The sequence below is a fragment of the Rattus norvegicus genome, chromosome 2 (genome assembly GCF_036323735.1).
Source record: "Rattus norvegicus strain BN/NHsdMcwi chromosome 2, GRCr8, whole genome shotgun sequence".
NCBI lineage: Eukaryota > Metazoa > Chordata > Mammalia > Rodentia > Muridae > Rattus > Rattus norvegicus.
In genome coordinates, this window is record NC_086020.1 from 181,147,945 (window position 1) to 181,208,892 (window position 60,948).

The 60,948-nt window shown below is 40.4% G+C and overlaps 2 protein-coding genes and 1 pseudogene across 2 annotated transcripts; 1 reads left to right on the plus strand and 2 right to left on the minus strand.

Annotated features, from left to right (window-relative positions):
• Nucleotides 1-9,764: 9,764 nt before the first annotated feature.
• Lce1e (late cornified envelope 1E) lies at nt 9,765-11,098 on the minus strand. The gene is made up of 2 exons (NM_001109493.1): nt 11,051-11,098; nt 9,765-10,403 (listed from the first exon to the last, which is right to left on the minus strand). Exon 2 carries the CDS (start codon nt 10,379-10,381, stop codon nt 9,956-9,958), a length of 426 nt encoding a protein of 141 aa, NP_001102963.1. The 5' UTR covers nt 10,382-10,403; nt 11,051-11,098; the 3' UTR covers nt 9,765-9,955.
• Nucleotides 11,099-29,145: 18,047 nt separating this feature from the next.
• Nucleotides 29,146-31,098, minus strand: Kplce (KPRP N-terminal and LCE C-terminal like protein). The gene has a single exon (NM_001419522.1). It carries the CDS (start codon nt 30,226-30,228, stop codon nt 29,308-29,310), a length of 921 nt encoding a protein of 306 aa, NP_001406451.1. The 5' UTR covers nt 30,229-31,098; the 3' UTR covers nt 29,146-29,307.
• A 14,212-nt stretch (nt 31,099-45,310) lies between these two features.
• Shmt2-ps1 (serine hydroxymethyltransferase 2, pseudogene 1) lies at nt 45,311-46,652 on the plus strand (annotated as a pseudogene).
• The last annotated feature ends 14,296 nt before the right edge of the window (nt 46,653-60,948 follow it).

Below are 60,948 nucleotides of genomic sequence, written 5' to 3' on the forward strand. Positions count from 1 at the left end.
CTTCCCCATCCTCCTCCCATTACCACTCTCCCCCCAACAATCACGTTCACTGGGGGTTCAGTCTTGGCAGGACCAAGGGCTTCCCCTTCCACTGTGCTCTTACTAGGATATTCATTGCTACCTATGAGGTTGGAGCCCAGGATCAGTCCATCTATAGTCTTTGGGTAGTGGCTTAGTCCCTGAAAGCTCTGGTTGGTTGGCATTGTTGTTCATATGAGGTCTCGAGCCCCTTCAAGCTCTTCCAGTCCTTTCTCTGATTCCTTCAATGCGGGTCCTGTTCTCAGTTCAGTGAATTGTTGCTGGCATTCGTTGTATTCTGTATTTGCTGTATTGTGGGTGTGTCTCTCAGGAGAGATCTACATCTGGTTCCTGTCAGCCTGCACTTCTTTGCTTCATCCATCTTATCTAGTTTGGTGGCTGTATATGTATGGGCCACATGTGGGGCAGGCTCTGAATGGGTGTTCCTTCTGTGTCTGTTTTAAACTTTGCCTCCCTATTCCCTACCAAGGGTTTTCTTGTTCCCCTTTTAAAGAAGGAGTGAAGCATTCGCATTTTGGTCATCCTTCTTGAGTTTCATGTGTTCTGTGCATCTAGGGTAATTCAAGCATTTGGACTAATAGCCACTTATCAATGAGTGCATACCATGTGTGTTTTTCTGTGATTTGGTTACCTGACTCAGGATGATATTTTCCAGTTCCATCCATTTGCCTATGAATTTCATAAAGTCATTGTTTTTGATAGCTGAATAGTATTCCATTGTGTAGATGTACCACATTTTCTGTATCCATTCCTCTGTTGAAGGGCATCTGGGTTCTTTCCAGCTTCTGGCTATTATAAATAAAGCTCTGATGCAGGGATTTTAGACAGCACTTTGGGGGAGTATGAATGGGGCCAACACCGTTGATGATCCTGCTGACAGAAGATTCTGGATAAAATTCAGTTAACTGGAGGAACAGAAAGAAATTATGTTAATTCACTACCCCAACGATTAAGTCTTATTATTCTTTTGTTCCTAGATGTTATAGAAAACTACCTTCACAAGCTGACTGATTGTCCACCATCTACAAAAAGGTTCAAAAACTGATACTTTAGGAAAATAAGTCTTAATATTCTCTTTCTTCCCCTCAATGTTGCCTACAATAGATGATTCTGACTTCCTTCTAAATGGGCTACAAGGTCAGCCTATATTCAAAGGAAACAGATGAGTTGTTCTTTTTCTGATCTCTGATATCAAGGTGGTGGTGGTGGTATGCCATATCCTAAACATTGGTTTTCTAACAGCTGAAGGACAAATAGTGATTCTGAAAACCAAGGCTCTTTAATTGTACCGTCTTTCACAGCTCCCAGCTCCTAATAACTACTTCTTCTTTCTACATCTTATTCTGTCCATCTCTTTTTTGCCAAATATTTACTTGACTTAATAGAAAAAGAAGAGTCTATGATAAGGAACGTGGGCAGAAGACCAAGCAACATAACACTGAAGCTTTTTTATTTGGGGCTTACTGTCTTCCCAGTAATGGGGCAGTGCCTGTATAGATCACTTTCACAGCTGGAAAAGGGTGATTCTTCTCTATTCCCAGCACTGGAAGTCCTGGAAGCCCCTTAAAGCCAAGAGAAAACTTGGAAGACAGGGATGCCTAAGTATCTGTTCACAGGCCTGTTGTGGATAGCCATTCCATGATCATGTATTCATTTATTCACTAATTCAATAAACATGCATCCTCTATTTTGGTCCTGGCTTTTGTCATAAAGATTACATAAGTTGCCTTGAGGACATAATATATAAACAATGTACAGTAAAACATTCTAAGTGTTCACATGACCCAGGTATGACCGCCTAAGAAGCTATTATACTAGGACAATGTCACACCTAGTTGTATACCTTTCTGCTTTTCCAAATAAAAACTGTTTGGGGCAGAATTGTTGCTAGAATTTCCTCTCCTTCATTCACCTGATGTGGATACAAAACTAAGAGCTAGATCTTTCTGGAGTCAAATTTGGGTGACTACAAACAGCCCAAGCATATGTATTTAGGTTACTCCAATTTCCAGGTTCCAATGTAGAAGCAGTTTCAGAGTTTTTTAATAATAACAAAACAAAGAAAGTTATAAACCATGAACTTTTTTCAAATACACTGGTAAAAATGTTAGAAGGTCCCAGTCAGGCAAAGATGCCTCTGTTACTTTCTGACTATATTCTTAACCTTTTGATTGGTAGAGAACATAATTTTGCTTTAATATATTTTCAGGGTTTTATCTGTTTGTCAGGGTGTTAGGTCTGATATAGAGATGGATGGTTTAGAGGTGGTTCTTTGGGGAGCTCTGAATCTACAATAATCTAAACTCCCCACAGTCACTGAAAGTTAGTTTGTCAGCCTTTGAGACACAGCTTCTTCACAGGAATTCTTACTCTAGTAGCCTTAAAGAACTGATTGCCTAACTGAATAAAGCATGAATGATTTGGTACTTTTTAGAGCAATGGGTGAGGCCAGTGTCTCAGCACACTGTTATTTGAGATTTAGGAATTCCCCAAAGGAAACACAGTAGCTCCAATGCAAAATGGTCTTTGGATGCAATCACATCTTAGTGTTCCAATAATGTTACTTTAACTGTGAGTAGAGGCCTAAGGGAATCACATGTGGGTGGCGTGTAAGGTAAATAAGCAGATAGGGAGAAGGGGTGAAGCTAAGTTCACTGACAAGAAACAAGGACTCAAGGAGGGACCAGAAGAGAGCCTGAGGCATTGTAGAATTGAGATATAGGCAGCATTATAAGGGGTCTTAGGGTTTTGGAAATGTAAGATATTGACAAATGCTCTTTAGTTATCAGAGATACTGTTGGCCTTAGTTTTAAAACAAGATGAAAGGGTCAAGAATGTAAAAATGTGAGTGATGGTATGCATCACATATGAGATATATCTGAAATTGGAAAGAAAATTACTTAATTAATAAGAATGTAATTTTGTTCTACCTTAGAATGAACACTCGCTAAGTAAATGATGAGGAAAACCTTTGTGCTGAGGGATTCAAAAGCAAGTGACAATGTGATTTCCTACTTAGAGAATCCCTGGGTGCTACCTGTTCTGTGAGAGGGCACATGACTCAGAGCCATAAGGAAGATATGGAACTACATGATATACTGAGACAGAAGCCAGCATGAGTACCAGGATCAAAGATAAGTTGGGATTCTTAGCTCTTGTGTATGTATATCAGATGAGAAAAGAAAAGAAGTGATATATAGAACAGTCGGAATTCAATCAAAACAAGTAAAAGGGAGATTCATTATTCAAGCAGACAAGATTTAAGATGATCCAGACTCCCCATATCCTCTCCCATCCCAGACCTCCAGCTAGGAACCAGAGGTTCTCTCTCTTCCCCTGCTGATTTCCATTCTCACTCCCAGGCCTCTCTTACCCTCCCTTCCCCACAACTGATCTACATCCCATTCCTCTCCTCGCCTTCTCCCCTACCCAATTCCCTTTCTGCATCAATCTCTGATGGTGACTACTTAGTTTCCCATTCTGAGTGAGAGTCACACATCTTCCCTTGGGATATTATTATCCAGTTTCTTAGAGTATGTGGATTGTAGCATGGTTATCCTGCACTTTACGGCTGATGCACACTTATGAGTACATACCACATGTGTCTTGCTGGGTCTCGGTCACCTCACTCAAATGATATTTTCAAGTTCCATCCATTCAACTGCAAAATTCATATCTTTGAATTTTGTAGCTGAATGTATCCCATTATGTAAATGTACCACATTTTTTTATCCATTCTTCAGTTGAGGGACATTCAGGATGTTTCTAGTTTCTGGCTGTTCTGAATAAGGATGATCTGAACATAGTTGAGCAAGAGTTCCTGTGATAATATGGGGACATCTTTTGGGTATATGCCCAGAAGTAGTACAGCTGGATTTTGGGGTAGAACCATTTCCAGTTTTCTGAGAAACTGCCCAATTGAATTTCAAAGTTGGTATACAGGTTTGCCTTCCCACCAGCAATGGAGAAGTAGTCCCTTTGCTCCATACCCTCACCAGCATGTACTATCAATTGAATTGTTTTTATCTTAGTCACTCTGATGGGTAGGAATTTTATGTTTAGTCATCTTGATTTGCATTACCCTGATGAACGAAGACTCATTAAGTGCTTCTTGACTGTTTGAGTATCCTTTGTTTAAAATACTCTATTTAGCTCTGTACCCCAATTTTTAATTGGATTATTTAGATTGTTGATGTATTGTTTCTTGAGTTCTTCATAAATTTTGCAAATTAGCCCTCTGTCTGATGTATGGTTGGTGAAGATCCTTTCCCTATCTGTTGGGTGACATTTTGCCCTTAGATTCCTACCAGAGGGAAATACAGAGACTGAAATGGCCACCTCCTATAGCCAGGCAGGACATCCAGGGTGGGGGGGGGGAGGACATCAGTCCACCCACAAAACCTTAAACCCAAATTTTTCCTTGCCTATAAGATATTCAGGTATAAAGATGGAGCAGAGACTGGAGGAGCGGCCAATCAATGACTGCCCCAACTTGAGACTCATCTGACATGAGAAAGCCAACCCCTGATACTATTAATAATACTCTGCTATGGTAACCATAGCATAACAGACAGGAACCTAGCATCATTGTCTCCTGAGAGGCTTCATCCAGCAGCTGAAGTAGGCAGATGCAGAGACCCACAGCCAAATGTCAATCAGAGCCCAGGGAGTCTTGTGGAAGAATAGAGGATAAAAGTGATCACGTCGGAGGGGTCTAGGATATCACAAGAAGACCCACAAAGCCAACCAACTGGGGACCATGTTTGCACACAAAGCGTGAGCCAACAACCAGGGAACATGTAGGAGCTGAAGTTAGACCCATATTTGTAGCAAGTATACAGCCTAGAGTTCATGTGGTTTCCCTAATGAATGGAATGGGACTGTTTCAGTCTCTGTTACCTGTCATTGCACTCACTTCATGCTACTTGGATGGACTGATTCGAGTTCAGTGGGCAAGAATGTGCCTAGACCTGCTGGGACTATATGCCCCAGAGTGGGCTGGTACCCAGAGGGGATCCGCCTTCTCTGAGAAGAAGAGGAAGGGGCAATCAAGGATTTGTAAGGGCGGGGCTTGGAAGAGAGGAGGGAAGGGGACTATGATCAGGATACAGGAAACACACTTCAGCAATAAAGATAGGCATTACCTCAGAGTAAAGGGCTGGGAAATGTTTTCCAAGCAAATAACCCAAAAATCAAGCTGGAGTAGCCATTCTAATATCTAATAAAATAGATGTTAATCAAAAGTAATCAAAAAGATGGGAAAGAACACTTCATACACATTAAAGGAAAAGCTTGCCAAGATGACATCTCAATTCTGAACATATATACCCCAAACATAAACACAAACACATTTGTAGATGAAACACTATTAAAACTTAAATCATACATTAAACCCTGCACATTAATGATGGGAGACTTCAACACCCCACTCTTACCAATTGACAGGTCATCCAGACAAAAACTAAACAGAGAATTAATAAAACTAACAATAGATTATTAATCAAACGGACCTAACAGATATTTACAAAATATTTAATCAAACACAAAAAATATACCTTCTCAGAACCCCATGAAACCTTCTCCAAAACTGAGCATACAAAGCAAGCCCCAACAGATACAAGAAAACTGAAAACCCCTTATATCTTATCAGACCACTATGGATTAAAGTTGAACATCAACAACAACAGAAACACCAGAAAGCCTACATTCTACTTGATGTTCTCTGGACCAGGAAAGAAATAAAGAAATAAAACAAAAACAACAAGAAATAAAGAAATAAAGACTTTCTAGTATTCAATGAAAATGATTCAAAGAATGTCTCCTTCAGTCAGCTTCTTAGACATTATCTGTATTTCTGGAGAAACTGATTTTAAGATGAAAGAAAGACAAAAGTCATTATTTTATCTCTCAATGAATGAGTTTAAGAAAATGGTAGATAAGAAGGAAAATGACTATATTAAGAATTATGAGAATCAGGTATTGTAGGAGGAACGGTGGTGGCCACATTTGTATAAATGCTAGGGGCTGCGTAACCACAAAGGCAACTCCTGCAGGAGGACCTAACTGAAGACTGCTGAGAGACCAAGGATTGTTGACACAGATAATGCCTGCAAATCAGGAACTGCTGTTTGGAAGAGATGCTTTCTTGGGAACAATGGAGCACGGGTGGAGGGTATTAAAGGAGCTTGTAGCAGTGTCCACTGAGCTTGCAGTGGCGTTCTCACCTGCTCACGGAGTCTGTGCCATTGATTCCATGCCACCTTACCTCCAACCCCAAGGGCAAGTAGGGTCAGGCAGCTGTCAGTCCAGGACACAGGCAGCCAGGTATATAACAATTAAATAAATTAAAACTTCATTGGAATGTAACAGCATCCAAATGAGTGTCAACACAGAGGAATTTATTGCAAAGATATCACCTTTAGAAAGAAAAGAAGACAATGAGGACTCAGGTTGTTAAGGGTGGTTTGTTCAAAGAAGGAAGGTCATTGTTGGAAGCAATCATGATTATATTAATGTTGTTTTCAATAATAATTAATACAGTTTGACATTGATGGTGTTGGCAAAAGAACCATACTCCATGGAATAAATTCACCCTAGTTTGTCCCTGGTCCTTGGCACAAAGCTCCAAAATCACTAGTTTTTTCTTAGGGTCTGGAGTACCCTTTGTTACTGACAGCAAGGCCCTTTGACAGTCTAAAGTTTAGACCATGTCTGAGTATGAATTTGTGAGATGATGAGAACTATAGATACCTTCAGTAGTGGAAACCAGAACATTATTAGAAAATTGGAAGATTCATCCTCACCAAGATGGTTGTTTGACCTACAGGGGCATCATTCAGTCAGCTTCTGGATTCATAAATATACTAATCTTGTGAGAATTGAGTAGGTTTCAAAGAAAGGACTTTAGTGATTTCTGTATCCTTTCTCTCTATACATGATTTTATGCATTTTCTGCAATCTGTATCAGTGTCTCCTACAAAGGAGTAATTGTTGAAGACTTGGTCTCTACCTTGAGAAGCTATGAGAAGTGATGAGACACTCAGGGTGTGGGACTAAAGAGAAGAATTGAAATTCCTGGAGGCATGTCCTTGAAAGAAATATTGGGTCCCAACCTTGTATCTTGCTCTCACTGTTTACTTTGACAATAAAATGAAGGTTTCTTTTGTCATAAAAACCCTTATTGTGTACCTCCTCAAAACAATTCTAAATTAGAATGGATTAAAACTGATAAAAATTTAGCCAAAATAAATCTCTCCTCCTCATAACAGCTCGAGTATTTTGTCATGATTACATGAAGCTGACTAACACAGCATCTCTCCCATTAAACTATTATGCATTTGTAAGCTTAATAACAAACAAATCATCTAGATGAGCCCTTTCCTGCATTTTCTGAATTGTTCTAATGAATCACTGGGTCCAGGAGGAAGTTTGTAGTCATCCAGGCAGAAAAATGAGTACAACAGGTGGCACGAGTACACAGGAACCACTATACAGAATGCTTGCAGATCTGATCCTTAGCCTATGGCATCTGTGTTATCACAGGGAATTATGGTTAGAAGGAAACTGAATTATTAGAAACCAGTCATTCTTAGAATATTGTGGACTCAGCATAGAAAGCTGCATATATGTGATATTAAAATCCCTGACATAAATTGACTCAATTTTTCCAACAGCCTAGATCATAGACAATTAATTTTCTCTTTTTCAGGTATTATATTAAAGCACAGATGAGTTTAAAAACTTACTTCAAGTCATACAATCAATGCTTTGCTAAATAATATAGTGCTCTCCAATTCATATACATCACTGGTGAAGATGTTTCAGTGACAAAATAAAACACTCAAGAAAACATGTGTAAATGAGCACAGAGGTGGGAGCAATAGGATACAAGAGGAAGAAAAATTTCATTTCTTTTTTTTTTTTCATTTCTCCACTGGGCAGGTAACGATGCCTTTCACCTGGCAGAAAATAAATAGATGGAGATCTATTGAATGGAGGGCGGTGCTGAATTTCACTTTGTAAACTTGAACTTGTAAATAAAATAAAAGCCCTGATGACAACTCGTAGAAAACCTTATACATGCCAATCAGAAGTTCTGGAACCAAATGCAGACTCACTTGGACTTGGAAGAAGTTTGGAATACAAAACAAGCACACTTTGGGTGCAGGAGAAGCAGCAGTAGCAAGAAAATAATCTCCCTCTTCTCTTGAGGTTTATGTTAGAGTGGAGAGAGGCAGACAATAGAAATATGTGTAAATGAGAGAACATTAATTTTTCTCAGGATAAGGAAGTTCTAAAACCAAAGTGAAGTAACTGAGTGCAGGTAGGAAGCTTCATTGGATTCAAAGGTCAATGAAGCATTACTGAAGAGAGTTTCTTCATCATCAATGTCCTTCACTGTTGTTGAATGGTGGAAAAGCACTATGTGTGAGAGAAGAGGGGAAGAGGGTGAGAGGGTGAGAGGAGGCAGACACAGACAGCAGTCCTTGCTCTTGCTGTGTGAACTTGGAGAATTTAAATGTACAGAGCATAATTTCTGATTTAGAAAATTAATAGTGTTTTTTTAAATGCATTCTTTTTTTTCTTTTTTTTTTTTTTTTTTCGGAGCTGGGGACCGAACCCAGGGCCTTGCGCTTGCTAGGCAAACGCTCTACCACTGAGCTAAATCTCCAACCCCAAAGTTATGAATGTGTTTTTTTTCTTTCTTCTTTTTTTTTTTTTTCGGAGCTGGGGACCGAACCCAGGGCCTTGCGCTTGCTAGGCAAGCGCTCTACCACTGAGCTAAATCCCCAACCCCTAATAGTGTTTTAAAACTATGTCTATAAAGAAATACTGAAAGTAATTTAAAAGTACTAAAAGCTTGTACGAAGAAAACACTTTGAAGGCAACAACCAGGATCCTGTGTACACAGAACTGAAGAAAACAGTTCTTGGATCTCAAGAATTTCAATCACTATTCTGTGTAAACTACAGCCTGTGATGGTTAATCCTTATTGTCAATTTGTTTGGATTTATAGTCGTCATGGAAGCACAACCCTGGATGTGTCTATGATTGTTTAACAGAAGAGGGATGACCCACCCTGAATATGGGTGGCATCATCACATGTGCTGGAGACCTCAACTAGAAATATGAGGTTAGCTGAGAACCAACACCATTTTTCATTGTGAACAGCTACTTCAGTCTCTCTTCCCCATCATGGTGAACTATAGCCACAAACTATTAGCTAAATATACCCATTCCTCTATAACTGGCTTTTGACATATTTTTTACAGTGACAAAAAAATTAGTTACTAATTCAGTTTCCTAAATTTTCTGGTTTATTAATTCTCTCATTATGTCTCATTTATGTGAAAAACTTAATCATGTTAAAAAAAAAACAGGAGCCAACTGAAATGACAATAACCTGTCTCTACTTACATGCCTAGCCCCACCCCTCTTCTGTTACTCTATACCAAATGTATACACTGTTCTAGAAAAATTTTTATCAATATATTTCTTTTGCATATAGTCTTTCATTATTATTTATATACCAACATCATATAATACATTTGCCAGTATATACTGTTGGAAATGGGTTTTCTTATCAACCATACTTTGCATAGTGACCTCCCCCATATTTCTGAACCAGGTTTATGTCTCTAAAAGGGCACCACTGAGCCCCAGTGACCAACAATGGCCTGGAGAGAATGCTTGGAAAAATAAGCAAGAAACCAATAAAAGTTGGTAGGAAAGATTTTATTTAGAATCACAGAAGGGGATGAGACTAAGGGGCACAATTTGAACTTCACTGAAAAATTAATCATCTTGAAGTCCAGAACACAGAAGACAAGAAGGAATGGGAGGCATAGCGGTAGGAGCAGGTCCTGTGAACATGGCTGCCTCTTTTACTGCTTGTCTGAAGTCTTCATGACCCAGGTCAGCAGCAGTCCCCAGACTGCTGGCCACTGCCACAGCAACCACTGCTGCCACCACTGCTGCCACAGCAGCCACTGCTGCTACAGCAACCACTGCTGCCACAACAGCCACTGCTGCCACAGCAGCCACTGCTGCCACCACTGCTGCAGCATCCAGAGCTGTGGCGATGGCGACGGAAAGATCTGCGGGGTCTGTGGTGGCTCAGGCAGCAGCCTCCTCCCCCAGAGCTGCAGCAGCCACCAGAGCTGGAGCCACAGCAGCCACCAGAGCTGCAGCAGCCCCCAGAACCCAGGCTACAGCAGGAAGACACAGGGGGGCACTTGGGAGGGCACTTAGGGGGGCACTTTGGAGGGCATTTAGGAGTCTGGCACTTGGGAGGGCACTTAGGAGGGGGTTGGCACTGCTGCTGATTCTGCTGGCAGGACATTTTTGAGAGGAAGTCTGTAAATCTAAAGAGAAATATAAAAGCCATCAGCACGTGTCAAGCAGATACATCCATCCTCAATTCTGTTAGACACTGATTTCAAGACAAGTTGTTTAATGAACAAGACCTATAATTCTTATTGGGGACATGGTGTGAAGTGAAATTGGATGAAGGATAAGATCTCTCGGTCCATTTTTTACCAGTAAGTGATTCTGACCATCCTCTGACATAGTCCTAGGAGTTCCTAGACCCTGAGACAAGCTCCTTGACATTCAGGAACCTCAACATGATGGGCTTATCTTTCTTACACACCTGTCAGACCCCTTCTTCTCTGAGAATTTTCTAGAATAGGATTATAGGAGATGATGTTAAAGACCTTAACACCAGCAACCCAACTCTTGGTTTGTTATACTCTTCCATTACCATTTTTCCAGTTTTCTTTCCTGTCCCAAAGTGAAACAGTTACAGCCCAATACTTGTTTTGCCAGGTGTCAACCAGACCAAGAGAGGTGAAGACCACTATACACAAAGACAAATTTAGTCTAAGTCAAGATGAGACCAAAAAATCTTCACCTTGACTTCGTGGCCTCTTAGGTTTCATCACCTCTTTCTGCCCTCCTCCCACAAAGTTCTGGCTCTCTCCCTCCCCAGCCTTCCTTGCTAAGCACTCACCTGTTCAGCAGAAGAAGTAGGGCCTGAAACTGGTAAGGGTGAAGACTGGTGGACCTGGCACAGGAGCCCTTTTATGCTAAGCCAGAGATATTCTTAGAAGTGAGACACAGCATTTGTATGTAGAGCAGTCACTTTCTCAGGCTGGCATGAGGATGACTCTTCTCATACTCCCTAGTCTGGAACTCTAGGATCTCTCTGGGAATAGTTCAAGAGGAATATTGTTAGAGAGCTACAGATATCTGTTCACCAAGTCTACTGCAAGCCAGCCATTCCACCTTCAAGTGTTCACTCATTTACTAATTCAGTAAATATGTAACATCTCTATTTCTTAGGTCCATAATTTTGCAAGATATTTATGCCAAAATATGACATGATTGTCATGAGGAACTTACAGTCTTAGAGCACGAATATGCAAGCAATGGTTCACAATGGTGTCATGTAGTCAAGATCTTCTGTTTAGCTCCTTATTAGATCTTCCTATGGGTGGTGTCACAGTATTTCTAATCTTTTGAAAGTAGGATAAATTTTAGTCAGCTGTGGATTCCACATACATTGCACATTGCTTGATACATCACATTTAGGAAGAAGATTGGCTATAAGGAAAGAGGAGGGTTGATATTCCTGCAGCGCTAAGACAGAAACTCAGTAGCTTAGCAGCCTTCGGGTTTCAGAATCTCATGAGGCAAGACAGAGTTACAGTAAGACAAGAGTATCATTTCTTCTAGTACCAGATACTAACTCTAGAGATTGATAACCTGAATTGATAACTCTATTATGAATGAGACTGGGTTAGCAACATAAGGATCTAAAGGAATCCATGAGATGTAGGAGCTAAAGCCTTATTGAGCCCATGGATCCTAGATTCACATAGCGTAAAGAGAGATGAGGAAAGAAACAAATATTAATTTTACTTTAGAAGTTATGACAGGCTTTCACTTCAGTAGTGATGTGAAACTTCTTGAGAATTAGCACTGTTATATTAGTGAGCTGTCACCAGCTTTCAGCAGACACAATGAAAGTGAATAAATTAAGAAAAGTAGGGTGTTTCCATCTCTACCAGTTCAGCAGCACTAAACTAATACATAAAAGGTTACACTACCAGGGGGGCTGGAGAGATGGCTCAGTGGTTAAGTACACAGACTGTTCTTCCAGAGGTCCTGAGTTCAAATCCTAGTCACCACATAGTGGCTCACGACCATCTGTAATGGGATCTGATGCCCTCTTCTGGTGTGTCTGAAGACAGCTACAGTGTACTCATATAACTAAAATAAATAAATCTTAAAAAAAAAAAAGGTTACACTACCATGGACAGGTGATTATCACCACATTTATGGAACTCAGCATGAAACTGAGTACTATTGGAAGAAAGCACAACAATTTTGTGGCAAGATTCTGTCAAGGTTTAGTAAGAATACACATAGAAGGACATTAGTTGAAGCTGATTTTATGGGTGTTGTGGCAATTAAATGGGTAGTTTTTAAAAATGTGCAAGTAGGTAAAGTCACTAAAGCTGAGGACAAATGCTGAGAGATGGCATTTTTAAAGGGTAGGTTTGTTTTGTTTCCTAAACTATGAAGCCTCCTTCACTCAAGGAAAGGCTTTATTTGGGCTCACAGTTCCAGGAGTTCAAAGTTTAGGAGCAAAATCTAGTAATGGCCCCTTTTTTCGGGCAGAGTTTCAAGAAAGGTTAAGGCATCACATGCAAAAGACAAGTCACTGGTATGTATATATGATCCTACTCTCTGTTTTTCTTCTAGAGTCACCAGGATTTAATTGAGACAGTTCCATCTCCAATAAATTTACCTACTAGAAATCACTTTCCAAAGGCCACATTTGTAAGCATTTTACTCTGCTAAGTTTCAACTTTTTTACTATTTCACAATAGGGAGTTAAATTTCAACAGGGGGGTTGGGGTTTTAGCTCAGTGGTAGAGCGCTTGCCTAGCAAGCGCAAGGCCCTGGGTTCGGTTCCCAGCTCCGAAAAAATAATTTCAACAGGGAGTCACAAGGACACTTCCATTATGTTTAAATTAAAACTGGACACATAAATTTAAAGAATATATGAAAGTTAAGATAGCTGAAAATGTCAGCTCTCAGTTATCATAAAAGTGTCTTTGTGCAGTAGACAGCAGTTTATTGAAAGATTAAGAACTAGAGAAAGTAAAGAGAACAGTATCTGTGGAATGCTCAGCCATAAATAGGGCATCTATACCATATCTCTTCCCACAATGCTCAGGGAACATGCAGAAGAGGGAATAGAAACTGGTAAAGGTCTGCTGCAAGGCAGTGTCTTCTGACTTGATAAGGCCACTACACCCACGAGCTCATACCAGCTGTATGACCAATACATGCATATGACCAATACATGAACAAGCCAATCCACATTCCACCATGTGGAAAGACACATAAATTCCCACTCCCATCTGTGAAGCTATTGACAACTGATGGCTATTAGGAGAGGTACTTGGTTGGTTAACCTGAATTCTGTAACTAACCCCATACTTGTGTGTACATGTGCCATTAATTGGATTTAGTAAATTATTAAAACATGAAGTTGGGACAGGGGTATGCGTTATCTAGAAAGAGTTGGAGGGAGTAAAGGGGGTCAATATGATAAGAATACATTATTTGCATGTATAAAATTCTCACAGAATAAAAATGTTATTTTTAAGAGGGTAGATGAATAAAAAGGAGAGAAGGTGCTTGAGAATATTAGTTCGAAGCAGTAGTTTTAGAATGAAAGAAACTCAAATTGGCATTACTGCTCCCTCCCCATAAGACAAGTTGTGCAAATATAAGTTACATGTATTTCCCAAGATTATGTTTCATCTCCTCCAAAGCTGTGATTGTAATTCTGTCGATCTGCAAACACATGTGGCACTGACAATAGAGCTCTGCATGCAGGTTCCTACGTAAGGCTGCAACTTAGCAACAGCTTCTAGAGCTACTAGAACTACTACTCTCCAGCTGATTGTTACCGCTTCACATACTTTAGTATTTAAATAAGTTCCATTCCACCCAACAAAACTCTCTTATCTCCAAGAAGAACTGATACCATCTGATGTAATTAGGAGTGTTCATTTCATCCTGTTTTTCTTGGTGTTTTCAATTAAGGCCATTGGCTGATACATAGGAAGGTAGCAGAGGAATGGGGCATGACTCATTTTAAAACATGTGTTAAACACTCGGCATGCAAAGCATCACACTAGACGCATACAGAATTGGGAGATACTGGAAACCACCCTTATCGTCAATGATGTGTCTACAAAACTTTCCATCTAGAAGTCCAAACAAGTACTGCACTACTTTAACACAAGACAGAAAGTATTAATTACAGACAAGAGTGTTCTTTAGGAAAGCAAGGTGGAACTGTCTGTAGATAGAGACTACATGCTGAAAATGTGCAGAGATGGATGAAGACATATGAATATCTAAGTGTGTAAAAGGGGAAAGATAATAGAAGAAAGTCTCTGCATCACTAAAACAGTTACATCAAGTAGCGAAGAAGAGAATGTGATATAAAATGAGGGAGACATTTAAAACTCTGATCTTAGCATAAAACATTAATCTCTAATTGAATTAATGCCTCTAGGGATGTGTGAATTCAGAGAAGGAAACTTTTTACGGGCTTGAAGAAAAAGCATGTTTTATACTCACAATAGCTAATAGAAATTACAACAGGATTGATATTTATGCTGGTTATATAATTTTACTTTTAAAGCCTCAACCATAAGTAAGGATATAGAAAACAAATTTATAGCATAGATAGTATTTCTATTACTTTATACTATTAAAGAATGCTTTATTACTAGATTGTTTATCTCTTAAACTCACAATTAAGATTGAAATTACTCTTTTTAAAAGATGAATTTGGGGTTGGGGATTTAGCTCAGTGGTAGAACGCTTGCCTAGCAAGCACAAGGCCCTGGGTTCAGTCCTCAGCTATAAATAAATAAATAAATAAATAAATAAATAAATAAATAAATAAATAAATAAATGATGGATTTAATAGACTAAATCAGTCCAATGACTCAAACATTTACCCAGCAGGCATAAAATCCTGGATTCAACCCACAGTACTGCATGAAATCTGCAATTCCAGCACTCAGGACCTGGAAACATGAAGATCAAGAGCTCAAGGTCATCCTCGTCTGTATATCAAGTTCAAAGTCACCTTAGGAAATGTGAGATTCTGTTTTTTAAAGGGTGATTTTAAAATACAAATTATGGTGCTGAAAATATGGCTCAGCAATCAAGAGCACTCCAGAGGACTAGAGTTCAGTTCTCGGCTCCCATGTGGAACAGCAGGCTATAAGCACAGCTTCAGCAAGCTTAGGTTCTTTAGATTTCTTTGTGCTCCTGCACTCATATGCATCTACCCACTCCTAACACACAGACACATAACTAATAAAAAATGTAAAAGGCAACTAAAAGTTTCCAGTGATAACTAAAGAAACTTGTTCTCCTGGGTGCAATGCAACGCAACTTTCTCTTCATCAGACTTCTTTTTACCCCACTCTGAATCATGAAGAAGATGTGATGCTCTTAAGACATCTGCAGCAATGAATATCGTCATAGGACACAGATATGCAGGGGAAGAGGGGAGGGACACAGAGCCTTTAACCATCTGTTTACATGGAGGCACCTGTTACACAAAGATCTAGCTCCACCCAGCAATTATAAATATAATTTCATTTTCATTTATAAGCTTACATATGAGAGGAATAAAAAGTCATAAATAAATAGCATGTCTTGACCTGCTAATATAGTTTTATAATAGGAGAAAGCACAGGACTGTTGTACCTGTTCTGCAGAAAGGCTGGAGCTAGAGGGAGGTGGATAGAGATTAATGTGTTAGAGGACAGAGTGAAGTCCTACACTTTTCTTTCACATCCATTTGTATCTGGATCAATAGATGGATTGGACATATTGTATTTAATTTTTACAGCAAAGACAATGGTAATTAATTAGGAGGACCCTCCTATAACTCTGCCCGCTATGTCTCACATAATCCTTAGAGTGGCATATATAAAATAAGAATTATGGTTATTAGGATTTTGAACATAGAAATGGTGGGAGAACAGGTTAAATAACTTACTCAAATTTCTACAGTAGGCAGCGGGCCTGATACATAAAATTAGGTATTCTAACTTTAAAGCCATATGCAGTGTTGCATGCCTAATCCCTTTCCTGAAGATTTCTTTCTTTGAAATCTGACTTCATGGAGGAAGACTTTTTTGCTAGACATAGTACCTTTTCATGAACAAAAAGTTATAGGTCATTTTCTGGCATAGTCATACAATTAGGGAAACACACAAAGATAAATAATACATGTTTTGGGAAGGTTTCCGAATCCATCATGAAGTGTACGTGAACTGCATTCTGACTCCCTCCGGTCCCATCTTCACTCCTAACCTCAGATCCTTCTGCACTTCCTCCTCTCCTTCAAGCTGTACCCACAAGTTTCAGATGTTCTCTTGATCTCAAAGCAATTCTGTAAACTATGTATCCATGCATACCAAGAAAGCACTGTCTTGGACACCACAGGTGCGGAGCCGGCCTGGTGGTTTGTGATAGCAAAGGGAGAGATGAAACAAACAGCATGAGACTAAGAAGAGAGGTAGTCATTGCCATCCCTCAGAGGAGGAGGGTTGCTCTTCTCCTCCCGGCCATTCTTCTACCAATCCCAGCACCCTCAACACCTGAACACCATGATGAAAACTTTGACAGCTGTACCAAGCCTGAATCTTGGGAAAATTGCATACTTTTTGTCCAGATAACACACAAATACACAAATATACAATAATAATCCACAAATTGTATACACAGAGAAATTGGCCATATTTCTGGAGGCTTCCAAATTTTCCAATGACAATTGTCTTATTTGTGCAGCTCAGCACATTTTCCAATATATGGTGATATTTTCACTTTGTTTGATCTTTTGTAGTAATTCTCATACTATTTTCTCCATCATCTTTAATTTCTTGATATTTGTTAATGTAAAAACGATGCATGGCTGTACATTATGTAATGCAGAATAAAGTATAACCTGAAACCTGCATATAATTTATGATTTTGCCTCAAATTAAAAATTAAGATTTTTCACTCTGCTTTGGACAACCAATATGGGGGTTCATCCTTGGGAGAGGCTAGTTCTCTTTCTCCTCATAATTATTGGTATGGAGTTCTTTGTCTAGAGGTGAAAGTCCATGAAATATTTTTCTGTCTTGTTAACATGTATGTTGATATTGCCATTGTTCTGATCCTGTTTAATGCAGCTCATTCTAGGAGAGATTGTTTCACAGTAGACTTCCTGATACTCTGCTCTCTTCCTCAATGCTCCCTAAAGGGAGGGTGGGTGGGCTGCCGGAAAGGATTGGAGGGTGGAAAGAGACAAAGAAAAATGATGTAAGCCTATTTTAATAACATTTTTTAAATTTAAACTTTTTCTAAAATAAAGACAACATAAAAGATAATTAAACTTATGTGAAACTAAAATTCGAATCTCTCTCCTTCAAATGAACTCAATATTCTTCTCTCCTTATAACTATAAGTTTAGCAGCTATAGTCCCAGAACATAAGTTCTAGGGTAAGCAATTGAGATATTAATACATGGTTCTCAACGGGACAACTCTGTAACAGAATTCTAGTGCCAGAAAAATCAGAAGATCAAAACTGCAAACTTTTCCTGACCCTCCACAGCAAAAGGACAACACATTAATTGAGTAAAAATAAAAATAAAATTATAAAGATGGATGAACTAAAAAGAAGTTCATGGTAACATAGAAAGATTACTAGTAGATGGTTTTGCTAAAATATGACATTTATTTCTCTCCTATTTGGGAATGGCTCTCCTCCTTATGTACAGAATGATAATGTCACCTTTCTCTATTCCTGCCAATATTTTCTACATAAACCTTCATGTTCTATCGACCATAGAGACAGAATCTCTGTTCCCACAGTTCCTCAAGTTCTTATTTGCCTGTTAGTCAATACAGCTAATCTAGAAATGATTGACACTATGAATACTCATCTACTCACAGTGCGGATATACCTGCTATCCATTAAGCCTTGGAAGCTCATAGTTCAATGTAGATAACCAGGTAGTGTCCCGACAAGATAGGAAGTATGACAGCTCCACTCACACCTATCAGGATCATTCCTAGTGTTCAGCAGCAAACAACAGCATGGACATGTGGCTATGCTCCCTTTACCTACTACTAATGGGCTTCACTACTGTTGAACAATGGCATCTGAAGGGTGTACCTGCAGTCCAGGCTTTCAGTGATTCACTTTTTCGGGTGAGAGAACATACCTTTTGCTAAAGTTCTGCTCATCTTTGGCTTAAGGTCATGATGAGCTTTCCACACTGCCTCTCCTCAATCTAATTTGAGCATCCTTCCTCTGTGCTCCCATAGAATCTATCTACTGTAGTAAATATTTTATCTTTGCTGTTTGCTGTGCTAGCTAAACCAGAACACTGAACTCATTGTAGGCAGAAACCATCCTTTCCTTATCTCAATATTTCCCACACCCAGCTCAAAGTGCAGAGCTTGTATGTTTTGCTAATTGAGTGTTATAAACACTTTCCAGGGGTGTGAGAACTGAGTGGTAAAGGTCCAAGAATGAATAATATAGGTAACATTCAAGATGCTAAGATAAAGCTCAACTCTGCCTGGAACTTCCAGAAGGGTCTTAGTGTATCCTCAGGCTGTAAGTCCCTAATTGCAGGTCTCCTGGCAATCCCACATGGGGAGGTCATATGGCTGGGCATTGGTATTCCCAGGAACATTATTCACTGTCTACTCTTCTCAGTGTTTGGTGCTGCACATTCTGTTGTGCTTTGAGAGGTCAGTCTTGGAAGAGACAGAATTACTCTAGATAGCCTTTGAAACATGAAGAACATGAAAATGAAGGTAGACATAATAGAAGAATGAAAATGATAGAACACAGGGAGGAAGGAACCAAAGAATGAGTCACATTTATTATGACGGTTTTGGATCCTGCCTGCCCATGGGCCTATTCTCTGACATGGTTGAGGCTCCCAGTTTACTGTGCTATAAATACAAAGCAGTGATGATGTTATTCTTTCCTCTACTGTTGCATGTGTCTACTATTTGAACAAGATAATGGATTTAAAGCTACTTTACAATTCAAAATGTGTGGAAGCCAGATTTTACCTGGAAGTTTTTGGTTAGCATCACTTCTGATACTTACGTGAGACCTAGAGAAGTAAGGGGAACAGTGTAAAAAGAGGCTAAAAATAAAACAGTTGCCATCACCCACATGACAACTCACAGCTCTCTGTAACTCTGATTTCAAAGAATCTGGCAGTCTCACACAGAAATCCATACAGGCAAAAGCATCTATGCATGTAAAATAAATAAACCTTTAAAATAAAAAAAGGAAGCTCGCTACTAAGTGAGGATAAAACTTGTACCTGCTCCCTGGGAAATATGTGAAATTTATTCTTCCAGTAAGTACTACTGCTTGCCTGAGAGTTTCACTTTAGATATTGTTCTTAGTGTGGTTATAGAAATAGTAAATAAATAAAGGTGATGGAATGCTTAACACCATGCCATGCTCACAAGAGCATTCACTCCTGTATGAGGAAACTACAGAAACTGTTCTTTACGGTTTCACTGGGATAATAAGAATCAAATCCCCACAGAAAATAGAATCATTACCTGAAAGAAAATTCTAAATTCAACATTCTTCATGATAAAAGTCTTGGAAAGATCAGGAATTCAAGGCCCATGCCTAAACATAGTAAAAGCAATGTACAGTGAACCAGAACAACATCAAATGAAATGGAGAGAAACTTGGAGCAATTCCACTAAAATCAGGGACTAGACAAGGCTTCACAGTTTCTCCCTACATATTTAATAATGCCCTAGTCAGAGCAATTAGAAAACAAAAAGAAGTCAAAGGAATACAAATTGGAAAGTTAAGAAGTCAAAATATCACTATTTGCAGGTGATATGGTAATATAATTGAGTGACCCCAAAAATGCCACCAGAGAACTCCTAAACCTGACAAACAACTTCAACAAAGAGGCTGGATTTAAATTAACTCAAACAAATCAGTAGCCTTCCTCTACGCAAAGGATAAACAGTCTGAGAAATAAATTAGGGAAATGACACCCTTCACAATAGCCACAAATAATAAAAATACCTTGGTATGACTGGAATCAAACAAGATCGGTATGTAAGGACTTCAAGTCTCTGAAAAAAGAAATTGAAGATCTCAGAAGATGGAAAGACCTCCTATGCTCATGAATTGGCAGGATTAATACAGTAAAAATGGCCATTTTGCCAAAAGCAACCTATAAATTCAATGCAATCCCCATCAAAATTCCAACCCAATTCTTCAAAGAGTTAGAAAGAGCAATTTGCAATTTCATTTGGAATAACAAAAACCCAGGATAGCAAAAATTATCCTCAACAATGTAAGAAATTCTGGGGGAATCATCATCCCTGACCTCAAGCTTTATTACAGAGCAATAGTCATAAAAATTGCATGGTACAGAGACAGGCAGGTAGATCAATGGAATATAATTGAAGACCCCCAAATGAACCCATACACCTATGGTCACTTGATCTATGACAAAGGAGCTAAAACCAGCCAATGAAAAAAGACAGCATTTTCAACAGATGGTGCTGGTTCAACTGGAGGTCAGCATGTAGAAGAATGCAAATTGACCCATTCTTATCTCCTTGTATAAAGCTCAAGTCCAAATGAATCAAAGACCTCCACATAAAACCAGATACACTGAAACCAATAGAAGAGAAAGTGGGGAAGAGCCTTGAACACATAGGCACAGGGGAGATTTTCCTGAACAGAACACCAATGGCTTATTCTCTAAGATCAAGAATCAGCAAATGGTACCTCATAAAATTGCAAAACTTCCATAATGCAAAGGATACTGTCATTAGGACAAACTGACAACCAAAAGACTGGAAAAAAATTGACCAAGCCTACATCTGATACAGGGCTAATATCTAATATATACAAAAAACTCAAGAAGTTAGACTCCAGGAAATCAAATAATCATATTAAAAATACAAAATTAAACAAAGAATTTTCAATTGAGGAATACTTAATGGTTGAGAAGCACCTAAAGAAATGTTCAGCATCCTTAGTCATCAGGGAAATGCAAATCAAAACAACTCTGAGATACCACCTTACACCAGTCAGAATGGCTAAGATCAAAAACTCAGGTGACAGTAAAAGGATTTGGAGAAATAGGAATGGTCCTCCATTGTCGGAGGGACTGCAAGCTGGTACAACTACTCTGAAATCATTCTGGTAGTTCCTCAGAAAATTGGACATTATACTACCTGAGGACACAGCTATACCACTCCTGGCATTTATCAAAAAGATGCTTCAACATACAACAAAAACACATGTTCCACTATGTTCATAGCAGCCTTATTTATAATAGCCAGAAGCTGGAAAGATCTCAGATGCCCTTCAACAGAGGAATGGATACAGAAAATGTGATGTTTTTACACAATGAAGCACTACTCAGCTATTAAAAACAATGACTACATGAAATTCTTAGGCAAATGGATGGAACTAGAAAATATAATCCTGAGTGAGGTAACCCAATCACAAAAAAAAAAAAAAAAAAAAAAAAAAAAAAAACATGGTATGACTAAACTGTGGAGGCTTCCTTCAGTCCTTTTTAGAAGGAAGAACAAAATACTCACAGGAGTAATACATGACTCTAGCCACATATGTGGCAGAGGATGGCATTATCCAGCATCAATAGAAGGAAAAGTCCTTGGTTCTGTGAAGGCATGTTTCCCCAATGTAGGGTAATGCCAGGGTGTTGAGATTGGTGTGGTTGGGTGGGAATGGGAGCATCCTCATAGAAGCAGGGGGATAGGGAGGGGGATGTGGGAGAGGGAGGAGAGGGGATCATATTTGAAATATAAATATATAAAATATCCAAGAAAAATAAATTTTTAAGAAAAGGAAGAAAATTAATACACTGACTATAGACTCCCATCTGATGTGTGGATTTGATGATTTCGAGCAAATAAGACCTAGTTCTTATTTAAAAGTGCCCAGGCACAGGTAGGTTAAGATGAACAGGTGTCCTACAGATCCACGTGTACCAGACACGAGGCTGGCTACAGGTACTCACTCCCTGCTTTTCTCATCCTACACATTCTATTCCACCCCCTCTTTTCCCCTGTGGCCCAGCCTATGTTAACACTCATCTGTCTAACTCAGCAGATGTTCAAATCAGGTCATGAGTTGCCATCAGCTGGGCGGAGATACAGGAATGACATCTGATGGCAAATACTCTTGCCATTTTCTGTCTGATGACATGGTCCAGATCCCCCTTCTTGCCAAGCACTGACTCTGCTCTGTCTTCCTCTTTAAGTGATACTTATGGTTTCCAATCAAACCTCTCTGTCCTGTTTCTAGTATCTTAGCAAGACATTCTATGAGATCTTTGAGAAAGATTCAAAGAACTGAAATGCAAGGTATCCAACCTACAGTTTCTGAGTGACTGTCTCCTCCAAAATCACTCATTTTACAGAAAAAGAAACTTACATTCAAGGAAGTGGTTTACTCAGTGTAACAAAGGGAATTCACAGAAACGTTAGAATGAAAACACAGTAAAAGAAACTGGGAAGTGATAAATGATGAGTCTTCATAACTTTATCTACAACAAAATCCTTCTCTCACAGCATTTTACTAAAAAAAGATTTCAAATTATGTGAATGCTTTCATGCCTTGTATCTGACTGCCCTCCTCTTACTAGCTGTCACACGTATTTATTGGTTGTGATCATGGGAGGAAAGCTGTTAACTATTGTTTCAGAGTTATTCTATGTGCTACTATTTTATTATACAGTCGATTTTATTATACAGTCCCCCTGGATCAGAGATCATGTTATCTGCGTGGAGTCACAGGATCTCACTCAAGTCTAAATCTAACATCATACTGTAGAGCTATCTATTACCACCTTCAGACTGCTAATCAGTTCAGTCTAGATCTCAGTACTTAGGTAAGAGAATGTCACACACATAACGACCAACCCAATAACTGGCATAAAGAAGCCCTTCAACTATTTGTTGCTGAGCATTATTATTTACTTTTACCTCTGTGTGTTAAGAAGAAAAAGATTTGATGTATTTTTCTCATAGATTTTTTAAAGTGTTGGCCATAAATTTGTATATGTGTAAGAGTCAAAAATGTAGATATAAATGTAGATAAATGTTTTTATTGGTTTGGGGAAGTGAAAATCTGTCTATCTGCATTAGATTTACTTGTTAGCAACTTGTACAGAACAACTATTCTGGGAAGGAAAATAAAAAAAAGCTATCCTACTCCAGATATAGGAGTTCGGATCTACTCAGCAGACATTCCTAAACCATAAATCTGCAGTGAATTGAATCATGCTAGATTCCAGACAGCAGCAGCATGGCCTGCCTTAGGAGACATTTCCCAGCTCACAGAAATTTGATGCTGTGGTCTGGGTTTGTGAATCCCTCATTGTTAAGTTCTCAGCATATACTATAGAGAGAGTAGGAATCAGAAAATAAGTTTCACATAAGAAATGGCATATCACAGAAGCTGGAAAGAACCCAGATGTCCTTCAACAGAGGAATGGATACAGAAAATGTGGTATATTTACACAATGGAGTACTACTGAGCTATTAAAAACAATGACCTTATGAAACTCAAAGACAAATAGATGGAGTTAGAAAACATCATCCTTAGTGAGGTAACCCAATCACAAAAATAACACACATGGTATGTACTCACTAATAAGTGAATATTAGCCCAAGAGTTCGGATTAACCAAAATATAATCTACAGACCACATGAAGCTCAAGAAGAAAGAAGACCAAAGTGCAGATGCTTTAGTCCTTCTTAGAAGGAGGAACAAAAATATTCATAGAGTAGATACAGGGACAAAGTTTGGAACAGAGACTGAAAGAATGGCCATTCAGAGACTGCCCTACCTGGGGATCCAGCCCATATACATACAGCCACCAAACCCAGACAATATTGATGATGTCAAGAAGTGCATGCTGACAGGAGCCTGATATAGGTGTCTCCTGAGAGGCTCTGCCAGATCATGACAAATACAGAGGTGGACTCTTGCATCCAACCATTGAACTGAGAATAGGGTCCCTATTGGATGAGTTAGAGAAAAGATTGAAGGATCTGAAGGAACTTACAACCCCATAAGAGCAACAATACCAACCAACCAGAGGTCCTAGGGACTAAACCGTCATCCAAAGTATACACATGGACAGACCCATGGCTCCAGCTGCATATGTAGCAAAGGATGATCCTGTTGGGCACCAACGGGAGAAGCCCTTGGTCCTGCCAAGACTGGACCCCCCAGTAGAGGGCAATGTCAGGGCAGGGAGGTAGGAAGGAGTGGGTGGATAGGTATGGGAACACCCTCATAGAAGAAGGAGGGGGACAGGATAGGGGTTTTACGGACAGAAAACTGGGAAAGGGGGTAACATTTGAAATATAAATTTTAAAATATCCAATAAAATAAAGAGAGAGAAAAAAATGGCATATCAGATGCTTAGGTTATAAAATGCAGACTTCCATTTTGATTAGGCTAAAAATTCCCAGAAACCAAATATATAAAAGGCTACATTTCTAACTCATCAGTTTTAGAAACAGTAGAGTCACCATCATGTACTTCAAAGTCCCCACATACCAGAACCTATCATCACTTATATTGTCTTTTAGTATTGTTCATTACAGTTGTGCCCGCTAAATAGCAAGGTGGAGTTACACGCAGACCTAGGAGAGAACAAGGTAAACTAATGTTATTATATGATTGTTTTATGTTAGATTTAGTCACCTTAAAATACAAATTACTTTCACTACAAAGAAATAACGTTAAAATATCGTATGTTGTCACCTGCCTCCTTGGATCTTCAGAGCAATTTCTTAAATCCCTGTGGTGACTTGAGCTGCTTTTAGCAGTGCCACCAGGCTCTCCTGCTGCGCATATGTTCCTCTCTTCTGTCTGTCAGACCATTGAATGTATTGAGACCCTAACACAGAAATATATGCCCTCACCACTGCAGGGAGCCCCCAGCTGGAAAACTGTACTTTCAGTGAGACATCTTGTTCCAATCTCCTGACTACTTAAAATTACAAAATACTTGGAACTCTCCTTTACACTTATTATCATAGTTGAGTATTCACATTCATTTATTTCTTTATTAAAATGTTGAATGATGCATCATTTTCTCCTCTCCTCTCTCTCTCTCTCTCTCTCTCTCTCTCTCTCTCTCCCTCTCTCTCTCTCTCTCTCTCTTTCTCATCTACAATCTCTGAAACCATAGAGATAGTACCTAGGACACAATAGATTTCAGATACCTATTTATTGAAGAATCCTTGAAAATCTGGCATGTGACTTTTCTGTAGTCTTTCCAGAATAGCCATGTTTCTATGAGCAGACAAGCTCTGCCTTCTGCCTATTTGGTCTCCTGAAGTCTGTGTAAAACAGAGATCCCTGAAATTCAGTGTTGTAATCACTAGTATAATCTCTTCAGTATTCATTTCATGTGCCTGGAGATGCTAAACACTCTGTATTTTCTTTTGTATATGTCCATCTAACGCATAGCAGGGCTTTCCTGAAGATGTGGATTGTGGGAAGTACTTACATTCTATTCCATCTTGCGTACTCATGTGGGTCAGAGAATTTACTCTCAAACTGAAAGTAAATTTCTTGGATTGATAATAGCACAGGCAATTCACACACTCCTCAAAAAGCATCTTACATTTCAATGTAAAACTTGAGAACATCTTAGACCTTACCGTTAATAAAGGAGAGGGTAAATATAAAAAAAAGATCTTAAAGTGGGATATAGAGACCCAAATATGGGGCTTCACAGTTGTGGTATCAGGACTCAAGAAGAAGGGCAAGAGCACACCAATCACCTTAAGTTCAAAGCCAGTCTGGACTACCTACAAAGCCTGAGCCTGACAGAGTTACATATGGAAAACTTGTTTGACAAAGATTTTTTTTCTTTTTTTCTTTTATTGGATACTTTTTATTTACATTTCAAACGTTATTCCTTTTCCCAGTTTCCTGGTCATAAGCCCCCAATCCCATCCCCCTCCCCTTCTTCTATAAGGGTGTTCCCCTCCCCATCCACCCTCCCTTCTGACTCCCCCCCCCCATCATTCACCTACACTGGAGGTTCAACCTTGACAGGACCTAGTTAGATAACTTAGTTAGATGCACATTGGAATATTAGAACACAATAATAACAGGATATAATTATAAACACTATCCAAAGTAAGATTTATCATATACTGCATTCAGAAGTACATCCATGAAATGGAAAGGGAAAGTGAATGAATCTGCAAAGTATAATATTAAATGAGATAAGCCAAATTCAGAAAAAGCCATATATGGATCCTAGCTTGTAATGTATAGATGGATAGATCGACAAATGGACAGACTGATAGATAGTAATGTAAATGTGGGTAAAATCTAAACACCTGAAAAGAGGGTCCCAGTGTGCTCACTTGTTTGGTGGTTAAAAGCACCTGCTATTCTTGCAGAAGACCCAGATTGATACCCAGCAACTACATAGTGGCCGCTCACAATCCTCTGTAACTTCTGTTCCAGAGTTTGGTTTTTTTTAAGACAGCAGGTAATATTAAAAATATTTTATCTATTATAATACAGTAAAAGGGGGCTTGAGAGATAACACAGCACTTAAAGTACTCACTGGTCTTACAGAGAACCTGTGTTCAGTTTCTTGCACCCACATAGATACCCTCAACTACTTGCAACTCCCGTTCCAGGGGATCCAATTCTGTCATCTGGCTTCTATGGGCACACAGCATATACATAAACTCACTCAGGCACACATACATACACGTATATTTAAATTTTTTAAGAAAAAGAAAAGATTAGAATTATTGCTTATGCCAGTTACATAATTGTTAAACAGTCACTATAGAAAAGCATCACATCCTCAAGCTAATTTCAGAGTAAGTAGCACTCTCTGCTTAGGTTGAAAGTACCACTTGATGGTGTATGAAGAACACAAGATTACCCTAGATGCCTAGAACAAATGAAACTCAAGACGGATGATCAAAATGTGAATGCTTCACTCCTTCTTTAAAAGGGGAACAAGAATACCCTTGGCAGGGAAGAGAGAGGCAAAGATTAAAACAGAGACTGAAGGAACACCCATTCAGAGCCTGCCCCACATGTGGCCCATACATATACAGCCACCCAATTAGACAAGATGGATGAAGCAAAGAAGTGCAGACCGACAGGAGCCGGATGTAGATCGCTCCTGAGAGACACAGCCAGAATACAGCAAATACAGAAGCGAATGTCAGCAGCAAACCACTGAACTGAGAATAGGTCCCCCGTTGAAGGAATCAGAGAAAGAACTGGAAGAGCTTGAAGGGGCTCGAGACCCCATATGTACAACAATGTCAAGCAACCAGAGCTTCCAGGGACTAAGCCACTACCTAAAGACTATACATGGACTGACCCTGGACTCTGACCCCATAGGTAGCAATGAATATCCTAGTAAGAGCACCAGTGGAAGGGGAAGCCCTGGGTCCTGCTAAGACTGAACCCCCAGTGAACTAGACTATGGGGGGGAGGGCGGCAATGGGGGGAGGGTTGGGAGGGGAACACCCATAAGGAAGGGGGGGAGGGGGATGTTTGCCCGGAAACCAGGAAAGGGAATAACACTCGAAATGTATATAAGAAATACTCAAGTTAATAAAAAAAAATTAGAAAAAAAAAAAGATCCTGGGCAAGGCTATTCCTGAGTCTGACTGGGATGCAAGCTTACTGGAGTTGTATAGAGAGAGGGTCATTTAACATTCAAAACAACAGGGCACTAAAGATAAATAAATAGCTTCATAGTTATATTCCATTATTTCTCCTTTTTCTCCTTCCTCTCTTCTTTTCTTTCTTCCTTCTCCTCTCTCTCTGTCTTTCTCTGTCTCTCTGCCATTCATTTATGTATTCACCAAATATATTTTCTCCTATGTACTAGAGATGTGTGGTTCTTATGAACAGAACCTACCCTTGCCATGTTTTGTATGTGTGTGCCTGTGTGTGCACAGGGGAACAATATTGCTTGTGCATACCTTTGGAAGTCAGAATTAGCTTCAGATGTTCCTCAGGGTGTCTTGGTTGTTGGTATTCTTTGTTCCTTGGTGTTTGTTTTATTTTAGAAAGGTTCTATCACTTGCTGGCCTGAGACTCACTGAGTAGATTAAGTTGGTTAACCTCTCCATTGCCGGGATTACCAGTTTGCAGTATCTGTGCCAACATACCAAACCACATATATGTGGGTTCTGTGTGTTGGACTCATTTTGCATCAGAAGCATTTTGCCAACTAAGCTGTCTCTCCAGGAACCATCATCACAGATGTATTTTTCATGCGTACATAAATTAGAGTCTTCAGACCTAAAAGATCATGCAAAACCATCTATAATTGAGCACTAATGACAATGGCAACCTGGCCTCCGAGCTAGGATGTTTGTCACAGAAGTTCTCTTTATTCTTGGATATACCTTTCTTACTGTCAAGGATGACCTGAACACTGTCTACCCACTTCAGGAGAGTCCTTGCCTACAGCAGAAGGCCTGTACCTTATGCCCTCAAGAGGAAAAGTCTAATAAGTGAGAAACATGTAATGCACAAAGCCCACCAGTATCAAACTACATTCGCTGTAGTAGTACCACCCTATGATGCTCCTGAGGTTTGAATTCAAACACTCTCCAGCATCCAGAAGAGAAACTCAAGGGTGGCATAGCAATGGCAACAAAAGTCATGCTTCCTTGAGGGTCTGTGACCAAATCCACACTAACTCATCAGAGAAAAAGAAGGAAGGAGACCTCAAACCCAACCCAAAGTCTGCAGCCGTACTCAAAGTAAGTTGATTATAGAAGTCTAGACTGTGTGGGAAGGCTGGGAGTTCATCAGCTTCATTTACTTGTACTGTTCATTTAGAGCTTTCATCTAATAACTGAAAACCAAGAGCATGCAAAGGCACACCAGGGTGTATAATGTGACGCATAAACGCAGAGCAAATAAGTCAAAAGGAGCTTCCATGCCTTGCATTCAGAGCTTTATTCTTGCCACAGTTTGGGGGTTGTGCTAACTATGGCAGGATGCCTTGATAAAAGAACTAGGGAAGCCGTTGTTAAGTTTGGGTAATTCCAGAAGACAGAGCAGGAGGTACATTTTGGAAGCAGAACATTTCTTTCGTGTTTAACAGCAACAATCATCCTCATGATCACAGCATGCAGGACCTCTGGACCTCATGGGAATAATGCCCAAACAGCAGCACCCAGAGCCACAGCCACAGCCGCAACCTCCGCAGTCCCCAGAGCCACAGCCTCCAGAGCCACAGCCTCCGCAGCCTCCAGAGCTGCAGCACCCAGAATCCTCACAGCAGCTAGAAGATCCTGTGTTCCATCCTTGAGGCCGCTGGACCCAGCGTCTCAGAGGACTCACCCCAAAGGTCCGGGGAGCCAAATAGCAGTAGCTGGTGGAACAGGGGGCAGAGCATGGATCAGGAACACAGCCCTGAGATCCCGAGCCACTTGAAGAAGCCTGAGTATAATAAGTCTGGCCAGGAGCCTGGTACTGGACATAATACGTCTGAGCCTGGCAGGGAGCTGGACATTTGACAGAAGTCGTCTGGCACGGGGCTGGGCACTTCACAGTAGTTGTCTGACATGGAGCTGGACATTTCACGTAGGTCGTCTGGCATGGGGCTGGACATTTTACATAGGTTGTCTGGCATGGGGCTGGGCATTTCACGTAGGTTGTCTGGCATGGGGCTGGACATTTCACATAAGTCGTCTGGCATGGGGCTGGACATTTTACATAAGTCGTCTGGCATGGGGCTGGACATTTCACGTATGTCTGGCAGGGAGTTGGGCATTTCACGTAGGTTTTGGTCTGGCACGGAACTTGGTATTTGACATAAGTTTGAGCAGGAACTGCAGCTGAGTATCTCACAATGGTTTGAGGCTGGCAGGGAGCCGGCCCTGAAGCATCAACAGTTTGGATCTGCCCTGAAACCTGGCCTTTTCCAGAGGCACCGTCACTACCTTGCCCCACTCCCATTCCAGAACCCTTCACACAAGATGGAAGGAACTGTGGTTGCTTCTGCTGGTCACACATCTCGCTGTGGTTTTTAAAAATCTGAAAAGAGAAGATTCATCAAAACTGTAGGATGAGGAAGGTCTCCACAAAATTCTGCAGTGCATCCACTCACTTGGGAGGGTGACTGAAAACAGGTCTCCTTTTTGAGAAGGTCGTACCATCCAGAGGCAGTCCATCTGGCAGTAAGGTATGGGTGGAGTGAAGGATTCTAGGTTCACTTCTTACACCTTCAACTGGCTATGTGACTTCAGACAAGTCCTCACTCAACCCTGCTACTGTTTCCGACAGTAGGAAATAGAGAGCTTGAAACAATAGCTCACATTTCTACGAAACTCTCCAGGTCTCCTCTTTTTACTTCAGTGTCTGCATTGGGGACTAGGCTTGCATTTTTCTTCAGCCAGCTTAGCCTCCACCAATTCATCCCTTAGGGGTGGCATTATTCTTGTTCCTTCTAACTCAGAAAGTCCTCAGGGAGAGCAGATGTATGTGCCTGAGCCAACCTGAGTCTTTTAACTGAACCCAACGGAGCAAAACTCAGGCTCAAGATTTAGTAAGTTTCTACCATTTGTCTGTCGTATTGGTTCACTTTGTTAGTAAAGAGAACCAAGAAAAGATAGCAAAAATGTCCCCAGAGGAGCCTAGTTCTCCAAGGTCCCTGCTCAGGTAGTACTGCCCCCTCCCCATCCAGCTCTAGCCTCAGTTTCCCACTATTAAAATCATTCTCCTTCTTCACAGATGTCCCCAATACCTAGTCCTGGCTCATTATTTATCCCATAGTACTCCACCCCAGCTCCACCACAAGTCTATTTCTTACCAAGTTACTAATCACAGGCAACAAGACTTACCTTCTTTCCTGGCAGGAGCAACACTGGAAGAAGCCAAGACTCTGAAGAGCTGGCATTAGGTGAGACTTTTATAGGATGGCAATGAAGCAATTTGATGCCATTTAAATGAGCACCTGAGATCACGAGGACAGGAGCTGATATTGCATTGGTGAGATTCTTCCCCAGTATGCCTGGCTATTCACTCAGAGGCAGGGCATGTCTCTACTTGACACTGAATTTTTTTTAAATATGAGATAAATGGCCACCTTCTTTGTGAAACAAGCTTCCTTCTCTTCCTAGAAGCATGAATCATCCTGTGCAATCTGACTCTAAAGTAGGGTCATTTAGTTGAGACTCCCACTATTTCATATGCTATGTTGAACTATTCTATGTCCTTTCAAACTGACATGCTCATTTCTTCTGGGGACTTCTGGTGCTTTGTGATAGTCAGCATTGTTGGGGAAAGGTGCTGGCATGGTGGTCTCTGGCTCAGTATAGCAAGAAGGTCACCATTAACTCGTTTATCCATGAATTATAGTTTTTTTCTTGGTTAATTTGGGAACTGTATAGATGCTGTATGATCTCAGACTCCAGGAATTAGGTTTTCATTGGCTCATCTCAGCTTCTCCTAATTCCATGGCCTTCCCTCAACTCACCTTGGGCCTCATTTCCAGGAATAGATTTCAGGAATGTAGGACTGGGGGAATTCCAGACAAATGAATTTGAGTGAAGACAATGATAAAATCTATCATCTAGTTGAATGTTTTTATGGGCCAAAAACTTATAAGGCAGATGCGTGCAATGGAGACCTGAAGGATAATGACGGTTACAAAGCATCCAAAATGAGTGTTACTCCCAGTTATTGTCTTTCATGATTGAATTGTCTTGCCTACCAGCCACATTTTATTTCCTCAATACAATAAATGTGGGAAAAAGACAAGAATAAAATCTCCTGAGCACTATTGAATACTGCTGTAGTCTGTGTCTCTGTTCAGTTTTCACTATAACTCTGTAAGGAGACTATAGACAAAGGAAAAATGCAAGGGTCCAAATATCTCACCAAGTCATTGTTATCAGTGGGTAACAAAGTACCATAAGGACCCAAAGCCGTCCAGCTCCATAACCCATGCCCTTCCCACTGTGCCTTGAGGGAAGTCTGTGGGATCTGCTATGGGAGGTTATAAAGCCTGTATCTAGTATTGGATTTCAAATGTTTCTTCCTTAGATCGACCAGTCAAGGCTTCACAAGTCACTGAGACCTCTCAGGTAAAAGGTGGTTCTAAATTGGCTCCAAATAGATCCTCAATTCTCCAGAATTCATAAACTTTTCTAAAAATATCAAAGTGTCACTAGGGCATTCATTGCCATATCCCATATCAGGTCTTACAAAGTCTATTCTGGACAATTTGGAAGAAACAAAAAGGGGAGGTTCCCCCCAGGCTTGGAAAGTGCCCTGGATCTTTCTTTCATCCCTTCCCAGTAGGCTTGCCACACTGTGTATCATTAATGTGAAGCCTACTGTCCATCAGTGGTAAAAGAATAAAAGGGGGTATTTGTCCAGGCCTCTATATTCTGCAGTTGTTTCCCAGGTCAAATTTTTCATGGAATGGAGAAGAAAACAATTGCTTTTTGGGGAGAGGGATGTCAATAACTTTACATCAATAACTTGCTAATTTAATCTTTGTGATAATGGCTAAAATAAAACAGGGCATAAATAGATAACTGAAAAATCACTTAGCTACAACTAATGGAGCCATAATTTAAATGCAGGAATGAGATATTCATAGCCTATTATTTCTCCACACCATGCTGCTTCTGATTGGCATGTTGTTTCAGTTTCAGTTGTGCAGCCACCTGTATTGTATGTAGCATGGGGTAGTGCTATTTACAGCAGTGATAATGACCTAGAAGGCCACTGGTTTCAAAACATGCCCACAGAACAGGACAGACACTTTTCAGGATATCAATGAAAAAAAAAAAAACCTGACCTCTTGTCCTACAGTTCCTCAGCCCCTCTGCTATTTCAGTATATGATTATAAGGGTCTGCTCTACACACAAAATGTTTGCTTTCATAGACTACTTGCCCATGGAGTTATATGCAGTAGTTTATTATTCTCAGGAGTTGATAAGCATGTGTTGATAACCATATTTCATCCTAGGACCTGGGAAACATTAAAAATTAATGAAACAAATGGGTGAATGAGTGGGAATTTGTTACATTGAGGTCACAGACTAATTTCCCTCCTCCTGGGGTTGAAGTGATCCTGCTCTGCCGCTAGTCAATCTGAGTGTCTCATGCCAGCTCTGAGTTCTGATTGGCTCACTTCCTGCTCTGTTGGGTGAGGTTCTCACTAATGGTTTTGACATCTTCAGGTAGCGCCAACATCACTGATGAGAGATACTGTATCCATGTGCCATGCAGACAGGTAGGTGGACTGTGCTCCACCCATTTTATAGGCTTTAAGGCAGAGTTGGTGGAGTCAGAAGATAAGTGCCAGTGTCAAGATGAGTCATGACGATATTCCAAGAAGTTTCCAGAGCCTCTGACCATTTATCCCTTTGGCAGCTCATGGATCATTGACTTCTTGGTTTATGCAATAACAGACTGGTGGACTCACATGAGAGTAAGAAGAGAGAATCATCTATGAGTTGGAAGGGCCTAAAACAGGTCATTGGATCTGGCCTTTGGTCTATGTAGAAAGTCCCAGTGGGTTTTAAAAGCTCTTAGAATCTTTTGGCTAGCATGCCTCATAATTTTTCAGTGGAAAAATAGATTATCAATTCATATAATGTCAATATTAGATTATCAATTCATCTCCTTATTAGCACCAACATTTATGAATACTTAACAGCCAGACAATAATCTTGATACTGGAGGTGGACATCATGAATAATAGACTAATTTTTCCATTTGTATTAATTGCATCCCGGAAGGGGCTGTCACACCCACCTCTAGCCATAGCACCCCTTGGCCCTCATCCTTTTTCACCCAATACATTGCTTGGACACGGCAGGACTGGAGTTTCAAGTACTGTTCTATAAGCTATTCATACCCCCAACTGCTGGTGAAGGCACATCCTGAGCCATCACAGCTATTTAGCAAGTTCTTGGACTACAGAAGATTGTGCCTGGTGCTTTCCTGTCCCTGATGTTTCCAGATCTTCAAGTAATCCATGTAATCTTAAAAATCCCTCAGTCAATCCAAGCATTTCATAACCAATCCACTGGGCTGGACCTTTCTATTTCAAATAGAGTGGTCTGTTCCCATGACAAGACACTGACATCTCAAAGCACCTCTATTGTTTATAGTAGATAATATAGAGCACACTTCTGCCAGATAAAAGAGAAGCTCATTGGACAGGAGAAGAGAATAAATACATAACTTGATCTGGTGGCAAGTGAAGGGCCAACAATAAGCCAGGTTTATTCCTATGGCTTTCCAGGGAAGCCCACAGAAGCCACTCAGATACCCATCTCAGTTCTCACCTTCTAGAATGAAATCTTGTTAGGTTCCTACATGACTACAAAATGAAGTCTACAATTTCAGACCTATCATAGCTAATGTGTCTGCCTCTGTAGAAGCAGTATTAGTTACTGCTCTCATTAGTTACTCTTCTCATTTCAGTGACAAAATTTCTGATAAAAGCAACTCATAGAAGGAATGTCTTCCATTGTGGTGGGGAAGGCATGTCAGAAGGCTCGTAAGCCAACTGGTAACATTTTGTCTCCAGAGAAAAATGAATGCTGGTACTCAGCTTGCTTTCTCCCTTTCTTTTTGTCAGGGAGGCCAGCCATGAGATGGTGCTGCCCACATTCTGGGTGGGTCATTGTTCCTTAGTTAAACCTTTCTAAAAAACCTTTCTGGGACACACAGAAGTATGATCCATGGTTGGTCTTAGTTCATTCAGACTGATGATGAAGAACCACTCTCAGAGAACTAAATCTGCAGCACTTCCTGGCCAAGAGTTCCATACAAGTAGGAGAGAGTAAGGTAAGGAACAGAGCATACTAACAGTAAATTGACTTGTTTAAAAATTGTATGGATTGTAATAGTATTTAACTAGTTCTCATAAGCAAAACACAGATAATGAGAGAAATGTCAAGATACAATTTCCCACTTGCTCTCCAGCAAGACATGTGCTGCTCTATTAAAGTTTTATATCCTTATGCATATTAATTGTACACTGTAAGGTATTTCATTATGACATACCCATATTGTGATCATATTCACCTCTCAGTTACTCTTTCTTTTTATCATCCTCTTTCCATGTTTCTAACAGTCCCTTTGACTTCCAAGTGCTTTCCACCCCTGAAAGTCTGTGTATAATGATAAATAAGGTATGTGCCTTTGTAGGATGAGCTTCTTTCACTTACCATGTTGTACTGAATAGACATGAAATTCCATTCATTTTCCTTATGGCTCAGGAAAGTTCCATTGTATTCCTTTATCCACTCATCCTCTTATGGCCCATTGCCTGATTCTGTGATTTTATTTGTATGGGCAGTGCAGTGGTAAACTTGGGTCTATGGTTGTCTCCATAGTAAGTGCACTGATTCTTTGAGGATACATGCCCAGATGTGGTATACCCAAGTCATATGGTAGTCCTCTTTTTCTCGATGTGGGTACTCTTGCATCTGGGGCATAATTGAGATGTTATCTTAGTGGATTTTCCTTTGATGAGTATGAAAAATCCTTCCCTGTCTCTTTTGATTAATTTTGATTGAAAGTCTGTTGTATTAGATATTAGAATAGCTACTCTGGCTTGCTTCTTGGGTCTATTTGTTTGGAAAACAATTTTCCATCTCTTTATTCTGAGGTAATGTCTGTCTTTGTTGCTGAGATGTGTTTCTTGTATGCAGCAGAATGATGGCTCCTGCTTTCACATTCATTTTGAAGCCTGTGTCTTTTTATTGGGGAATTGAATCCATTGATGTTGACAGATATTTATAAAAAAATTATTGTTAATGTCTGTTATTTTTTGTTGGTGGTGTTTGTGTTTGTGTGCATGTGTGTGTGTGTGTATGTGTGTGTGCGCTCACATGCACACATACACATGTGCATTTCACTTTTTTTGGTTTCACTGGTACTGGGAAATTTCCTGTATTTACTTGGGTATAGTGAACCTCCTTAGGTCAGAGTTTTCCTTCTAGTATCTTATATAGGGATGGATTTGTGATAAATTCTGCTTAAATTTTATTTGCTACAGAGTGTCTTTTTCTCCATCTATGTTGATTTTTGCCAGGTATAGTAGTCAGGGCTGAACTCTGTGGTCTTTTATGGTCTGCAAAACATTTTCCAGTCCCTTCTTTTAGAGTCTTTTGAAAAGTCAGGTGTAATTCTGATAGGTCTCCTGTTGTAATATTGGCCTTTTTTCCTTGTAGCTTTTAATATTCTTTCTTTGTTCTGTACTTTTTGTGTTTTGATTATTATGTGGCATGAGAATTTTCTTTTCTGGTTCAATCTATTTTGTGTACTGTAAGTTTCCTGTATGTTTATAGGTAGGCATCTCTTACTTTAGGTTGGGAAAGTTTTCTTCTATGGTTTTGTTGAGAATATTTTCTGTACCTTGGAGCGGGTAGTATTCTTGCATTCCTATTATTCTTTGGCTTGGTCTTTTTTTAGTGTCTTGGATATCCTGGATGTTTTGTGTAAGGGACTTTTTTGATTTAACATGTTCCTTGACTGATCCATCTAATTTTTCCATCATATGTTCTACTCCTGATATTGTCTCTTCCATCTCTTGTATTCTGGAGGTAATGCTTGCATCTGCAGTTCCTGTTCTCTTTCCTAGGTTTTCCATCTCCAAGATCCTCTCAACTTGTGATTTCTTCATTGCCTCTATTTCCATTTTCAAGTCTTGAACAGTTAAATTCATTTCCTTTGTCTGTTTTAATGTACTTTCTTGTATTTCTTTGAAGGATTTATTCATTTTCTCTTTAAAGTCCTTTCTCATCTTTATAAGATTGGATTTAAGGTCACCTTCTTGTGGTTTGGCTGTGTTATAGGATATCCAGGGCTTTCTGTAGTAGAATAGCTGGGATCTGGTGGTGCCATATTGCCCTGACTCTTGCAGACTGTGTTCTTATTCTGGTCTTTAGCCACTTGGTTGCTCCTGGTATTAGCTAGGTGTTCTTGGTAGCAACAAGACTCCTCAGAGAGGCAAGCAGAATATTGGTCCTGACAACAGAGCTCAGGGCACAGGATGCTGCTCACCTCTGCTGACTGTGCCCCATGTAGAACTGAATGTTCCTAAAGTCCCTTAGGCCTCCTCTGAGAAAAGGTGATGAAGCTCAGGTAGTTCTCTCTTTATTTATTTATTTTTTTATTTATTTACTTTACATCCCACTCATTGTTCCTACTCCCAGTCACTCCCTCCCACAATCCTTCCTTCTGTCCCCCTCCCCTTCTCCTCTAAGCAGGTGGGCCACCCTAGGTATTCCCCTACCCTGGCACTTCAAGTCTCTGCAAAAGTAGGTGCTTCCTCTCCCACTGAGGCCGGACACAGCAGCCCAGCTAGAAGAATATACCCCACATACAGGCAACAGATTTTGGGATGCCCTCATTCCAGTTGTGCAAGTCCCATACGAAGACCAAGCAGCACGTATGTCAAACATGTGCATGGAGGCCTAGGTCCAGCCCATGTATGTTCTTTGGTTGGTGGCTTAGACTCTGAGAGCCCCAGGGTTCATGTGAGTTGATTCTATTGGTCTCCTGTGGAGTTCCTAGCCCCTTCAGGGTTGCAATTCTTCCTCTTAGTCTTCTATATGAGTCCCCAAGCTCCATCTACTGTTTGGCTGTCGGTGTCTGTATCTGTCTGAGAGGTTAGGTGAGCCTCTCAGATGACAACATGCTCCTGTCTGCAAACATAACAGAGTATCATTAAGAGTGTTAGACATTGGTGCTTGCCCATGGGATGTGTCTCAAATTGGGTCGGTTTTTATTTGGCTATTCCTTCAGTCTCTGTTCCTTCTCACATGCCTGCATTTCTTGAAGACAGGATAAATTTGGGGGTGAAAGTTTTGTGGGTGAGTTCGTGTCTCTATCTCTCAATTGGGGTTCCTGCCTAGCTACAGGAGATGGCTTCATCAGGATCCATATACCCAATGTAGTGAGTCATAACTAAAATCATCCCCATTGATTCTATGCCTCCCTTGTCCCAGCCATGTCTTATCCTGGAGATGCCCCCCACCTCCTCGCCCCTGTCATTTGCAGATTTCCATTCATTTTCATGGCCATTAGCCATCTGTCCTGTCCTTGACCACACCTGATCCTGAATCCCCCATACCCTTCCCATTCTTCCTCCCTCTCAGTTCCCTCCCTCCATCTGCCTCTAATCCCCTTCTACATGATATTCAAACTGTCTTGCTTGGGCCTTTCTTCTTGTTTAGCTTCTTTGGGTCTGTGGAGTGTAGCATGGGTATCCTGAGTTTTATGGCTAATATCCACTTATAAGAGAGTATATGCCATACATGTCATTTTGGGACTGGGTTACCACACTCAGGATGATATTCTCAAGTTCCATTCATTTGCCTGCAAAATTCATGATGTCTTTGGTTTTAATAGCTGAATAGTATTCCATGATGCAGATGTACCATATTTTCTTTATCCATTCTTCAGTTGGGGGAAATCTAGGTTGTTTCCAGTTTCTAGCTATTCTGAATAAGGCTACTATAAACATAGTTAGCCAGTGTCTTTGTGGGGTGTTGGAGTAGTTCTCTTTTTAATGAGAGAAACTTCAATACTAAGTTCAATAGTGAATATCAATTTACATTCCCATCAATAGTGAATAAAAGGGTTTTCTCCCTGTTGCATTCTTGCCAGTACTTTGTAGAGATTAATCTATCCGTCACTTTGCTTTCTTTATGATAGTCAACTGAGAAAGAAATTAGGGAAACAACACCTTCACAATAGTCACAAATAATATAAAATATCTTGGTGTGATTCTAACCAAGCAAGTGAAAAATCTGTGTGACAAGAAATTCAAGTCTCTGAAGAAAGAAATTTAAAGATGGAAAGATCTCATGTGCTCACGAATAGGCAGAATTAAATAATAATAGAAGAGAAAGAGAAGGGGAAGAGTCTTGAACACATGAGCACAGGGGAAATTTTCCTGAACAGAACACCAATGGCTCAGGCTCTAAGATCAACAATTGACAAATATGATCTCATGAATCTGAAAAGCTTCTGGAAGGCAAAGGACACTGTCAATAGGAAAAAACAGCAGTCTAGAGATGGGGGAAAGTATTTTACCAAGCCTAAATCCATTAGAGGGCTAATATGCAAAATATACAAAGAAGTCAAGAAGTTAGATTCCAGAAAACCAAATAACCCAATTAAAAATGGGGTACAGTGCTAAGCAAAGAATTCTCAACTAAGAAATTTTAAATAGATGAGAAGCACCTAGAGAAATGTTCAACATTAGTCATCAGAGAAATGCAAATCAAAACAACCCTGAGATTCCATCTCACACCAGTCAGAGTGGCTAAGATTAAAAAACTGAGGTGACAGCAGGTGCTGGCAAGAATGTGAAGAAAGAGGAACACTTTTCCATTTTTGGTGGAATTGTAAGTTGGTACAACCACTCTGAAAATCAGTCTGGCAGCTCCTCAGAAAATTGGACATAGTACTACCTGAAGACCCAGCTATACCACTCCTGGGAATATACCCAGAAGATGTTTCAACATATAACAAGGACGCATACTCCACTATGTTCATAGCAGCCTTATTTATAATAGTCAAAAGATGGAAAGAACCCAGATGTCCCTCAAAAGAGGAATGGATATAGAAAATGTGGTACATTTACACAATGGAGTACTACTAGGCTATTAAAAGTAATGACTTCACAAAATTCATAGGCAAATGGATGGAACTAGAAAATATCATCCTGAGTGAGGTAACCCAGTCACAAAAGAATACACATGGTATGTACTCACTGAGAAGTGGAAATTTGCACCAAAGCTCAGAATACCCATGATTCAAATCACAGATCATATGAAGCTCAGGGAAAAAAGAATACAAAAGTGTGATGCTTCTGTCCTTAGAAGGGGGAACAAGATACTCACAGGAGGTATGGGTAGGGAGAGACTTAGGAGGAAGAAAAATGGGGAGAGGAAAGGGGGGCAGGATCAGGTATGAGAGGAGATGGGGATGAAATACAGAGGTTCAGGAATTTGAACAGAGATATATAGCAATAAGGGAAGGGGAATTGGGGGTAGCCATCATAAAGTCCCAGATGCCAGGAAAGTAAGAGGTTCCCAGGACCCAAAGGGCATTGGATTAGCTGAAATGCACAAGAAAGGGGACAGAGAACCTGTAGAGATCATATTCAGAGGTTAAGTAAGGCTCCCAGTTGGGGGATGGGACCACCCACTCATCTCTAAAATTTTAACCCACAATTGCTCCTGTCTAAAGAAAATATGGAGATAAAGTATAGAGCAGAGACTGAAAGAAAGGCCATCCAGAGACTCCCCACCTGGGGATCCATCCCATATACAGACACCAAACCCATACACTATTGCAGATGCCAAGAAGTGCTTGACAGAAGCCTGATATAGCTATCTCCTGAGAGGCTCTGCCAGAGCCTGACAAATACAGATGTGGATACTTGCAGCCAACCATTGGACTGAGCACAGTGCCCCAGTGAAGGAGTTATGGAAAGGACTGAAGGAGATGAAGTGGTTTGTAACACCATAGGAAGAAATCAATCAACCAGACCCCCCAGACCTCTCAGGGACTAAACCACCAACCAAAGAGTACACATGGAGTGACCTATTGCTCCAACTGCATATGTAGCAGAGGATGGCCCTATCAGCCATCAATGGGAGGAAAGGCCATTGGTCCTGTGAAAGTTCTATGCCCCAGTGTAGGAAAATGTCAGGGCAGTGTGGTGGGAGTGGGTAGGTGGGTTGGGGAGCAACCTTATAGTAGCAGGGGGGATGGAATAGGGGGTTTCCAGAAGGGAAACCAGAAACACCACAAAATGACAGAAATAAATACGTACATTAGCCAAGTTTTCTACCAGGGCCTCACTAAGTTATATTAAAATTGAATATATTCAATTTTAATATAATTTTAATATTTATTTAATCTAGTAAAGTGTTACTATTTCAACATGAAAGCAAAATAAAATTCAATGATTTTTAAAGAAAAAACAAATTTAATATAACTCTATACTTATTTAGCTCTAATATCAATATAACTCTAAATTTATTTTCCTGAAAGATCACTATATGAAACAATGTTTTCATGTACTTTTTGGTCATTCATACTTTATTGGGAAATTATATATTTGATTCAATGGCCTTTTTATTGTTTGGATTATTCTTTTGTTGTTGACTTTTACTTTATATAGTATAGATATTAATTATCAATTTTAAAAGATGAAATCAGAGACAGCAAGTTATCTCAGTGTGTGAAAGCACTTGTACAAACCCAATGAGTTCAATCTCTACAATGCACAGGGAAAGGAGAGAACAGATTCCCACCATTCTCTTCTGATTGCAAGCATGTGCATGTCCGTTTACCTTCCTATTCATGTTTTATTTTCCTTAGGAGCTGAATAACATTCCATTGTGTAAATTCATCACTTTACTTTATCCATTCATCAGCCAATGGACATTTAGATTGTTTCCATTTTCTGACTACTATAAATAGAGCAGCAATAAACAAGGATAAATATCCTTATAGTAGGATACAAGGTCCTTTTAAAATATGTCCATGAGTCATGTCATCTTGATAGTAGATATACTGGCAGCTTTTTGAGAAGCTTCCATTCTGATTATGAGACAGAGAGACAGAAAGACAGACAGAGGAATGCAGAAAGACATAATGCCTCTTCTTCCTTGTCTTTCTCATATACTTCTCTTTCTTGTTATCTCTTTTTCTCTTTTTTATTAAAAGACAGAAAATTTAGATACTGGTCTCATGGTGCAGGCTGTTAATCTCAAGTACTGGAAGTTTGACACAGCAATGTCTTAGATTCAAGGCCTGTCTGTAAATTCAAGACCAGCTGGAAAACTTAGTGAGGCCCTGGTAGAAAACTTGGCTAATGTACGTATTTATTTCTGTCATTTTGTGGTGTTTCTTTGATTTTTGATTGCTTAAATTTTTATAAAAGAAAGAGTTTATTTGTCCATGGTTTCTGAGGGGAATTCCACAACAGTGGTAGAAGAGGCCAGAACAGAGATCACATCTTCAAATGCAAACATGAAACAGAGAGAGGACTGGAAGTGAGGTTAAACTATAAACTCTCAAAACCCACCTCTATTGATCCAATTCTTCCAACTGGGCTCTCTCTGATAAAATTTTTATAGTTTTCCAAACTGGACCACCAATCAGGGACCAACTATTCAAATACCTGAGCCTGTGCAGGTTATTTCTTATTGAAACAATCACAGAAAGCCTGATATAGCTAAATGTTAGAGTGCTTGCTTAACATGTGCAAGGCCCTGGCCCAAATTGCTGGCACCTGGAAAAAAAACACAAAAAGATAGGTAAGTGCAAAGACTAAATGTTATTCTTTCCTCTATATCCTCAATTCAAAGACTGGGCCACTTCATTGGGTTTCAGGGCTTCCCATCCTGGATCGTTCTTAAATTCTTGGTCAAAGTTTAATTAGAGATCCAGTTCCTCTACCTTGTCTATGACCTCTGATTCTCTGTTGTCGATATGAATCTTTTTATTGATAAAGCTTTCCCCTGAGGCTTTTATTTGGCTTTTCAGTTCTTTCATTCCAGCATTGTTTTATTTTGGGATTTCTTTAGCAATTTTATACATATTTTCATATCTTGGATTGACCTCCTCATTTCATCTCTCTCTTTGTTTTTGTTCTCTTAGAGTAGTACAGAAATGTGTTTGAATTATTATACAAATTTATTATTCTTTAAACTCTTTGTCTTATAGCTCTTCCAAGTCACGTTCATTGTTATGGGGTGAGTGATTTATGGAAAAGACGTTACCTTGGCTTTTCATGTTCTTTCTGTTTCTTCACTGGGACTTGGTTAAATTGTTTCTCTGAATTTTTCTTTTTTTTTGTACTTTTTTTCTAAAATTCCCTCCATATTTCCCCACATTCCAAGTGTGTCCCTCCATATTTCTTCATTCAGTAGTAGGGTTTTTAATGTCCAGTGAATGATTAAGTCCTAGTGGTTGAGGACTTAACCTGCTGTTCCCCGAGTTTTAGATCGTAGCCGTTCTGATTGTTGTAAGGCGGAATCTCAGGGTCATTAGGATTTGTACTTCCCTGATGACTAACGATGCTGAACATTTGTTTAGGTGCTTCTCGGCCATTCAAGTGTCCGGAGTGGAGAATTCTTTGTTTAACTGTGTATCCCATTTTTAATTGCATTATTTGGTTTTCTGGAATCTTACTTTTGAGTTCTTTGTATATTTTGGATATTAACTCTCTTATTGATTTAGGGTTGCTAAAGATATTTTTCCAATCTGTATGTTGCAGTTTTGTCCTATTGACAGTGTCCTTTGCCTTATAGAAGCTTTTCAGTTTTATGAGATCCCATTTGTCAATTGTTGATCTTAGAGCCTAAGGTATTGATGTTCTGTTCAGGAAACTGTTCCCTATGCCAATGTGTTTGAGGATCAGATATTGTCTGGTGTCAATTAGGGTCTCCAGCTCTGTGTAAAGCAGTGGTACTCAACCTTCCTAAAGTGTCAACCTTTTTATACAGTTCCTTCCACACTTTCTCTTCTATTAGATTCAATGTATCTTGTTTTATGTTGAAGTCCTTGATACACTTGAACCTAGCTTTGTACAAGGAGATCGGCCTTATTTATAATAGCCAGAAGCTGTAAACAACCCATATGTCCCCCAACTGAAGAATGCATACAGAAAATGTGGCACATTTACACAACGGAATACTACTCAATTATTAAAAAATGATGACTTCACGAATTTTGTAGGCAAATGAATGGAAGTAGAAAATATAATCCTGAGTGAGGTAACCCATACACGAAAGGACATACACGGTATGTACTCACTGACAAGCTCAAAAGCTCAGAATAACCACAATACAACTCACAGACCATATGAAGCTTACCAACAAGTAAGGCCAAAGTGTAGATGCTTCAATCCCACATAGAAGTGGAAACAAAATAATTGCAGGAGGCAGAGAGTGTCAGGGAGAGGAGAGGGAAAGGGAAAAAAGGGGGTCAAATATAGGAAAAGACAGAAGGTAAGTCTTGAGGGCCAGTAGAATGAATAGAAGTAAGTAGCAGAGGAGTGGGTGGGAAACGGGGAACCACTAGAAAGTCCCAGGTGCCAGGGATGTGAGAGCCCCTCCAGGACCCAAAGGGTATGGCATTAGTCAAAAAGCCCAATAAACAGGGAGATAGAAACTGAAGAGACCACCTCAGTAGATGGACATGGCCTCAGTGGAAGGGTGGGGACACCCACCCACCTCAAAAATTTAACTCATAATTGTTCCTGTCTAAAGGAAACATGGGGACAAAAAATGAAGCAGAGACTGAAGGAAAGGCCATCCAGAGACTGACCTACCTTGCGATTCATCCCATCATCAAACCTTAAACCACTACACTATTGCTGATGCCAGGAAGTGCTTGCAGATAGAAGCCTGGTACTCTGAGCTCTTCCAGAAGCTGAGACAGATGCAGATACTTACAGCCAACCATTGGATTGAGGTCAGGGACCCCAATGTAAGACTTAGAGGAAGGACTGGAGGAGCCGAAGGGGATTGCAACTCTAGCGGGACCACTTAGGGCTCCAGGGCTAAACCACCAACCGAAGAATATACATGAAGCATATGACTGCTGTATCTGGCATCAATGGGAAGGGGCGTGCCTGGTCCTGCGGAGGCTTGTTACTGCAGTGAAGGGGAATGCTGGAGGGGTGAGCCAAGAGTAGGTAGGTGGGTGGGGGAATCACCCTCTTAGAGGCAAAGGGGAAATGAATGGGGTTTGGCATTGCTGAGGAAAGACCTGGAAGGGGGACATTTGAAATGTAAATAAATAAAATAATTTTTTAAAAAAGAAAGAAAACCACTAGCTTAAACCTTTGTGAAAAGTTGTGGCACTCTCTAAGTGTTTTTGGACCTTACCTAGAAGTTGGTCCCCACCCTGGTTCCTCAACTACTACTGGAGCTTCTGGAAGCTTTCTTGACTGGACAGAAAGGTAACAGAGTCCCAAACTTCATATGAGTATATTATAGCAAATTGGAGAGACCATAATTTAAATTTAAATTTTAAAAACATAAAAGTCTGTACTACACTGATACAGAATTAACAACTAGTCCTCCTGTAGTGATGGTACCCTACTCTTTGCTTCAGACCACTCGGCCTCTACAGAGATGTGGTCAGCTGGTCTGCCAGGACTCAGCACAGCAAGGTGGCCCAGATGCACTCTGGGGAAGCAGCTGGAGGCTGGACAGGACAGGACAGGACAGGACAGGACAGGACAGGACAGAAGAGTTTGTCAAACAGTGACCATAAGATGTGGGAGCTTCTGCAGAGGGAGAAGGACAGACAGTGTCATGGCCTAAAGCTCATCACCTCAGAGAACTTCTGCAGCCTAGCTGTGCTGGAGGCCCTGGGGCACTGTCTGAACAACAAGTACTTAGAGGGTTACCCCAGAAAGAGATATTATGGAAGAGCAGAAGTTGTAGACAAGATTGAGCTGCTCTACCAGCACCAGGCCTTTGAAGCCTTTGACCTGGATCTTGCACAATGGGCAGTCAATGTGCAGCCATACTCAGTATCCCCAGACATTCTGGCTGCCTATACTGCCTTTCTGCAGCCTCATAGGGTTGTACCTGTCCAAAGGGGGCCATCTCACTCACACTACAAGTCCGATATCAAGCAGATCTCCACCACATCCATTTTCTTCGAGTCTATGCCATGTAAGCTCAATCTCCTAACTGTCCTCATTGACTACCACCAGCTGGAGCTGACTGCTTGGCTCTTTTCACCACGGCTCATCATAGCTGGCACTAGTGCCTATGCCCACCTCATTGACTATGCACGCATGAGAGAGGTCTGTGATGAGGTCAGGGCACACCTGTCAGCAGACATTGTCCATATCAGTGCCCTGGTGGCTGCCAAGGTGAACCCTTCACTTTTCAAGTATGCAGACATTGTCACCACCACAACGAACAAGACTCTTCAAGGGACCAGGTCAGGACTCATCTTTTACTGGAATAGAGTGCAGACTGTCGACCCCAAGACTGGCCAAGAGATCCCTTAGACTTCTGAGGACCGAATCAACTTTGCTGTGCTCCCATCCTTACAGGGGGGCCCCACCACCATGCCGTTGCTGCAGTAGCTGTGGCTTTCAAGCAGGTCTGCACCCCTATGTTCCAGGAGTACTCTTTACAAGTATTGATGCCCTGCTCAAGCAAGGATACTAGCTGGGGTCTAGTGGCACTGACACCCACCTGGTGTTTGTAAACCTGTGGCCCAAGGGCCTAGATGGACCACAAACCGAACATGTGCTGGAACATCCATCACAGCTAACAAGAACACCTGTCCTGAGGGTTTCAAATTCTTCCTGCTCAAGGACCCAAAAACCAGTCATCGTTTGGCCAACCTCCAGAAACAGGTGGAACCATTTGCCAAGGGCTTCCAGACGCCTGGATTTGATGATTATTGAGGAAACCTGGCAGTCAAAGCCCACAGACCAGAAGTTATCTTTCTTCCCGCTTCCTAGAACCACAAAAGAGATGTCACTCATCTCTTCCGGTTTTAGTGGAGGAAGGAAGGCCTTCCACTTAGTTCAAGAGCCAGACATAAACTCCCCTCTAGAATTTGTAACTGAGATTTCTGATTTGTAACCACATCTACAAGAAGCACTCAATACACATCCAACTTGTTTTTGAAAAAAAATTAAAAAGTTAAGTATTACATATATATATTTATTGAAATGGAAAGTGGAGCCATCCCAGTGTTAGATCTTCAGAAGTGTCTCCTGGTAAAGTCATTTATGTCTACGGTAAGGCCAGAATAAATGAGGTGCAACATTGAATCTATCAGTCAGTATTTTTCACTAATTGCTAAACCATCAAGAATCTGTTAGAAGGAATATTTCCAGAATATACTGTGAAAAGGACTGTCAAAGGCTGATTGACTGTAAATAAACCTTTGACAGAAAGAAGGAATGGAAGTCTATTGGCTGGTTTTGTGTGTCAAGTTGCCACAAGTTAGAGTCATCTGAGATGAAAGATCCTCAGCTGAGAAATTATTGTCATGAGATCCATCTGTAAGGTGTGTTCCCAATTAGTAATCAATGGGGAATGGTCCAGTACATGGTGGATGGTACCATCCCTGAGGTGGTGGTCCAGTGTTCTATAAGAAAGCAGGTTGAGCATGGAAAGCAAACCACTAAGCAGCACCCCTCTGCAGCCTCTACATCATCTCTTGCTGTCAGGTTCTAGCCCATTTGAGTTCCTGACCTGACTTCCGCCAATGATAGATTATGATCTGAAAGTGTAAGTTAAATATACCCTTTCCTCCCTAATTTGTGTTTTAGTCATGGTGTTTTTATCACAGCAATCAAGACCCTAAGACAGAAGAAGGAAAAGAAAGAGGAAAGGAAAGGGAGAGAGTGAGCAAAGAAAAGCAGTCAAGTCTGGACTTCTTATCATTCCCCATGGATATGGACAATGGGAAAGCAGTCACATCTCTTGAATTACTATGTCCCGTTGTTTATTTAACTTTATCAGTAAGCATTTTTATGCAGTTCCTTGCAGGTGTGCTGATTTCATTACAGCCATAAACAATGTAGGAAATTTCTTGCTCATGCTCTTTACTGCATCTTTCCTAACCAATGCTATTCTTGTCTGTCAATAAAAAAAATGTATAACCATCCATAAAACTGATGTTTTGAGCACCATTTCAGAACACTTTTGACTAGCAGAATTAGTGTTCCCTGGATGTCCATGTTCAGTCTTACTTCAAATAAACTCCTTTCCTATACACTTTTGTGAGATTCCTCACTTTAGGTTGACCATGAAAAGACCTTCAGGCTATTCACCCCTTGATTTGAGAAGAACATACTAGTTTCAACACTTGGTATCAGCCCCTTCTTTGACAACAGGAAAATAACTACGAAGTCCCAGTTGAATTTCTCCCAATATCTAAACCTCCCAGAAATTTTTGGTTGAATTCAGACTTTATGTGGACTATGTCATTCTTTCCTCTTGTAAGGATGTCTGTTTTCATTGGAAGCTGGAAAGTGTGCCTCTTCATCAAGATAATTAGATCCTAGAGGCAAAGTTGTCCTTGTTTTGCTTGATTTTGGTTTTGTCATTGTTGGCTATTGGTTGGTTGGTTTTACTGATAAAACACAGTTCAGGTCTTTAAGATTGCTATAACAACACTGTTTCAGCAGACCACTCTTTGGATAGCAACCAAACTTTAGTTCCTATGACCCTGCGATACCTCTGCTCCAACAATCAGAGGCACTGCTTCTTCCATGCAGTGTTCTAGACAATCAAACCCCTAATGGAAGTACTCAGGCATTTGACACGCAGAAGCTTTGAAAGGACTTAAACCAGAACAATGCTCGGGAATTTTCAGCCCCTCCAGGAAATGTGCTTAAGGAATAGTCATCTGGTACATGGAACACCCCACCTACTGTAAGATAATTGGGTTTCTGGGGCATGGTACAGGGTGCTACCAAGTTGAGAATGACAACTTAAGGAGCTACACATATACACAACACATTTGACCTGACACATTTAACAGATCTGGTCACTTCCAAGGAGCCTAAATTACATGAGACCAATCTTCCAAACCTGCCATCTTTCCTAATGGAGAATCTACATTGACTACTCCAGCTTAGAAAGAGTACTTATGGAGCCTCATCTTGCCAGAATCTAGAAAACAATTCCTAATCTGACAAAAGATAATATTAAATGCCAAAGACAAAAATGGAGACCATTTAAAACTAGTGTTCTTGCACAACTAATTTAAACACTAGTTCAGAGACTGAAGAAATGGCTTTCTACTTTTGCAAAGGACCACATTGGATGGCTCACACCCGCCTGTAACTCCAGCTTCAGGGAATCTGGAATTCTCCCCTGGCCCTGATGGGCACTTGCACACATGTGTGCACATATATAAATTTAAAATGTAATAAATACGTGTATTAAATTACAAAAATGATTTAAAAATTGCAGGTCATAGACTGTAGGAGAGAACCTGCTATGATTATTCTGAAAAAATTGAACACACTATTAAACCAACTCATTTTTATTATACCCATATATCAATATATTGTTCACCAGAGAAACTTGATGTTCACCGTCTTCAGTAGGTCAAGATCAACACAGAGACCTACATAAGATACTGGACTGGAGATATGGCTCAGCCTTTAAAGGCTAGGCTCACAACCAAAAATATAAGAGAATAAGATACTAGAGAATGTCTAGTATTGAACATATATACCATGCCCCCTTCTCCAAAGGCTCAGCAGCCACTGTGGAAGAGAAAGCAGAGTGTAAGTGCCATAGGCAGTGAATGACTAGAAGGAAAGTAGCTTCTGAACCCAGGAGGAAAGCTACAGATATGAACTAACAGCAGTTGTGACACAATGTAAAAAACCAGTGTAAACCTAAATGAGACCAAATCTCAGGAAGGAAAGGAGATATGGGCATGAAGTTCCACCTTTAACCTAATAGCTAGTAATTAAAATATTTCATACAAAGCATTAGTTCTCAAAGAACTAATTTTAAAAGGAAGTAAAGATATTAAACAGAAATAATGGGAAAAATACTTTCAGTAATGTATAGAGGCCTCTTTCAGAATAACACCTAAACTATAATGCCATCAGAACAAAAACAAAAATTGACAGAGACTGTCTATAAACAACAGGATGATATGCATTTCAGGTATTGATGCTATCTTCTGATCCTTTGGTTACTCCATTTCTTTGTCTTCTTTTTTCTAAGATTCTGTTTTCTGATTGGACCTCCTGAAAGTACTAGTCTGATAAAAGGAACTCATACAGTGGCATATCTTTTATTTTTTTAAACATATAAGTGTTTGCTTGCATATATGCCATATACCATATGCATATCTAGCACCCATGAAAAACAGAAACAGTCGATAGTTACAGATAGTTATCAGCCTCCATGTATGTGTTAGGAATCAAATTTTGCAAGAGCAACATATGTTTTTAACTGCTCAATCGTATCTCAAGCCCTTAGAAACATTCTTTATAGGTGGAAGCCCATCACTGCCAGAGGGCGATTATGCCAGTGGCAGCTTCTCAATTGTGAACTAAATCTAAATTCAAAAGTATAACCAAAGGAACTATAGAAATGTCTCAACAGTTAAGAGCACTAGCTGCTCTTCCAGAGAACCCAAGTTCAATTCCTAGTATCCATGTGGTGACTCACAAGTGTTTATAGCTTCAGTCCCAGGGGATTTGATGCCCTCTTCTGGCCTCCATGAGCACTGCATACATGTTAAGCAAAGATAAAATACCCTGACACATAAAATAAAAGTGTGTGTGTGCATTGGAAGGTAAGGGGGATGCTAAAGCTTTTCTTTAATTCACATAGGGAACTAATTAGATTTTCTAGGAGTTTGTTTTATTTGTTACATAGTTTGATTCCTCGCATTTGCATTTATGATTCTCTGAGCTTTGACAGTTGGTTAATAGGCTGCTGTCAGAAGAGAGAACTGCAGAATAAATCATAAAGTGTGAATTTGTATAATCAGAATTTTAGCAGATTAGCCCAACTAAATTCAGAACAAGTTCACCTTGTAGGGAAAGCTGAGTAATTGGGTTGGTGCTTTTTGATCAACACAATCACATCATCTAATCCAGTGGTTCTCAACCTGCGGTCATGACCCTTTTAGGTTCAAATGACCTTTTCACAGAGGTTGCATTTCAGATATACTGCATATGAGATATTTGTATTATAATTCATAAAAATAGCAAAATAACAGTTATGAAGAGGTAATAAAAATAATTTTATGGCTGTGAGGCAAACAATATAAGGAACTATATTAAAGGATCACAGCATAAGAAAGGTTGAGAACCACTTATCAAATCCATTTTAAATTTTAGAATTTTTTTCTTTCTTTTTTTTTATTAACTTGAGTATTTCTTATATACATTTCGAGTGTTATTTCCTTTCCCGGTTTCTGGACAAACATCCCCCTCCACCTCCCCCCTCCCCTTCTTTTTGGGCGTTCCCCTCCCCCTCCTCCCCCCCTTGCCACCCTCCCCCCAACAATCTAGTTCACTGGGGGTTCAGTCTTAGCAGGACCTAGGGCTTCCCCTTCCACTGGTGCTCTTACTAGGATATTTATTGCTACCTATGAGGTCAGAGTTCAGGGTCAGTCCATGTTTAGTCTTTAGGTAGTGGCTTAGTCCCTGGTAGCTCTGGTTGCTTGGCATTGTTGTACCTATGGGGTCTCGAGTCCCTTCAAGCTCTTCCAGTTCTTTCTCTGATTCCTTCAACTGGGGTCCTGTTCTCAATTCAGTGGTTTGCTGCTGGCATACGCCTCTGTGTTTGCTGTATTCTGGCTGTGTCTCTCAGGAGAGATCTGCATCCGGCTCCTGTCAGCCTGCACTTCTTTGCTTCATCCATCTTGTCTAATTGGATGACTGTATATGCATGGGCCACATGTGGGGCAGGCTCTGAATGGGTGTTCCTTCTGTGTCTGTTTTAATCTTTGCCTCTCTATTCCCTGCCAAGGGTATTCTTGTTCCCCTTTTAAAGAAGGAGTGAAGCATTCACATTTTGATCATCCGTCTTGAGTTTCATTTCTTCTAGGCATATAGGGTAATTCAAGCATTTGGGCTAATAGCCACTTATCAATGAGTGCATACCATGTGTGTTTTTCTGTGATTGGGTTACCTCACTCAGGATGATATTTTCCAGTTCCAACCATTTGCCTATGAATTTCATAAAGTCATTGTTTTTGATAGCTGAGTAATATTCCATTGTGTAGATGTACCACATTTTCTGTATCCATTCCTCTGTTGAAGGGCATCTGGGTTCTTTCCAGCTTCTGGCTATTATAAATAAGGCTGCAATGAACATAGTGGAGCACGTGTCTTTTTTATATGTTGGGGCATCTTTTGGGTATATGCCCAAGAGAGGTATAGCTGGATCCTCAGGCAGTTCAATGTCCAATTTTCTGAGGAACCTCCAGGCTGATTTCCAGAATGGTTGTACCAGTCTGCAATCCCACCAACAATGGAGGAGTGTTCCTCTTTCTCCACATCCTCACCAGCATCTGCTGTCACCTGAGTTTTTGATCTTAGCCATTCTCACTGGTGTGAGGTGAAATCTCAGAGTTGTTTTGATTTGCATTTCCCTTATGACTAAAGATGTTGAACATTTCTTTAGGTGTTTCTCAGCCATTCGGCATTCCTCAGCTGTGAATTCTTTGTTTAACTCTGAGCCCCATTTTTAATAGGGTTATTTGTCTCCCTGCGGTCTAATTTCTTGAGTTCTTTGTATATTTTGGATATAAGGCCTCTATCTGTTGTAGGATTAGTAAAGATCTTTTCCCAATCTGTTGGTTGCCATTTTGTGCTAACGACAGTGTCCTTTGCCTTACAGAAGCTTTGAAGTTTTATGAGATCCCATTTGTCGATTCTTGATCTTAGAGCGTAAGCCATTGGTGTTTTGTTCAGGAAATTTTTTCCAGGGCCCATGTGCTCCAGATGCTTCCCTAGTTTTTCTTCTATTAGTTTGAGTGTATCTGGTTTGATGTGTAGGTCCTTGATCCACTTGGACTTAAGCTTTGTACAGGGTGATAAGCATGGATCGATCTGCATTCTTCTACTTGTTGACCCCCAGTTGAACCAGCACCATTTGTTGAAAATGCTATCTTTTTTCCATTTGATGGTTTTGGCTCCTTTGTCAAAAATCAAGTGCCCATAGGTGTGTGGGTTCATTTCTGGGTCTTCAATTCTGTTCCACTGGTCTATCTGTCTGTTTCTGTACCAATACCATGAAGTTTTTATCACTATTGCTCTGTAATACTGCTTGAGTTCAGGGATAGTGATTCCCCCTGAAGTCCTTTTATTGTTGAGGATAGTTTTAGCTATCCTGGGTTTTTTTGTTATTCCAGATGAATTTGCACATTGTTCTGTCTAACTCTTTGAAGAATTGGATTGGTATTTTGATGGGGATTGCATTGAATCTGTAGATCGCTTTTGGTAAAATGGCCATTTTTACTATATTAATCCTGCCAATCCATGAGCATGGGAGATCTTTCCATCTTCTGAGGACTTCTTCAATTACTTTCTTCAGAGTCTTGAAGTCTTATTGTACAAATCTTTTACTTGCTTGGTTAAAGTCACTCCGAGGTACTTTATATTATTTGGGTCTATTATGAAGGGTGTCGTTTCCCTAATTTCTTTCTCGGCTTGTTTCTCTTTTGTGTAGAGGAAAGCAACTGATTTATTTGAGTTAATTTTATACCCAGCCACTTTGCTGAAGTTGTTTATCAGCTTTAGTAGTTCTCTGGTGGAACTTTTGGGATCACTTAAATATACTATCATATCATCTGCAAATAGTGATATTTTGACTTCTTCTTTTCCGATCTGTATCCCCTTGACCTCCTTTTGTTGTCTGATTGCTCTGGCTAGAACTTCAAGAACTATATTGAATAAGTAGGGAGAGAGTGGGCAGCCTTGTCTAGTCCCTGATTTTAGTGGGATTGCTTCAAGTTACTCTCCATTTAGTTTAATGTTAGCAACTGGTTTGCTGTATATGGCTTTTACTATGTTTAGGTATAGGCCTTGAATTCCTATTCTTTCCAGGACTTTTATCATGAAGGGGTGTTGAATTTTGTCAAATGCTTTCTCAGCATCTAATGAAATGATCATGTGGTTTTGTTCTTTCAGTTTGTTTATATAATGGATCACGTTGATGGTTTTCCATATATTAAACCATCCCTGCATGCCTGGGATGAAGCCTACTTGGTCATGGTGGATGATTGTTTTGATGTGCTCTTGGATTCGGTTTGCCAGAATTTTATTGAGTATTTTTCGTCGATATTCATAAGGGAAATTGGTCTGAAGTTCTCTTTCTTTGTTGGGTCTTTGTGTGGTTTAGGTATAAGAGTAATTGTGGCTTCATAGAAGGAATTCGGTAGTGCTCCATCTGTTTCAATTTTGTGGAATAGTTTGGATAATATTGGTACTAGGTCTTCTATGAAGGTCTGATAGAATTCTGCACTAAACCCGTCTGGACCTGGGCTCTTTTTGGTTGGGAGACCTTTAATGACTGCTTCTATTTCCTTAGGAGTTATGGGGTTGTTTAACTGGTTTATCTGTTCCTGATTTAACTTCGATACCTGGTATCTGTCTAGGAAATTGTCCATTTCCTGCAGATTTTCAAGTTTTGTTGAATATAGGCTTTTGTAGTAAGATCTGATGATTTCTTGAATTTCCTCTGAATCTGTAGTTATGTCTCCCTTTTCATTTCTGATTTTGTTAATTTGGACACACTCTCTGTGTCCTCTCGTTAGTCTGGCTAAGGGTTTATCTATCTTGTTGATTTTCTCAAAGAACCAACTTTTGGTTCTGTTGATTCTTTCTATGGTCCTTTTTGTTTCTACTTGGTTGATTTCTGCTCTGAGTTTGATTATTTCCTGCCTTCTACTCCTCCTGGATGTGTTTGCTTCTTTTTGTTCTAGAGATTTTAGGTGTGCTGTCAAGCTGCTGACATATGCTCTTTCCTGTTTCTTTCTGCAGGCACTCAGAGCTATGAGTTTTCCTCTTAGCACAGCTTTCATTGTGTCCCATAAGTTTGGGTATGATGAACCTTCATTTTCATTAAATTCTAAAAAGTCTTTAATTTCTTTCTTTATTTCTTTCTTGACCAGGTTATCATTGAGTAGAGCATTGTTCAATTTCCACGTATATGTGGGCATTCTTCCCTTATTGTTATTGAAGACCAGTTTTAGGCCGTGGTGGTCCGATAGCACGCATGGGATTATTTCTATCTTTCTGTACCTGTTGAGGCCCGTTTTTTGACCAATTATATGGTCAGTTTTGGAGAAACTACCATGAGGAGCTGAGAAGAAGGTATATCCTTTTGCTTTAGGGTAGAATGTTCTATAAATATCTGTTAAGTCCATTTGGATCATGACTTGTCTTAGTCTGTCTACGTCTCTGTTTAATTTCTGTTTCCATGATCTGTCCATTGATGAGAGTGGGTGTTGAAGTCTCCTACTACTATTGTGTGAGGTGCAATGTGTGTTTTGAGCTTTAGTAAGGTTTCTTTTACGTATGTAGGTGCCCTTGTATTTGGGACATAGATATTTAGGATTGAAAGTTCATCTTGGTGGATTTTTCCTTTGATGAATATGAAGTGTCCTTCCTTATCTTTTTTGATGACTTTTAGTTGAAAATTGATTTTATTTGATATTAGAATGGCTACTCCAGCTTGCTTCTTCTGACCATTTTCTTGGAAAGTTGTTTTACAGCCTTTCACTCTGAGGTAGTGTCTGTCTTTGTCTCTGAGGTGTGTTTCCTGTAGGCAGCAGAATGCAGGGTCCTCATTGCGTATCCAGTTTGTTAATCTATGTCTTTTTATTGGGGAGTTGAGGCCATTGGTGTTGAGAAATATTAAGGAATAGTGATTATTGCTTCCTGTTGTATTCATATTTGGATGTGAGGTTATGTTTGTGTCCTTTTCTTCTCTTTGTTTTGTTGCCAAGGCGATTAGTTTCTTGCTTCTTCTAGGGTATAGCTTGCCTCCTTATGTTGGGCTTTACCATTTATTATCCTTGTAGTGCTGGATTTATAGAAAGATATTGTGTAAATTTGGTTTTGTCATGGAATATCTTGGTTTCTCCATCTATGTTAATTGAGAGTTTTGCAGGATACAGTAACCTGGGCTGGCATTTGTGTTCTCTTAGGGTCTGTATGACATCTGTCCAGGATCTTCTGGCTTTCATAGTTTCTGGCGAGAAGTCTGGTGTGATTCTGATAGGTCTGCATTTATATGTTACTTGACCTTTTTCCCTTACTGCTTTTAAGATTCTTTCTTTATTTTGTGCATTTGGTGTTTTGACTATTATGTGACGGGAGGTGTTTCTTTTCTGGTCCAATCTATTTGGAGTTCTTGTATGCCTATAGGTATCTCTTTTTTTAGGTTAGGGAAGTTTTCTTCTATGATTTTGTTGAAGATATTTACTGGTCCTTTGAGCTGGGAGTCTTCACTCTCTTCTATACCTATTATCCTTAGGTTTGATCTTCTCATTGAGTCCTGGATTTCCTGTATGTTTTGGACCAGTAGCTTTTTCTGCTTTACATTATCTTTGACAGTTGAGTCAATGATTTCTATGGAATCTTCTGCTCCTGAGATTCTCTCTTCCATCTCTTGTATTCTGTTGGTGAAGCTTGTATCTACAGCTCCTTGTCTCTTCTTTTGGTTTTCTATATCCAAGGTTGTTTCCATGTGTTCTTTCTTGATTTCTTCTATTTCCATTTTTAATTCCTTCAACTGTTTGATTGTGTTTTCCTGCAATTCTTTCAGGGATTTTTGTGACTCCTCTCTATGGGCTTCTACTTGTTTATTTATGATTTCCTGGAATTCTTTCAGGGATTTTTGCGATTCCTCTCTGTAGGCTTCTACTTGTTCTCTAAGGGAGTTCTTCACGTCTTTCTTGAAGTCCTCCAGCATCATGATCAAATATGATTTTGAAACTAGATCTTGCTTTTCTGGTGTGTTTGGATATTCCGTGTTTGCTTTGGTGGGAGAATTGGGCTCCGATGATGCCATGTAGTCTTGGTTTCTGTTGCTTGGGTTCCTGTGCTTGCCTCTCGCCATCAGATTATCTCTAGTGTTACTTTGTTCTGCTATTTCTGACAGTGGCTAGACTGTCCTATAAGCCTGTGTGTCAGGAGTGCTGTAGACCTGTTTTCCTGTTTTCTTTCAGCCAGTTATGGGGACAGAGTGTTCTACTTTCAGGTGTGTAGTTTTTCCTATCTACATGCCTTCAGCTGTTCCTGTGGGCCTCTGTCTGGTGTTCACCAGACAGGTCTCTTGCAGCAGAAAAGTTGGTCTTACCTGTGGTCCCGAGGCTCAAGTTTGCTCGTGGGGGGCTGCCTACAAGCTCTGCGCGGTGGCTGCCACCAGGAAGATCTGCGCCGCCGTTTCCGGGAGCTTCCATGCACCAGGGTTCCAGATGGCGTTTGGTGTTTTCCTCTGGTGTCAGAAATGTGTGCAAAGTGCAGTCTCTTCTGGTTTCCCAGGCGTGTCTGCCTCTCTGTAGGTTTAGCTCTCCCTCCCACGGGATTTGGGTACAGAGAACTGTTTATCTGGTCCGTCCCTTCAGGTTCCGGTAGTATCTCAGGCGCAGGGGTCCTGCCGCTCCTGGGCCCTCCCCCACGGGAACCCAGAGGCCGTATACATTTTCCTCTTGGGCCAGGGATGTGGGCAAGGGTGGGCAGTGTTGGTGGTCTCTTCCGCTCTGCAGCCTCAAGAGTGCCCACCTGACCAGGCGGTGAGGTCTCTCTCCCATGGGGTTTGGGAGCAGAGAGCTGCTGCGGGCTGGGATCCGCGGGTTTGGGACTCCCAGTAAACACAGGAAGTGCCCGGTCCTAGAGGAATTTTGCCTCTGTGTGTCCTGAGTTCACCAGGCAGGTCTCTTGCAGCAGAAAAGTTGGTCTTACCTGTGGTCCCGAGGCTCAAGTTTGCTCGTGGGGTGCTGCCTACGAGCTCTGCGTGGCGGCTGCAACCAGGAAGATCTCTAAATTTTAGAATTTTAAACCTTCCATTTTGGTGGTTTTTTGAGCTAGCCTCTGCCATTTGCAATATTATTAAAGAGATCTTTTTTCCTCAAATAATTCATAATGATAGAGGACACACTCATTGGATTCTGCTAACATTGATGAATTTTATTCAAGTCCACAGGTGTTTGAAAGACATGGAATCTGGCAATTACAAGAGCCTTTGAGAACTCTTCTAAAGAAAACAAACAAAAAAGATTCAGGCTTTCTGAGCAATAAATTTACAGTTTCAGCAACTGAACAGGCAGAGAAGACCTCTTAGCAACTCTACAGAAAAGAACAATTTCAACCACAGAAGGAACAAAAATATGTATGCATGTAACCAGAATTAAGGAAAAACAAGAATAAGAATCAAGGTAAACAGATAAATAGATACATGATAGATAGATAGATAGATAGATAGATAGATAGATAGATAGATAGATAGATAGATGATAGGAATTAAGACCTGCTGTAATGTCAGGTCTTCAGTCATGCCAAGAAATATAAACATAGTGTTCTGGAACCATAGAGGCTAGAGGGCACAGGAAAGAGGTTTCAAGTCAGATGCAATTCAAGTCATCCCAGTCCTGGGTCCCAAATATGTACTACCTCCAGCAGTAGCAGCCCCCTCAACACAAAGCAGCAACCAAGTGATACATTGCTAAGTTACATTGTTCTGCAGTCATTTTCCTTTGGAACCCCACCACCACCACCCAACACACACACTAACTTTATTTTATGGTTATGGACATGTTAAACATGGAAGGGAAAACATTTCATAGGTTCCACCCATAGTCAAAAAAGTACAGGAAGCTAATGGTTGCTTGGAAAATAAAATTAGCCTTTCCCAGGGATGAGCCTCCTTATTGCTTGTACAATGTAGATTGGTCAGTCTTGAAACCACATACATACTAACAAAAACAGACTAATCAGGTTGCATTGTGTATGCATATATACATGCGTATACATACATATATAACAACAATAATCAAAAAAAGAAGAGGGCTGGTGAGATGGCTCAGCTATAACACTGGTTGTGAAACTCTTAAGATAATACAACAGTCTGCAGCTTGGAAAAAGATCTTCACTAACCCTACATTTGATAGAGGGCTAATATCAAAAATATGTAAAGAACTCAAGAAGTTAGTCACCAACAAACCAAATAACCCAATATTTTAAAAATAAGGTACAGATATAAACAGAGAATTCTCAACACAGGAATTTAGAGTGGCCAAGGAGCACTTAAATAAATGTTCAACATCCTTAGTCATCAGGGAAATGCAAATCAAAACATGGCCCTGAGATTCCATCTTACATTATTAGAATGGCAATCAAAAAATGCAAGGAACAGCATGTGCTGGTGAGGATGTGGAGTAAGAAAAACACTCTTCCATTACTGAGGGGAGTGCAAACTTGTACAACCCCTCTGGAAACCAAGCTGGCAGTTTCTCAGAACACTGGGAATAGCTGTACCTCAAAACCCAGCGGTACCACTCCTGGGCATAAACACAAAAGACACTCCACCATTCCACAAGGACACTTGCTCCACTATGTTCATAGCAGTTTTATCTGCAAAAGACAGAAACTGGAAACAACCCAAATGCCCCTCAACTGAAGAACTGAAACACAAAATGTGGTTCATTTACACAATGGAATATACTCAACTATTAAAAACAAGGACATCATGATTTTTTTCAAATGGATGGAACCAGAAAATATCACCCCGAATGAGGTAACTCAGAACCAAAAAGACATCCATGGTAAGTACTCACTTATAAGTGGATGTCTTAGTTATGGTTTTACTGCTATGAACTGACACCATGACCAAGGCAAGTCTTTTGAAGCACATCATTTAATTGGGGCTGGCTTACAGGTTCAGAGTTCAGTCCAGTATCATCAAGGAAGGAGCATGGCATCACCCAGGCAGACATGATACAGGCAGAACTGAGAGTTATACACCTTCATCTGAAGAAGCCAGGAACAAACTGGGCATCCTCAGGCAGTTAGGAGGAGGGTCTCCAAGCCCAAGCCCACCCTCACAGTGACACACTTCCTCCAACAAGGCCATACCTTCTAATAGTGCCACTCCCTGGGCCAAGCACATGCAAACCATCACAGTGGATATTAGCCATAGAATGTGGGATACTCACGATATACTTCACAGAACCAAAGAAGCTCCACAAAAAGGAAGGCCCAAGTGAGGATACTTGAATCTCATTTAGACAAGAGAATAAAATATTTAGAGGAGGCAGATGGAGTGTGAGAACTGGTGGAAGAAAGGAGGAGAGGGAAATGGGGGGTGTTCAGGATCAAGTGTGGAGAGAGAAAGGAGGGAAGACCAGAGGGCCAGGAGAACAAATGGAAAGCTGAAGCTGGCAGGGTGGGGAGATGGTGGGCATCTCTAGGAAATATCACAGACATTGGATGGGAGATGCTCCCAGGAGTCTATGGGGGTGCCTTTAGCTAAGACTCCTAGAAGTGGGAATATGGATCTGAAGTGCCACCTCCTGTAGCCTGGCAGGACCCCCTGTAGAGGGATAAAGACCATAACCTACCCACAAAACTTTCAACCCAAAAGTTGTCCTGTCTACAATAAACACAGCTACAAAGATGGGATAGAGACTAAGAGAATGGCCAATCAATACGTGGCCCAACTTGAGGGCCATCCCAAGAGCAAGCACCAATCCCTGACACTATTAATGATTGTTATGCTTGCAGACAAGAGCCTGGCATAACTGTCTTCTGAGAGGTTCCACACAGCCTGACTGAAACAGAGACCCATAATCAATCATTAGATGGAACTCGGGGAGTCTTATGCAAGAGTTGGGGGAAGGATGGAGGGCCCCAGAGGAGATAAAAACCCAGGGGAAGACCAACAGAGTCAACTGACCCGGACCCTTTCCCAGGAACTGAACCACCAACCAAAGAGCATACATGGGCTGGACCTAGACTCTACACATAAACAGATGTGTAACTTGGTCTTCAAGTGGTCCCCCCAATGACTAGAACAGGGGCTGTCCCTAAAGCTGTTGCCTATCTGTGGCTCCTGTTCCCCTAATTGGGCTGCCTTGTCTGGCCTCAGTGGGAGAGGATGCTCCTGCAAAGATTGATATGCCAGGGTGGGGTGGCCTCCACCCTCTCAGAGAAGGAAAGGGGAAAAATGAGGGAAGGAACTGTATGGAAGTGGGGGGAC

Bases quoted from the DNA above. Each gene is read 5' to 3' on its own strand.
- Kplce (NM_001419522.1), bottom strand. From the start codon at position 30,228: ATGTGTGACCAGCAGAAGCAACCACAGTTCCTTCCATCTTGTGTGAAG.
- Lce1e (NM_001109493.1), bottom strand. From the start codon at position 10,381: ATGTCCTGCCAGCAGAATCAGCAGCAGTGCCAACCCCCTCCTAAGTGC.